Genomic DNA, 72,089 nt, shown 5'->3' with positions numbered 1-72,089 from the left:
GTTTTCTGATGTGTGTGTTGCATGGAACGTGGCCTGTTTGTCAGTATACTCTTTGCATTCTCACCTAAAAAGCATCCTGTCAGCACTGAGTCTGAAGGCCTCCATGAGGCTCTTGATCTTTCCTGCTCCTTTCCTATGGCACACTGCTGCTTTGAAGGTTTTTGCCTTTTGTCCTACAGTTCATCATTATGCTGGTGAATGCTTTGGAGCTGAGGTTGGTCACACATAAAATTTGTATCCTGCCTGTCCCTGAAGTCTTTTCTTCTTTATTTTAAACAAGACTAATCTCTTGGGTTTTTCCCCACAGGGCATGTTTTGTAGGCTAGTGGACATTCCCATTGCTTCCCTCTAGTCTGTGTCATCACACTCTGTGTTGGCCACATCTTTCTTCAAGAGTGATGGTTCCCAATGGCTGGGCAACATTAAAAATAATTTCGAATTCTAAGTCTGTCTACCAGCATACTTCCTCCAAGATACTCAACAATTTCTCCCAAATTTATGTTCTCTGCAAACTTAATATAACTTATATCCCAAGACCACTAGTGACAATACTGAATAGTACCAGACAATGGCAGCACCTCAGCACTTTCCATCTTCCAGGACCATTGACAGGCATGACCCTCCACCTACTTTATTCATCCCTTCTGTTTTATTGTCATTTACACTATTTCTCTGTAGGAGGGTCTGGTCTGGTCTATACCAGCCTGTAGGTCTGGTCTATACCTCTGTAGGAGGGTTGTCTATACCCGTCCTGTCGTATTGGCTTCATTATCTTGTAAGTTATTTTCTCAGTAACCCCTTTTGAAAATCCATTGTGGGCTTTTGGTGGTGGTGGTGTTGTCTTTGGGGGACAGTTGTTGGGTTTTAGTAAAATTCAAAGCAAAAAACTTCATTCCTTCCAGCCTTCCTTCATGACTCCTGCTCTCAGCAGGGGTTTGTTTCCTAGGCCCAGGCTCAGAGACTGCCAGTGTGAAGCACCTTAAATGACCCCTGTGCTCTTAACTCTTCACCATAGTACTCAGACTACTTTTGTATTCCTCAAAAATCTTGTGGCCTATCTCCTCCTCCCATTACTTGAAGACCCAACAGAAAGATAAGCCAATCATTGCTGAGGCTAAACTCAGGATCCTTAACAAGCCAGCTTGCCCTGTCACACAGGGTCATGACAGGGAGGTAAATAGATTTCCTTTGTTCATAATTTATAAAGAGTATTTACTGGCATGATTACTGGTACAATCCCTCTAGGAATACATTGCCGTAGTTCATCTGGGCAGTATAAGGAAATCAGGCAGGAAGTGAAAGGAACAAGAGAAGTAGCCGTGAGGTTGAGGTTAATGGCCACTGACTATTTGGCTAAAATAGTTGATGGCTATTAAAAGACAGTTGCTAGACAACTCACTTCGAAAATTCTGCTTCCTGGCGCCAGCCAGTTTCCAAGGTGTAGTGTGCTGAGGTTTTATGAGCAGAAGATTTAAAAGGCTCTGTCTGCCAGCTGAAAAAGGGACTAGAGAAGGGGTAGCTATTCATAATATTGTTCAGACACATCTGAGATAAATGAATGACACATGGGTGCGTGTTTGTCAAAAGCAGGTTTAAAGTCTTTAATTGCCTTCAGTAGACTTTTCATCTATAGTTTGTGCACTCAGTTTTTGAAGTTTATAAATTTTTAGAATTCACAACATTTTGTGACAAGGAGCTCCACGGATATCTGTGTGCTGTGCGAAGAAGTGGGATATCCCAGTGGGAGCAAGAAGCAAACTGAAAAGAGCAAGGTAAAAGTCAGGTTAAATGTCAGGTATATTTAGAGTCATAGGAGAATGGACCTGAGGAAAGGTATGTTGCCCTTACAAAAAAACAATTGCTACATGATACCAAAAGTCATTATGTTACTTTTCTGTTAATAAAGCTAGATAATGACAAGTTGTATGAATGATGCACTAGAGACCATTCTTGTAGTGTAGCTCATAACTGTATCAAAGCAACAGTATTGTGAGAAATGGACTTGGCTTTGCTGAAGACTGACAACAGTCTTTTAGCTGGACTAATGACAACGCTGCTTCCTTCAGGAAAATCTTATTGCTTAGTGAAAGAAGGGAATCCATCTCATTCAAAGGATTTAAGAAAGGAAGACAAAACAAAATGCAAGGGGTAACCAAGAAGCAGAGATGGTCTTTGCAGAAGTTTGGAGACAGGCATAACAAAATGCAAAGATGTAAAATATAATGTATTCACAGCTCTAATAATTTTATGTCCCCATTAACAGAGACTATAAAGACATGAAATATTAGAAGACAAACAACCCATGATATGAATGTGCTACTACAAATACAAAACATGCTAAGGATTTGCATAAATCTGTAACAACTAAATTGTTAGTCACTGTATGCTAATTTTACTTCATAGAGCAGGCAACATGGTTTTAGAATATCTTCTCTTTCAGGTGCCTTCCAGAGCTTTGACTCAATACAGAAATAAAATCTCTGAAAATTTAACCTGTCTTTGATAGATTAAAGTGACTTTGGGTAGTTGTAGGTCAACAACTGAGAGGTACAGAAATAACATACCCAACCTTTGTCAGGAAATTCCTCTTGATAGGAATATTCCAGTGTTACAGTGAAGACTGCACAACAGAAAGCCTTTTAATTGGAAAAAAGTTTCTGAAAACTAAAGTAAGAAAAGGTTTTCAGAGAAGTACCTGGTTTTGAAATATTCTTATATTGATAGAGCCTAAGTTTATGTAAGATGAATATGTACCTCTGCAAGATGATTAATAAACGTATGTTTGAAATGCACCAACAATAACACATCAGAAGTGTGACTGAACAATAAGAAACCTTAGTTTGTCTTGTGAACTTTTACACTAATCTGCACATAGGTAAAAATATGTATACAGAGGTATTTATACCAATCCAAACAGGAAAAGGTCATTGTTTTTTGGAATGCATGAGGAAACTCCTCTGGAAAATGCAGCTTAAATTTCAAAAATATGCCAGCAGCAAAAGAATAAATCAATCTGAAATACAGATGTGGTAACAATATTTTTATAATGGGCATAATTTCAGTTACATTTCTAAGTAGTAAAAATAAAGTTCAATTAATTATTTTGCCCATCTCAAGGTATCTTCAAAAATTCCTTTAATAGCACAGGGAATTATACTGGCCATTCAAATGATAAATATTTTTAAAGCCCAGAAGTAAGTGAGGCGTCCTGTACCTTTCCTCATATCAGCTGGTGTCTAATTTAGTCAGGTGCCCTTCATGTATGCTGTAGTAGACACTGTTAAAGTCAAGGACAATGTATAATACAGTCTCAGTGAGGGAGGAAAGCTCCTTGCACCTCTCTTCCCATGAAAGTTTGTTTTCTCAGTACATTCTGAACAGCTTTGCTCCGTTCAGTCTCAGTTCTCCTCCTTTCTCTTGACAGGCTGTTTTACAGTTTAATGGAAACTGAGGAGAGTCAAGAGCCCAGTTCCACACTGAGAACCCACTCAGGATTTGTAATCCACTGCAACATTTGTCGAACTGATCTAATTGTTTTACTGATGAACTCCTTAAACATAAATAACAACAGTACTCTTCAGAAACTTTGGATAATGAAATACAAAATTAGAGTAATATTCTGACATGCACTGCAGTTTTCACTGTATCAAAAACGTCTTGGTAAGGAGAACAGCAAAGTTTGGAGAATGATGTAGTGTGGCTCGACTGGGGAGAAGAGAGAAGAGGGAGAGGGTGAACAGAGATTAGCGGGCCAGCCTTTGAAGCTCCCTCTAGAAGGAAATGCACCAGCCGTGGAGAAGTATCCCAGCACGGCAGAGTGGGTCTCTTTTCCCTCTCAAAGGGGAGGTGTCTTGGGAACCACCCAGGTATTTGGAGGGGCATAAGATGGTGGGCTCTTACTGTAGTCCAGTGTCAGCACTTTTACAGTGCTCACATCCATTGAGAAGATCAAAACTGCGGGATTTATTTCACACAGGAGAGAAGCAGCTTGCCAGTTCTGAAAATCTTGTGTGTAGGATTTGGTAAAGACATGAAGGTGTAACAGAAAGAAGGCCATAAAACCTGACTTAGGGGCTGGGTCCTCCTGCAGGATGCTGTGTGACATTGGGAAGATGAGGATTCCTGGCTACTTGGCAGAATAAGGCAGTGAGCAGGGTGAATCACATTTATCTGGAGACAGTGCAGGATATGCAAACAGCAAGTGCTGTGTGTCGGAGTCGAGGTGGCTCTCCATCAGGCTCACTAGCTAGCACAGTGACTTACAGCAGCCACTGCTTTAGCTCAGCTGCGCCTTTCACAGCCCTGGAAAGGGGTCACCTTTACACCATCCCACTTGTGGCTGTACCCATGCTGGCTGGAAAACAGCTAAGGAACTTGGCCTTTAATTTTAAAAGGGAGGATGATGCTCCATTCCCCATTGATACCTCTGTGGGGAGGAAATTCTTCAATTAAAGGTTAAAATGTCAGAACTTTATCTTCCAAATTCCTAGCTTGGTTCATTATGGCAGCACAAAGGAGGGGCTAGAGCCTGGTTTATTTCTTCTGCTTGATTTGAAAGTACCGGAATTAATGGTGCATGTGGTGACATGGGCTGCTTGTAGAGATAAAGAGGAGATGTAGGGTTGAAATTAAAAAAGATGACAGGTTTTAAAATGCATTCTCTACCTTCAGGGCCAAGACACTTTCAGCAGCAGTTCAGTCTTCCGGGCACTTTGTTTGTAAAATACTAAATTGTCAATAAGGGAAAAAGAGTTAAAAGGAGCTGGTGGACCATGACTTGCTGCTAGGAAGGTTTAACAATCCAGGAGATGGACTATGGCTTGCTGCCATGGAGGTTTAAACATCCAAGTAGAGGACAAAAGACGCACAGCTACTGCAGCCCAAAGCATTTCACAAAGGAAAAAAATGCATAGAAGTAAACTGCATTTGGAGATTTTAAAAAGTGTTTTCCTTTTTCCCTCCTCTTTTTTTCAGCTTTGAGGCCCTCATATTCAGAGTGGTCAAGGGGAACACATTAGATATCTTCCTCTTTTTCCCTCCAATCTCATTGTCCAAACTAAGTGTTCGGTGAATTCATCATAACCTGATGCTAATGATAACAATAAACACAGTCTAGGAAGCACACATCACTTCGAGGCTTCTTCTGTCCCCAATTTTTGTTTCCTTCAGTTACCAGTCATAGACATTTCTCCCGACCTTGAAGCTGTCACTTACACAGCAGAGTCCCTGTGCTTTATGCAATTAGACCACAAGAACAATACATTCCACAGTGCAGGACAGCACCCACTAGAAGAACCTAAACCACAAGAGAAACCTCTCTACACTGAAAAGATTTAAGCCATGAATAAATGTTGAGCCAGAATTAAAACAGCCATAGCCAGACTGGTATTTGCAAGGCCTGCGACCCCAGTAATAAAGCTCTTCCTTTCCTGTCTGTGGATCACTGCAGATGGAGCCCTTAAGTTGCCAGATGCAAGGGGCTGCGCAGATGTGAAGAGGGTGCTCCTGAAGGAGTAGGACAGAATCAAAGCCCTTCTGTCTTCCTTGGTCTCCTTCATGCAGAACTGCCTGCTGCCCTGGAAGAAAGCCCTGCCAGCACTGGCAGTAATACAGGAGAGCTGAAGGGTGACAGCCCAGGGAGACGTTCAAAAGACGACAAAATGCAAGTGCTCAGGAGGAGTTTGAAGACAGCCACCTTTTAATTAGCTGCTGTATTGCTCCTCAGCAAACAAGCTACAGCATCAGATAACAAAACGAGACCTATTCTTTGTGTATGCACAGATGAAAGCAGATAGATAAGATAATTAGAATGAGAGCAGGAAACCAGTCTCCCTATCATGCACTTTTTCAGTGCCAGTAAAAAAATGGTCACTGAAATACGGGTGAGGAAAAAATAGAGTGAGAGGTGAAATCAATCAGCTTTTTGGGGCTGGATGCACTGAAACACCTGTGGAGGTAAATGTGTAAATGAAGCCCAGCATCATTCTTGATTTCATAGACTTTTAAAGGAAAGAATAGATTATATTTGGAGATGAGCTGACTGTTCATAGTAAAGAGATACCTTGATAAATGAGGCCATAATTTTACCTCACAGACTATGAATGATGGTTTACATCTGATAATACATTAACTTTCTGCTCATGTGACTGCTCATTTCAACAAATGTAAACTTAATTTGCTAAGTAGCCGTTAAGGGTTTTACTCCAAGGTCCCTTACAGTTCCTTCCCAGATTTTGATCAAGACATTTTTCAGGTTTTTCCCCTTAACCACAGCATCTGCTTCGTTCCAGCATAAACGCAACAGCAACAGATGATTCATGGATTTCTGGCCCTTTTTCCTGAGAATCTACAAGAGTGTGATCAGCTGTCTGCAAACTGAGCATTTGTTTATGTTGATAAGATAAATGAAGCTCTAATAAACCTATTTTTTTAATAAATCATCTCCAAGCTGTGGTATTTTTCAGTGAATCTGTTGTGCAAATAATGCAGAGAACTTTTAGAAAAAGATTGTGGCCACTTCCAACAAGAATACAATATTGAATATTTATTTATACTAATTTTCACGTCTCCCTTTCCAAGAACAACCTTGATATTTTCCAGTTATTATAAATAACTCTCAAATGACATTAAAGAGCATGTCAACAGCATGTATTTATTATTATGTTTTGCTGGATCTTCCCATCTTCTGTGAAACTTTGAGCTGACAAAACAGAGAATACCTCTTAGCACAGTTCTGTAACATCTTGATTGTTGTTACCAATACATAACATAAACGATTGTTGTTACCAATGAAGCCATTGAAATAGATGCTGAAAACCTTCATCCAGCAACCTAATAGGCATCTACTTAACATCCTGCCTTACGGTTCATCCCTTTGGCTTCCACGGGCACAACCCAGCCCCTCTACTGTGGTTCTACCCTGAAGACAGATCCTGCAAACCCACAGGCAAATTCTTCTAACTTCAGCCTGACCCATGGGCTTCAGAGGGTCTCTAAAACGTATAAATACCCTTTGCGTACACGTCAGTGCAGGACTGAGTTCTCTAAGCTTATATTTCCCCAATGTATAGAGAAAGAAGTGATAGAAATGCAGTAATAACGATTTATTAACATGACTGGGCAAATGCTTGAGCAACCTTAAAGGCCATCCAGAACACATACCACCTCCAAGCAGTGCCTAAAGGGGACAGTATATCTACCAGACAATGGTAGAAAAACTGCTGTAGGTACTTCTTTGCAAAGATACTTAAGAAACTACGCTGCTGACAGTTTTCATGTGACTCTGTAGTCATCTGCCTCACTACAGAGGTCCCAGACTCAAAAGAGAGTGAGAAGCTAACTGGTAAGTTTCTGAGTTCTTTGACAGTTACTTAAAACTGCTTTTCCATGTGCAATAATCCCTGAGTTTTAGGAGCTGGGCCATCTGTCATGAGACCAGCTATACAGGTGGGAATCTCCATTTCTATTTGCACAAAGCCTTCAGTCCTGGCTTTGTTGGATGTTGAGTTTTCAAGTCTTAAACCTGACTGTTTCAGGAAAGGATGCTACATTGCCTCTCTGCCTGAGAGGGATGGGGAAGGGCACAAAACCAGGCAGAAAAACACTGTGGAGATGGAGTTGGTGAAAGATCTGTCTTTGGAAAGGGAGCGTTTGCTGAGAGCTCATGTTAGTGGGAGGGTATCACTTGTTCATTCTCCATGGCAGCAGCAGTTTGAAAGTATCAGGGATTTATAGTGTGAAAACTGGGCCCCAAAGGATACAGATTAGTGGGACAGGGTTCAGGTGAGGCTTTAAAAAACGCCTGGTGAATGAAATGTAACTGTATGTAGCTAAAGCTGTCACACTGCCATAACTCCCTTATATAGGCGTATCTATTTCTATTTAAATATGTATACAGACATGCTCATGTGTCCTATTAAAACATGCTATTGGATTCATAAAAACATAAGCCAAACCATGTCAGTCCTTAGTGGGGCTCAGAGCCAGTAGGATTTATTTTTGCAGCTAATTCTAAATCTCTGAATTTACTTTGACTCATTCTTTGTGAATTGATTCAAAGTTCTACACATATATTTGTTACCATAATTAATCCTAAGGACACAATTTAATATAAGAAATAAGCCATTCACTTGATCTATTCATTGTTCCTCTCTTTTTGTTGTGTGTGATCAGTCATTTACCTCCAAGGATTTCCTATGGTCGCAGCATGGGATTGCCCCAGAAGGAAGGAATGAAGGATTTCCCCTCAGAACACTCCCTCGGTGTGGTTGTACACTCTCAGCCTTGTGTTACGCCTGCTGAGATGCAAGGAGACATGAGACTTCCTCGCCATGGTAGAGGGAGACCCGATGGCTCCCAAACCCAAGCTTTCAGCCCTCGTTGGACAAACATACCTACTCCTGTCCCAGTGCCTCTGCATCTTGCCTAGGAAAATAAACCTTTTATTAGATGAACTTGAGTCACAATTTGACATACCACATATACTATTGTTTGCTCATCAGTAGATGCATTTATACAGAGAATAGCCATTTCTTGAGCTTCTATGCAAACAAAAAATCTCACACAAAAGTTATGAACAACATGTAACCAAAGTTACACATTTAGCAGCTATAAAGAAGAAATGTTTGTGAATCTAGTTTAGTACTGGGCTCATTCTAGTAAAAACAAACCTACAGACCTTGAAACCTGGACTTTGCAGCAAACTTGAATTGCATCAACATCCACAAAAGAGAGCCCTGGCTTTGGGGAAGGGTGTAGTTTTGTGGTTCCCTGTATCTGTTGGGTGGCATGGAGATGAGGACCTAGTTAAAAATAGCTGCTTTCTGCATTTAAATAACCAACTCTCTACATGGTATGTATGTCTTTCATTTTAAATAATACTTGCTCCAAGGTCCAAATGAGTCAGTAGATGCGATCACAGCTACTAGACTATAGCAGCTTATTTCAAGTGCTACAGGTACTTATGGCTTTCTCCTTTAATAAAACTTTCAAAAGGGCCTTCATTTGGCTGTGAAATTTTCATGTAGATTTTTTCAAGTAAAGTCATTCATCTCTCAGCATAACTTCTTTAGTAATAAGTAAGTTTACTGATCCACTTGGCTATTGTCCCTGGAGAGCTTTCTCAGCAGAGATTAAAGATGCACATTTCCAGTGTCACTTTTTAGTCACTTGAGAGAATTTATGTTCTAAACCAAGTCTGCTTTTATGGATTTTGCATCTCCTTTGCATCCAAATTCCTGCTAAGCGTGATGCCAGCCTGGTGTGCATGAGGGAAGTGGCATCAGACCCAACGACTCTGCTCTGACAGTACACTAAGGATAATTTAAGATTTTGAGTCTGGCTCCTCCTACATCTGTACTGAAGCTTTTATACATGATGTCAGAATTTGGCACAGTTCAGGTTAGCAAAGTCAAATGAGCTAAGCCTGAAGTCACAATCTTTGGAAACCAGAACTTCACACAGTTCAGAAAAAAAACAAGGGAAGTATGGATGATATTCAGGGTTCAAACTGAACACAGGTTTCCTGAACACGCTTAGAGAGAACTAAACTGGAACACCAACAGAAGTCACTTGTAAACTGTGATATTAATGTGAGAGTTATTTAATATCAACCTATATGACAGAGTGTTTTTAAAGATCTGGTTTTGGAAAAACTCCTTTTGCCAGGCATCATTTCACACCTATACATTAACTCTCTCTGCACGTTGCTGGCATTATTCTCTCAAATCTTATCTTGTTAGCAGCAGATAGCTGAGTGTCACAGAGCTATGGTTTGTACAGTGGGCATACCATTAATCCAGGTCCTCAGTAGCCCTTGACTATGATGGGATACAGAAATACAAGACCTTCTGTCTCCTGGATGCATTTGGAACACGTTGCCAGCACAAACATTCCCAGACAGAATCAGCCCCATTTTGATTCATTTGTAGTATGAGAGAGAAGAAATACCAGTGGGGTTGTTGCATGTTACATCTGAGATGATGACTGAAAAAAAACAACCTACAAAGCCAAATTATTTCAGTTCCATTGTCCATTTTAGGTTGATCTCGAGTGTTTATACTCAGTATGAAATGCCATAGTCTTTTAGGGTGAAGAGAAACAGCTTAAGGGTTGGAACTGAAACTACCTTGAGGCTAGGTGATGGCCAAATCTGTGACCCAAAAGCCTCCAGGCAGCTGCCAGGTAATACTGGAGGCACCTCCCTGCTTGACCCCAGCAGCAGTGTTGCCACCTCTGCACACCTCTAGGGCCATTCCCAGCCTGAGCAGCTCAGCACCTCTCCTCAGCCCACATGCCTTTTAAAAACATGATGGTGACTACATTTTATTTAATAGTTTCATGGCAAGAGTGTTCATTTGGGGAGTGGGAAGCCTCTGTCTGAGGACAGCCTGCGTTCACTAGGCCAACAGTACTTTGGGAGGAGTACATTTGTTACTACTTACATTTGATAATGAAGGTGGACCAGCATTACTACCTCAACCAGCAAGGAGGAGTTGTGTCTGGGACTTCCATGTCAGCAAGGAGGCACTGATTTTGTTTCTTATCCTGCCAGTATTTAATGAAAAATGCACAAATAGTTCTTGGCATATGGGCCAGTGGCCCTATGCCAGGCAAGTATTCTAACAACTCAAATATAGTGCAATGTACTCCATCTCTTCCACAGTCTCCTTGTGTTCAGCCAAGCCTTTATAGAAAAGTGTTAGCTCCACTGATGCTTTGGAAGCAAAGGTGGGGAATTTTTGCCCTATAAAGGAGACTAAATGGACAGAGGCATCTGCCTGCAGCCTTTTGTGATGTATGTAAATCTTTGGTATTGGATTACTATAAACTGCTCTTCATGGTCCCTCCTCAGCGTGCTCAACATTTGGGATGCCATGTGAGAAGGCCCAACTCCATATAAGCAGCATAACCTGTTTCAGAGGTCTGAATTCAATTTGGGCAGGACTTGTAGGATCTTCATCTTATGAGCAAACATCCATTTTACTATGGTTTGAACTAGAGTTTCAATTTTATATGTATCAGATTCCTGCCTGGAGCATGCACATGTTTTTTATCCATGATAAACACAAGGCCACTTTCCCTTCACTGGAAAAAAATACATTGAATTTGAAAAATGAAAGCAGCATAAACAATAGGAATAAAACAAGCACTGAGACCAAGATTCCTGCTATAATGCAAGCAACTTTTGAGAGAAGGCAAATAAAGATACACATCATTCTAATTTCTGATGTATTTAGGTCATCCTTTCTGAACACAAATATTTAATAATTTTAATTACTATAGAAGCCTCATAAATCCAGAGAATTTACATACAGTTGAACAAAACAGTCTTCATAATTCTGGAAGATTATGGCCACCTGTTGACAAGGAAGCTTAATCTAACCCAGCCTTTAGAGACTTGTAATTCTCAGCAAACAATCCACGTGCATGCATGTGGATGTTCAGCTCTGCTTTGAACATAAATGCCTAGCATTTCTTTTGCCCTTTTAACTATAGTGCACCATAAATAAACATGAAGCATTTCCTTCCTAGAGCATTTTGTCCAATTTTTTACTTCTTACTTAGACTTTTGGTTTTAAACTAGAAGCTACTTGTTGATTTATAAGCTGCAATTTTCTTACTGTGTTAAAAATTTCCTGCTATATAGCATTCTGCATTTCCCCTACCAAGCAAGGATGACAGGTCTTTAATCTTAATATTATGTCCTCATCTATTTATGTATGACAGTTGTTTGTGGAAACTTCTGTCTTTTTCACTTTGATGGACACCTTTAGGAGAATGCATACAGTTGATCTGCTGTGTATGTGCTTTTCATGCAGGAACCAGTATGTCCTGGCTTCTCATAAGAGGATAAAGAAGGACTGATGTCTGCTTTAGAAAGCCTAAACCTAAGGAGAAGCACAAACGGAAAGAAAGGAAATGGGACATGAAAATCTTAACTGGGTTGGAGGTTGGCCATGTCTTGCTTACTCAAAAGGCTTTTGTTTTTATTTTCTCCTCTGGAAATGTGGCTGAAGCAGTCATGCTTCCTGCGAGGTTTTTGTGAGGGTATCTCACTAAAAACTTTTGAACCCTGGCCATAGGGACACCCCTGGACTTCATCTTAACATGTATAACACAAGAGGCCGGACACCTTCTGAGGTGTTTAGGGTGTATAAGCATGGGGACAGGCACAGAGGGATACATCATGTGAGACATAGGTTCATACAGGACCAAGAGGCCAGGGCAAGACCTCAGTAGAGGAGGAAGAATGCCAGAGGGAGGATTTGGGGAGGGCTGGGAGGGTAACAGGTAATAAAAACTGCAGAGTTTTAACCCTCGGATAGCAATTGTGCTTTCATCAAGACATAAATTGACCCCAACCTTATGGTGACTTTACAAATAAAAGATAACTTTTAAATTAGTTGCACAGTGAGCAGGAGAGAAATGAACACTTCTTTTCTATAATGATAATGTGCATTTGGTAGTGCTCTCTTGCTGCCTAAATAAATAGCAGGCAGAGTGTTGTGGTGCTCTGGCAGTGCTTCTGTAATTGGATTATCTCCTCTCCTCCACCTGACATGGCAGAACAGTCACTCTTAATTGTGCCTTCCATCTGATAATTAGCCACTGCTTCTGATCATGCTCCATCTCTTTCCTCATCTGCTTTTCATCTTTTGCATTGCTTCTCTATAATTGCAAAAGACCTGCCTCAAGGTGCCAAATTATTTCCTATTATCTTTGGGTGCAACAGATTATTTTGGAGATTTTGACAGCTCCACTTGTCTTAGTGCCATCTCTTGCCTGAAGCTCTGGCTTGTTGAGTTCTGACTTTGGCCAAGAACAGGGGCAGTTCCTACAGGCACTGGTGATCCGAACTCTACCTCAGGAGATGAAGACTCTGAACCAGCACTACCTGCATGTGGTGGCAGTCTTCAAATAGCTCAGCAGGTCCAACGGTGAAGGTCCTGTGAGCTACAAAATGGGAATCAGTTTTGGTACGACACTGTCCTGCCTGTCTTCAACAGGGCAAATATAAAATGTAGTGGTGGCTGCCAGCCCACAGGTGTTAGATGAAGCAGTGATTTTGCACTGTGGTCCAGAGGCACTGGCATAGTGTAAGCAGTGCATGGCACAGGTTGTAAAATGCGCTCATAAGAAATGTTTCATATATGCAGACCTTGCCTTCTAAAAATCCTCACGCCAACCCTCTACACAGCCAGACAGGAATTGCCTCAAAGTCACTGAAGTAAATACATTTATTTTTTAAATCCTAGGAGACAGCCAGCCCTCCTTGCCAGGAAGATGATTAGGCCATCACTTTGGAGGCTGGAGCAGAGGGAAGGAATAAATGAAAGAGATAATAAATTCATCTATTCATATTACAGATCGTGAAAGGGGAAAAACTGGCAAGCACCTGGCATGTAAGCTGGTCTGGAAGTTGGGAAACAAGCAAGAAAGAGCTTGACTGGAGCCAGACTTCTCTGGAGGAGCAAAAAGACCCAAAATCCCTACATACTGCAATTATACTACCCAGTTAGATAGAAAATACTGAATGAAAATTCAGCTCATATTGGCTGATTTATCAGTTTGATGAATACCCAGCCAGCTCTGAGCTGTGGTGCTGAGTACAGCGATGCCAGAAACTTCAGACAGGGAAACTGAATACCGAGTGTGTATTGCTGATATCAATTACTTTACTTTCATTTATAAATAATGCTGGGTTGCTTACTTTGCCCGTTAGGAGATCTGAGACTGTCCAGGGTAATATCCTATTCCTTTAGAAAGTCTTGGTTTAATACATTATATGCGCTAAAGTGCATCACTGCAGAAAGAGGCAATAAAAAAACCACAAAGCAAGAATCGGTTGCATGGAAAAATTGAGTTTTCATCCCGTATGAGGAGGAATCTGAGATCTTCTGTCCTTTTTCTGGGTGAAAACAGAGATATCTACGTCCCCGATAGTCAGTCACCAAGAAGTTCAGCTCAGCTACAGAAATGGTCTCATGTTTTGGACCCTGATTCCAAAGTCGTATTCAGTGAACTGAGAAAGCAAATCCACGCATTCTGATGAGGCCCATGATACAAGTGTTAGTACTTGGCAGAAGTACATCTCTGATGTAGGAATATATAATACTTGTACATCTACACATGCACACCCACGCATATGCACAGTGTTCAAGGACTGGTGAGCTTGGTTTAGACGAGGTGAATGAAGTAAAGGGGTTTTTATGTGCAGCTACAGATGAAAATCCTCCATGCAGCTGATTTGCCTGTTGAAACATGGGAGAGGTTTGGCCCCTTTGAAATTGAGGCTCATTTAAGAGAGATGTCTACCATTCTTTCGCTCTCCAAAATGGACAGCAAAGGCACCAAACTCATGTCTTTTTTACAGTCTCTGTGTTATGAATAACGGTAAGGCCCTTTTCTCTTGCAGGTTATTGTTAGCTGATATGCAGATAACATATCTGTCCATACAACATCTGTAGGTCCAGCCTTGTATGATAACTCTGTCTGCAATGCAGGGATGTTCTTCCACTTGTTTAAGAGGAAGAGTATTGCCTGGGAAAGTCCTGCTCAACCCACGTTTTAACCAAAGAATGATTGGAAGTTTCTGAAATCAGGTTTTCTCCCTTTTGTTCCCTCTGGGGAATTTTTATCCTTGTTTTGCCTGGAGCTGAGACTTGTGCAGTTGTGCTGTCCTGTAATAACATTGGATCCCACTGGCTAAACATAAACACACCTGGCAGAGGGCTGGACCTCTCAAGGATAACACAGCTGGGAAAAGAGGCAACCAGATAATGAAGGGAGAGGGAGTAAGTCAGTGCATTCACTGCATAAGGGTTTCAAGGAGAGCCCAACCACATCAGGAGGCACCAGAGAAGTAACACAGGGGAGAGAAACACAGGAAACAGCCTCTGCCGACTCTGCTCATCACAGAGCAGCTTGTCTGAGGACTGTTAGCTTCAAAAACCTAGATGGACCATTAACACTGACAACATCAAGTACACGTCTGCACATAGCTGAATTTCCTCTCTAGTTTTCAGCTTCCCAATAGATTTGTAAATAGATGAGGTATGGTGGACCAGTTCAGTCCAGTCCAGATTTGTAATCAGATTTTTCTTCTTTTACAAACAATTTTAACAGACAGTGTTCAGGAGGCATCCCTGGCACTGCTCCCTTCAAGAATCAATTGCTGAGTGCTTACAGTCAAGCACTTAGAGAAAAGGGATATCTAGTAAAAAGTAACTCTTACTTCCTTCCTCTCTTGTTATGGATTGCATTTCTCAAACAGTCTATGGCATTATACAGAAAAGGACAGCATTCATTCTCCGTATAGTCCATATGGCACAGTCATGTTGAGCACAAGTGGTGGTGTACTGGGTGGCTTCCTGAACAGAAAACAAATATGTTGAGTTGTGTCACAATATCTCATCAATATCCAGGAAAAAATGTGAAGTGCACTGAAAGAAATTATGACGGACTGCAGGATTAGGAAGGGAAAGGCAAAGTTTTCCATCAGAACACAGCAAAGTGACATGCAGCAGCTGGTAATACCTCCCCAGGCAGGTTAGTGCTGCTTGCAGGAGGACTGTCTTCCAGCAGAAAACAAGGCTTTACTTTCCCTTATTATGAAAGGACATCTGATAGCCCAGATTGCTCTACTAGGCAATCTATCATTTATTTATTGGGCTTTAATGGGATTGAATAGCTGTCTGCCCCTCCTGGATGCATCCTGCTTTCTTCTCCGTAAGTGACTGATAGGCACCATTAATGTTGCGGTGGACAGATACATTGATTTTAGGGAGAGGAGATGTTAAAGTTGAATACTGTGTGCTTCTCCCCACATCTAGAAAGCTACATCTGAACTGGAAAAGATGCAGAGATGCATTAGGGTACATCTGTGCATCAGCAGAGAGGATAATCAGAGGTATCAAGTGGCCTTTGCACCAGAAACCACTAAATCGAGGAGGGCTCTTCTGTTTGAAGAGATGAGCAGGGGTGGCATCAGGGAGATCAGTAAAACCACGAATGGCAAGAAGCAAGCCAGCAGGGGACAGTTGCCAGCTGTCTCTTTTAATCCAAGAAGCACAGGTCAGAGAGTGAACCTGTCAGGCAGCAGTTTTAAAGTACAGAAAAATACCTGTGTACATAATATGCAGCCTTTTGTTGGCTAAAAGGTCATTTTGGCTCTGAAGGCACCCATACCTGTTGAAAAGAGAGGCATTGTCACTGGTTCAGACTGTAGAAGTGTCCCTCTTGTCCCTTTATTCCTCAGGGGCATTTGGGTCTGCACCTTACACCAGACATGGTAGCCTGGATGAAGGCTGCCAGGAGCCCCACAGCTGCCTTCCACCACCAGTCCAGCCTGTAGTGGTCACCCGAGGATGCTCTGGGTCTTCCTGCCCCACAGCACATGGCGGGGCTGGATGAGGCCAGAGGGAGCCCCTCTTGTTTCTTACTGGGAGAGCGGTCTCAGGATGTGGAGCAGTTCCCTGTCTGGTGGGTGTTGGACCAAGGGTCCCCACAGTGTTAAGCCACTTGAGCTGGGGCAAAAACCACATCATAGCTGTTCTACAATGTCCTGCAAACCATTTGTACAAAAAAAACCCAAAAAGTAATTTGAATGCAAAGCATGTGTGGTGGGGAGACCATCCCCTCATCCCAGACTCCAAGCCTCCCTCCTGGGGCCTTGAGCACACACAATCATGTTCAGCTTGTTCAGCACTGCGTGCATGCACTGGTGACACTTTATATGCCCTCCTCAGGTTCCTCCTCAAATAGTCAGATTTACATTATTTAACGATTCCATCGGTTTGGTTTGGCAACCAAAAAGCCTATATGAGATCAACCATGAGAGACAAAATGGAGGGAGGCTGCAAAAGCAGAACTGAAAGACATCGTGATGGGTTCAACAGCATCCATGACCTGGAGTTTCTGGATGTCTGTTGTAAGAGCCAACAGATGTATTACTGCTACTGAAGGAAAATAAGAGTAATGTATTGTAGGAAAGAAAATCACAATTTCCTGAATATAATGTATTAGCTAAGGCCACTTTTCTTCCTCGTGTCAAACTCTTCTCAAAGTCAGCATAGGCGCTGCATGTAGGGAGGTCCCAATGGAGTTAATGAAACTGCATTGTCTTTAGCCATCTGAACTTAGAAAAAACATTAAACCAATGAGGGAAGACAACGACAAGGGAAATTTGTTAATTTCCAGTATGCAAAAATTCATTTAAAATAACTAAAATGTAAAAACATTTTACTTTTGCATATTCACTTCATGACTTGCATTTCTTAGAACCTAAGAAATATGAGAGGCCTAAGGTGTCCAGCCCATATCCTTGCTGGTGATAACACTTGGCAGAACTTGCCCTGTTTGCTGAGAGGCTGTGCTTTCAGTCCCGTCGCTAACAGACTCTTCCTTAGCCTCTCCATACTGCTTCATACTGCTGCTGGGGGCCAGAGAAAGCCCTCCTGGTTGCTCTCACTCCTCACTATATAACACATGCCACTCAGTCTTTGCAACAGTGTTCTCCTAGCTTTCAGTTTCAGAAGCTGTTTACAATTGATTTGAAAACCTGTGGATGATGTTCACAAGGAGGGCATAAGCACATAAAATGTTGATACTCAGTACTTCATATCTAGCTCCAGTAAAGTCCCCTAAGTAGCAGTAAAAGCAGCTGCAATAGAAAAATAACTTTACATTTGGAATATAATTTTTTTCTTCTATTAATCATACCCTTTCTGCAAGGTAACCAGTAATGAATGGTCCAACACAACAGTACCAGAAAGCTCTGCCTTTCTGCTTTCTGCTCTGTGCTGAGGACACCCGGCAGTTCCTCACCCTCAGAAGCAGGTCTGATTTTGCTGGAGGGCCCTCTCACAGCAGCTATCACTCCCATGTTCAAAAAAATGACCTGACAGGTTTCTCTGTCTGCTGCTCTTCACACTGAACCTTTGCACCTGTGATGCTGTTATGGAAATACAGTACCAGGTAACACGTGTGGTCAGTAGATTACAACCTGCCATCTCATCCGTTCTCACTGTCTAGGAGGAAGGTAAGTATTCACAAATTATCCCTCAGTCCTTCAGATCAGTACAACTGCACATGCACATCCTTCAAAGGTATAGCTTGAAAGGCAACTTCTGACAGCTACCACACACTCAGCTTTTACTCCATATTGTGCAGGTACGAGACAGGGATCAATGCTGTATAGTATACTGAGTGCTAGTGATTATTGATCCTCTTGACTGTCTGCCTGAAATGACATCGATTTATAAATAAATTTGCAGAAATGCTTAGGAAGGAACACACATATATGCATGCACTGCTCATGGACATGAGAGGACAAGAGAGGAGAAGCACTGTCAGTCTATATCCACATTTCCCCTCCCACACCCCCCAGCAACTAGGCTTTATGTGTTTCAGTGGAATGAGACCACATACAAGTCAGCAGTGGGGGTATATTTATACACAGAGCTACCCCTTTTCTGTCCAGTATGTCTGGGGGTGTAGGAGCTCTGGGTGAGTGTTGGTATCTGTTAGCTAGTCCTGCAATGAACTGGTGGAGATGTAAATGGGAATTCAACTAGGAATTCACTCTGGACATTTACAAAAATTATTTTCAATTACTTCCTAGATAAGACAGAGTTTTAGCAAGACTACACTTTTCAGGCACTTAGTAGACAGTAAATGCTTTTCAGCGTATGCATTGCCTGCCAGGGTGTGCACAGGTAATGCGCTTTGCCTTGTGGCCCGGGCCCTGACAGCCCCTCAAGCAGTTAATGTGACTGAAATTGAAACACCCAAACCCAGTAACTTTAGTACAACCTGTGATGCGAAGACAGATGCCATGTCCAGGAACAAGGTCAGGTGCCCACTCCAGAAGCTTCCCATAGGAAGCAGCACAAGACAGACAAAGGTGGAGGGAGGCAAACAGCAGTGGGGTATGTGGTGGGAGAGGAAACTGGGTGAGCCGTAGGATCTCAGAGAGGCTGGAAAAGCAGAGAAGAAAGGCAAGGAAGAAGAAGGTGAAACACAGGAGAGAAACAGAGCAGCAGGCAGAGAAGGAAGGAGAAAGAGTGAGCAACCTCAACAGGGAGAAAAACTGCATTCTTTTCTATCCTCAAGATACATCGGAAGTTTTCCGTTCTCTCTCAAGGTTCATCAGCTTCATCTAGGACTCAGGGGCAGAGCTCTGTGTCCCTGAGGATATGTGTTTTCTGCTGATGGGACCTGGTAGAACTGGAAATTACCCATATTTCCCCAATTTTTTGTCCATGCTGGCATAAGTGTTCATTGTAACCAGGGTGGGTCTTGCTGTGAGGAGCCCTGGGGAAGTGCCCCTGTGGCTCTGCAGCACCTGAAGGACAAGGTGGGAAAGATGAGGGGCTGTAAGGAGATGCGGGCAGAATCAAAGCATGGGGCCTCAGGGAAGCTGCAGGCCCCATGGCTGCCCCCAAAGCTGCAGCCAGGGCTGCAGGCCAGGTTGCTGCCCCAAAGATCAGGGGAGCACCGTCTCCAACAACTCAGCAATGGCCAGATACTGCCTCCCCGCCATTCGCCAGCAGAAACACATCTGTAGAAATGTCCAAGGTTAGAACAACCAGGTAATCAAGGGCAGTGAGGTAAACTGGGTCACTAGGACATCAGAGGGCTTGGAAACCGTCTCACATGCAGTTGTGCTGGCTGACTGGAGGAGGGCAGCAAAACATTGGGGAACTTTGGGCCCCAGCTCAGCACAGCCTGTGTCTGATCCAGCCATTCTTTTGAGGAGTAGCTGAAAGCCTTCGTACACACATAGCTGCACCCCACGTTCAGCTTAGGAGCCCAGCCGTCATCCACACGGGCCACAAAGTGTTAAATGTCCCCGAGGGCACCCTAACCTCAGCTCAAGTCCTGTGACCTCTCGTTAAAAGTCTCCATATCCTGTTACCCATGCTCAGAGTCACCCGCTAATAACTCATTTATGGATAATGGCATTTTGCTATATTGGCACTTAAACTGACTTTACTGAGTCAAGAAAAAGAAGCTGCTTACAGGGGCACAGTCACAAAGCAGGCAGAAAGCAAAGATCATTAGAGAACCCTTCTGCCCCATACATCCCACCTAAGAGGGTGCTGCTGTCCTGGGGCCACAGGAAAGAACACCTTGCTCACCTCTGTTGCCCTTGTGCACTGCATGATGCTATTGCTGTCACAGATGAAGAAGGAAAGCCAGGTTTGGATTTTAGGACATTCTGGTGCTCCACATACAACTGAGGTCATGACTGCCCATATGACCAACTGGAGCAGCCATTAGTGTGGGGGTTATTCGGGACGTCAGTTACTCCTCTGTCACTGATTACCTGTGTGACCTTGGGCTCATTGCTGAGCCTGTCTTTGCCTCCATTCCCAACCTGAAAATGGTGATGACAACCCTCCTCCCCCATTCTCACAGAAGGATTGTAAGGTAGTAAGATACCACATATGTAAGTGCAGTGCAGCATCCTGACAATGGGAAATGGGATTTCTTGTGGATCTACAAATTTGGGGAGTTCAGCAGTAGGTCAGCAGTTCAGACCAAAGTCATGATGGGGCTTCACTAAGAACAGGCATGAGCTTTAAGGGATTTTCACCTAAGTGTAAATTTAGCCTGAAGGGATATGTCAGCATCCCAGATCTGAATTTTGCAGATCACTTTTACTTACTTAAAAGCATGCACTGCTGTATGCTCAAGGAATTTTACCTCTCCAGGGTGCAGCTGCAACCTGCTGCTTCCCTCCTCTAGTCTCTGCAGGGCTAGTTTCATGCTCTGTCAAACATGGAGACAAAAGGAAGGCATACCTGGATCCCAACTTTGATTCAAGTTGGGTTGAGACTGAGCTTGCTTCCCAGTGTGGGAACTTGAAAATTTCCAAATATGACTAAGGAAACCTATGAATAAAACTACTGATCTCCCCTCACATGCCTGCCCAGGTGCCACAGTAACATTGGTACTAATTGCATGGACACTCTGTGTATACAGACAGCTTCCCTCCTGCCATGGCAAACCCTGCATGAGCAGAGCTTCATGGCCAGAATTCACCCAAGATGGCCTCCATCCAGTCTTGGGAATTCAGAAATGATCCCAAATAAGTAATTCACACTCAACTTTAGATAAGCTAAATTGGGTATTGTTTCTCCACTGACTCTGCAGGGATCCCTGACTGGTCACGTAGGTGCTCCATCCCTGTGACAGGCAGGCAGGCAGCATAAATGCATCCCCTGACTATCCACAGTTTATCCACTTCCAGCAAGGCATGGGCACCTACATGCCTACAGGCTGAATCCCCCAAGATATCTAAGCACTTAAGTTTTACCGAATCACTGTGGAGTGTATTCACAGCTGAGAGCAAGAGGAGGATACAAAAAAAAACATGACTGAATAAGAGCAGAGTCTGTGCTAGACCATTTGGAGGTCTGTTTATCCACTGCATGAGCAAAAATTGCCAAGAACATAACACAAGTAACTGAGAAGAAAAAAGACTACTAACTACTCACCAGCCTGACTTCCCCATGAGCCATCCCCTGGTCTTCTCCACCAGTCTGCAATGGATGACTTGAAGAATTTTTGTAATCCTCTCTGCTGTCCTACAGTAGGCTAGTAAAAAGCATCCCCCATGTCTTTGTTAAGATATTTCTGCACTTTACTGATTGAAATAAAGAGATTTTTTGAATTGGATTTCTGTGTATATATGGTTACCCTTAGGACAAACCTTAATGTCTTTCTAAACTGAAAGAAACTCTTCAGCTAAATTCCCGGCTGTCTAATGGGAAAGTATCTTGTTGCCTGTAGTACATATCAGTCATTATGTCCTCTCTTATTGCGCCTGTTTCCCCCTGGTTCTGCTGTGCGTCATTCCACTCCTGTTTTTAGCCGACTGCTATTACATGAGACACTTTCTAAAAGATCGATTATTACTGAGCTGCATTTCACGTGCGAAGTCAGACTTCTCTTGTAACAATTCCACAGTGGTGGATTGAAAACTGGAGTTTAAAGTCCAGGAGGAAAAACATGAATTGTTAAACACAAATGATAGAAAAAACAAAAAAAGGGTACCATCTGTAGATATGCCAGTGATATGGGGCAACCAGAACAAAGACCCTGTGCCATTACGCCTCTGGGTACCAATCTACAGCACTGCTGAAATCAGTTATTTAGAAAACATTTCCTACTCACTTTTCTTCATATGCAAATAGTATTCAGTAGAGATTGTGAGAGGTTATTTGTGGCATACTGAAAGGCACAGACTCTCACAGTTATCACCCCATCTTTAACATCTGATTCACTGCCACACTGCAGCCTGAGGTCTTCATCACAGTTTTGTATCTGCAAGATATTTTTGTCATCCTGGGTGTGTCCTGGAATATGAAGTACAAATATCTACGTAATCAGAACAACCTGAAAAAATGTTATGACTACCTGCTCAGACTCACTCACTGAGCAAATAAATAAGCTCTTACAATTTCATTGAAAGCTCTTAAATGATTGCTCTAAGCTTGAAAGATAAATTTATGATTCATTTTCATGCCCAGCTGAAAATCTGTCTAGGGAGGAAAATAAAAATACTAGATAAAATCTATTTCTGGACATGTGTGCTTCAGGGCTGGAAAAAGCCTGTCTAGAATTACCAAACATGGTCATGTCCAAAATATTTTTTTGGCAAGTGTCATGAATGCCCCCCCCCCCATCTCCGCGTGTACCCCTCTCTAAGCACTCTGTAGGGGTGCTGGCCCTCCTTTTGAGAATGCTTTGGGGTCCAGGGTAAGTGGATCTCTGCTGCCATGTATGAAGCAGTGCTGTTACTCATTAAGAGTATCAGACCCCCAGGGTGCCCTCCCCAGGCCACCAAAATGACCAATTTTCCGGGGACCCCAGTGCAGGTTCCTTGTTGTTGAGTGCTGCTGGTGCCTGCCAGGCACTGCCACAGGTGGGACTGCAGCTCAAGATGCGCAGTTGGAGAGAGCCCCATCAGGGGGAAGGGAACACTCAGCACAGAGCCCACCAGGCCTACAGAAAGGTTTCTGCAGAAAAGTGACCCTGGTATGGACTGTGTCATCGTGTGCCCCTTGTTGATATGCCATTTGTATAGACTACTAAAAAAGATAAATTTATCTCCTTTATTTAAAAGATGCCAATGAACAATTCTGTGATCTCTTTCTTTTGCTTTTGTATCTCTCCATTACATATTTCCCCCCGATAACAGTGGTTTTCTAAGGACTATAATTATTCAGGCATCTCTCAGTGATTAATGTAGAGGTGAGAATTTGAGATTCTCAAATACTGCCCCAACCACCTGGCAGTAGGTATACCCCTACATATTGAACTGCCCAGCACTGGTCTCTGAAGGGGCTTACTGAATCTATTGCATATTTCCTTATGAATAGCATTAAAAATGGCATCAAAAGCTCTTTACTTATTCAAACCATGTTTTAATTTGTTGTTCCTTCAGTAAAAGAAACTCACTAAAACGTGACTTAGCAGCTGAGAAGCTGGACTTGCCACAGGCTCGCTGTGGCTCACTTCACTGAAGACCCTCTGCAAGAAGATCCCTACCCAGCAGAGGGGGAAATTTTTACTGAAATCTGTATCACAAATCCCAAACAGGGTCTTTTGAGTCATTGGAGCAAACTGAAGGCTAAATCAGATCTGCTGTTTTCTCTCTCTTCATTTGATGTTCCAGGTTTACAAGTTTGGCTTTCCAGCGATGCTGTAGAAGTCAGATGAGAAACAGGCTCACTATCTTGTGGGATGGCCAGTGATCTTTGCATGGATCCTGCAAAGTCTGCCAATCTAAATATTTATTTCTAGAAATAAATCTAGCTACAGGTACAAGGCAACTGATAAAGGCAACAAATACAACTTTGTGACAGTCTTCTAGTTTAGGAACAGAACAAGTTCTTTATAGCAACTGGGATATATTTTGAGAGCCAAGCCTGATATTCACAAGTATCTCCTCTCCACAACCTCTGCTTATAGCAGTAGTTAATTCTAAATATTGGAACTTCATAACAGTGCCTTGGGATCACAAGCTTTATTATCCATTATGGATGCTGATCCCAGGCACTCAGCTCAATATAAAGATGCACTGATACTTAAATTCTGATGCATAGCCATATTTTGAAATGTTCCCATCTCAGCAGGATGACAACTAAACATAGAAGTGCCATAAATGCTCCTAACTGATTTTAGTGAAACACTCAGTTTCAGAATAATTTTTCTCACTCTGGCCTTCCCTTGAAATGTTGATTCACCTAGCGTTTGTATTAATGGTATCTCTATTAATACTATTCACCTTGTCTCTCTGAAAGCACAGTTTTCTAAGTCTTGTAGCCAAATACCCAGAAGTGGAACTGATTCATCCATAGCAATGTTCCTTTTCAATGCCAGGTCCCTCAATATAAGATTGTAGCAGAAGACAGTGTAGCTTAGACCAGTGGTTCAATAGCTCCACAAGTAGGCACACGGAAAACATTTGATACTAAAACCTGCTTATCGTCAGCCCTTGTCCTCAGATTTCTCTCACCTCCTCTTTCCTTGAGGATCTGTCCTTAGCACTTACAGTCACACTCTCAAGAAAAGTCTCATTGTCTTTTCCTAGTTACCAAAATTTACTGGAACAAGAAAAATATTTCTGCCTCTGGATAAACACTGAGTGCATTATTTTTTGCCATTTCCTCAATCATTTAGGTACCATTTTAAAATACATCTCAGCATGCACAATTCAGGAGATGTACAATGGGAGATTAGCAGTGGTTTCCAGAGCCATGCAATCATGAGCAGTTCACCATGGAGGACCCTGGGGACTGTTCCCCCAGCTCTGCATCCTCTGGGCAGCCCCGGAGGGATGCTGCAGTGGCTGCCCATGCCAACACCTGACTGCTGCTGCATGTATGGGTGCAGGACAGTAGCAACACAGCCCCGCCATAACACCTGCTGCCGAAAGGGGATGTGAGAGGTGACTTCGAGAAACAACCTGGCCTGACTTTGGGGTCCCTTACAGCATAGCACCGTTACATCATGCTTTTTGATAGCTCAGAATACTTTATTTGACACAAACAAGTATCTCTTTATGCAGCAACAGGAGCCACGTCAATTAAAAGAGCATCAGTCTGTTGTTCTAACAAGGCAAGGAGGACAGCTGAGCAGCTCCAGAGGGACACAGAGGGTAAAAGGATGTCTGCTTGTGAGCTCATTAACCACTGAACAACCACTGAAAGATAATTCCACACTTTCTAGCTGGCCTTATTTTCTCATATCAGCCTGGAAAAAAGTGCCTTTATAAATATATATATATATATATATAGACATGCATAGATATAAATATTTTCATATCTATATATATCACACACCTATATATCCATCATTGGCACCAGTAGGGGAAATAAGGTCTATGGGGATTTACCTCTTAACAAATATGATATTACTCAGACTGACAACAAGGAGGAATCAGCCATGCATACTTGAGGGAAATTGTCAATGAGTATAAGGGCCATCTGTAAAAGCAGATTTTCCCAATGGTGTTTTAATACCCACAGCCTGAGATGCCACTTTCCACTTGGCATTGAACCCAGTTGAAGCTGACCTTTTCCCACCCAGTCTGATGCAGGGTTAACTTCTGAAACAGCATACCTGAAAGCTGCATAAACTCACTGTGCACAGACAAACCCTAATACCTCCAGGCAATTGCAGCTGGCCCATTTAGCTGGGTTGGACGTCTGTGGTGTTGGGCAGGGTGGAAGCCTTCAGTGCCCGCTGAGGAGCCAGCCCTGAGGATGTGATACACTGTCATCTTGTCACCTGGGTCTGACACGGCCCTGCTATGGTCGGGGATGGGAGGTGTCTGCTTTGGCTAACAACAGGTTACATCCTTCCTCTGGGATGTAACGTCTGGGTCGTTTTGGCTGGGAGGGAAGGGAAAACTGTACCTTGATTCACCCATTACCTGGGGTAAGTTCACATAGCGATCAGTGGGCGGCAGCAGCCCAGTATCAGACAAAGCCAAGACTGGGTGCAGGCCAGAAAAAAGTGAGATCAGGTTAAAGAACGTGTAGATAAACAAGTGTTTTCCATCTGGCCAGGAGCAGAACAATTAAGCAATGTGCCAAAGCAATCTCTGAAAATCTTGCTGAGGACCAGCCTCCTTCCCAAGGGCCCAAAGACAGGTAAATATACCACCTCTGTTTAAAAACAGAGAGAACTGAAGGACCTGTGGAAATGAAATAGTCCCGCTTCAATGCAGATAAAGAGGCTAGAAAAAGGATTACACCATCTGTTTATAAATACATACAAGTTCATAGGGTGATTTAAGTCATGCTGAAAATGTCAGACTGGCCTCATTTCTTGCTTTGCCTAGGAGGGCAGGTGATAAACTTGGCATATATTGGTTTAGGTAAGGTTTTAAATTGTTTCACTTAGCAGTTCTCCAAGCAAACTTTCATAGTGGGATATAGGTGAAATAAGCATTAGGTGAGTTCCCAAGCATTTGAAAATCTGTTCCCAAAGAAGAGTTTCAAGCATCATGCATACTTATCCATGCTTTCCTGTAAACTGGGAGGGTATTCTTGAATTAATAAATCTTTCTCCCTAAAAATTAACTATAGATTTACAGAGGAACTGGTATTTCATTACCTCCTTACCTTTACATCACTGGTAGTGCACTACCTGAGTTACTGATGGTTTTATTGAACAGTGTCATTAATTATCAAGCAGAGGCTGGGTGAAGAGTGCAGTCATGAACTGGAAGGATATCACTTGTAATACAGACCTGCTGTGTCAGAACAAGAGAATGATGGATCAGTGTGATGGCAGGTGTTGCTTGAGTGCTGTTACATACAGTTTTCCCAGTCTCTTGTCCTTGGCATGTAAACAAATGTTGAAGCGGCTTGCCTTTGCTCTGCTGGGTGCACAGTTCATTTCTGAAAAACAGATGCAGGAGTTGAGCTGGGTGTCCTTTAAAAACAAGGCTCTTTGGACATGTTTGGACAAGGACTAAGCAAGGTACATTAAAATTAAGACCCAGACTGCACTGTTACTTTTTTATGTCAGTTAAAATCTGAGAATCAGTGTACATCTGCTACTGATGTGAAAGAGATGGTCGGCCTGTCTGCAGGGGGCTTTGGCAATTAAAATGGAGCAAGAACAAAGGGAGGTCTGGCAGGATTAGAAATCTGGGCAGAAAATAACATGATTTCATCATGGCAAAGTGCAAGAAACTTGAATGAATGGCTAAAATGCAATGGGAGGAAGAATTGTGAGGAGAAGCAGCACTCAGAGAAGTTTGGAGAATTTACTAAATAGTAAGTACATGCAAATTTGCAATTTGATAGGGCTGTGAAGGGAAAAAAAAAAAAAGCCCTAAAAAATTTTGAGTGGCTTATGCTGAGACATCATGTTACCAAGCTGAAAAGCAGTATTCTTCTCTTTGGGGCAGATCCCAAAGTAAATTTAAGTCAATGGGCACGTTGCCACTGATTTTAGTGGGTTTGTGGTTGGTGAGGCCACATCTTGAACACTATTCAATGTTGGTCACTTTACTACCCCCAAGACACTGACAAGGTGGGAGAAGTTCAAAGGAAAATGGCAGTAATGGAGTGTAGGAGAACTGGCTTAGGAAGTAAGATTAAAGAGCTATTAAAATATTAATAGCATGGGTAACCAATATCTCAACAGTCTTTGAAGCAGGGAGGCATAAAGGAAGGAGAGAAAGGTGAGGGGAAGCAATACCTAGCAAGGTGGTGGTGCCACTACAGCCATGGTAAGGGCAGAGCTGCGAAGAAGTCCAGCCCAGCACAGCTGGGCAGATCTGAAGGCTGAGCCCACTGTAATTTAAATATGATAGGATTTCCCTCCAGCTAAGTGGTCCTAACCACCCACAATGCCCCTGCAGCCATGTGCCGTGGTCCCCAAGGGGTGTCTGGCCTGTCCAGAAGTGATGGGGTGCCCCTGGTACAGGGCTGCCATCACCATGGGCTGGCCACAGGCTTGGCAGTGAGTCTCAGGAGCAAAATCCATTGGGTGTGCTGAGTCTGGGCTTCTCTCTAACTGCTGGCAGCTCTGGGTTACTTGGTTTAATTGTAGCAGCAGCTTTTCTAGTGGACCAGGTGGCCTTGGCACATTTGCTTTACTTACTATCTTCATATTATATAGCCATAGTTTCATACACAGAGACTCCCCTGGATGTCATCAGCTCATGGAGGGACAAGTGAGGATGTGCAGCCTGGAGCTGGGCAGAAGGGGCCTCAGGGCTCAGGATGAGAGTGGAGAAACCAGGCTTAACAGGTGTAATAACTGGTAACAGCATAGACGGTATACACCATGCATAGCAAATTCGGATGCAATGTGAAGCTGCAGACCAGTAGGGAAAGAACAAGGTGTAAAAGTGTGTTTGCAAATATAAAAATGACCCCATGTAGTTCCTTGAGTGCGGCCAAAGAAACCATCGACACAGACATCACTTTGCTCCCAGTGCAGGACTTCAGATGCTCATGACTCTCCATAGACCCCACCAGACCCACCAGCAAGACCCCACCAAACTCAGGATCCCAAGGGGTGTGGAAAGAGGGAACATAAGGTCAGCAAAAGGGGTAGAGGCCTTTTAACCACATCATTATTCTTTCCTGCAACAGCTAGATTTGGAGTCATAATAATTAGACTCTTACGATTTCGATTACCTAACAAATTCTTGGCTTTACTTGATGAGCAGACTTTTTGTCCATGAACAAGATCTGGAGTGTAACAAGAGCCAGGGTGCAGCTTTGCAGATGGGTGTTGGGCTGGGTGTGTGACTTAATTCCAACACTGCATGAAACTCTATGGCCTGTGACAGTCTGTGCAGATGGAGAAATCCCTTTGGTGAAAGTTGATGAAGCCAGAACTGCTGGAGGTGTTTCATGGGATGTTTACCATCCCCAAGGACCCTATTACTCACCATCATCTGAAAGAGACAGCAAGCAGTAGTATGCTGCCTCCACAACAGCAGGCTTTGGCACTCAACCGTGTCTGAAAGGAACATCACTAGGATTTGCTAGCTTTATTTTTGCATTTAATTTAGCAGATTTTTATACCAATAATTCCCTTTAGTTTCTTAGGAGGTGAAGGGGATGTAAAGGGAGCTGATTGGGCTGGTGGTGGGGTCAGCAGCCCTCAGACAAACAGGAGCAGGAGAGAAAAGCAGAGAGCAGCCAAGTTCCTTCTGGAGAACCAGGGTGAGTGGCAGGTCAGCCCTGAAGAGAGGCTGCTTTGCCTTTTCCACAACCCTGATCATTTTGTGCTATTATAAGTCCAGCATTGCATTTTTACCAAACCCCCTGCTTCGTCTTATCACTTGCCCTACGGCTGGAAACAGTCAGAACATCAGTTCAGTTCAATGTCAGGATGTTTTCACTGTTTTCTTCCCTTGAATTGCTCAGGCTGCAGATCTGATGTCTTTATTCTCAGATGCAGAATAACTGTGTTACCCAAGTCAGAAAAATGCCAACAGGTTTTCTTCTTGTCAACCTGCTGTCCTGGTTTTGGCTGGGATAGAGTTAATTTTTCTAGAATAGTGCTGGTGCTTTGGGATTTCATATGAGAAGAATGTTGATAATACACTGACATTTTCAGTTGTTGCTAAGAAATCAATGACTTTCCAACTTCCCATGTCCTGCCCATGTGCAGGTACTCAAGAATCTGGGAGGGAGCACAGCCAGAGCACCAGACCCAAATTGGCCAGTGGATATTTCCATATCATGTAGTGTCATGCTCAGTATATAGAGGAGGGTTGTCCAGGAAGGAAGGGGTTCTCTCTTGCTTCTGGGATTGTGATTTTGGGATCTTGACTTTTCCAGGATCGCTATCAAGGAACAGGCTGGGCATCAGTTGGTGGATGGTAAGCATCGCATTGTGCATTACCTATTTGTACTTTCTATTATTGTTTTTATTGTTTTATTTCATCTAAATTATCAAACTGTTTTTATCTTAATTTACAAGTTTCCCTACCTTTACCCTGCAATTCTTTCCCCTATCCCCTGGGTGGGGGAGGCTGAGCAAGTGGCTGCATGGTATTTGCCTGCCAGCCAGGTTTAAACCTTAACACCTATGAAATACAAGAGAAAAGCAAATGAGAGGAATTGCTAGCGAAACACACAATCCTGCTAAAACCAAAACAACCCAAAAAACCCCAAATCACATAAAACAAAATACAACACTGGACATGAAAAACATCCCTTCACCATGCTCCACCGTCTGAGGTGCTGGCAATGATTTCTGCTGCATTCTCTTACATTCTAAATTCTAGATTTCAGAAATTTTCAGATTTTTTTTTTACCATCCCCATGAGAAAGGCAGAGAAAGCCTGGTGTCTGATCACCTGCTGACAGAAGACAGCCACGGGCCAAAGAGGAAGACATAAACCTAATTTCTCACACAGGAGATTGTCTTCAAATGTCAGCCCTAACATATAACCCCCAGGCACAGTGGGGAGGGAGCCCATGGGAGCCTCCCTCCACATCCCACTACACGTGGGTTTTCCTCCTGGCCACTGCAGTCCATGTCACACACTGGTGAGGCACCAAGACGGCACATGATTCACACCTCTTTTGGGGAGCTTTGGAGAGGCAGCACCATAGAGCCACCCGAAACCTGCAGGCTGAGCCTCTGGCATGGCAGTGGTGGCTCTCCAGGAAGGCAGCAGGCAGTGATCTGTCCCTCCTGGTATTTTCCCCTCCACTCCCAACCCACAACTTCTGCACAGCCTCCACAGGAGGGAGGAATTAGTGCCATTATCACAAGCTAACGAAGTTAATGTTTTATTAACATTGACACCAAGCTCCCATTTGGTGCTGGTCAAACTTAAAGCAGCACAAGCAGGCATGGTGTGTGAGGAGCTCTGCGTAAAGCAGGCTCAGCCACCGCCGGCCGAGGCCTGCCAGCATCCAGTCCTGCTTAGGACAACATCTCAAACGGATAACTTCTCAGGCTGTATCTAACCTTTAAGGCGTAGAGCTCCAGAAGAAGCCTTCAAACTTATTACTCAAGCTTGCTAATTGTGCAAATCAGTGGGAGAGGAAGGGGCTTCACCTCCCTCTTTGTATGTACAAATTCAACTACCTCTGATCACAGTGATGCGGCTCTCCCAAACACGTTCTCCATAACTTTTCTGGAGAGTCTGGGCCCCTCTGAGGCTCAGTTTCATTTTGCTCATGCCTAGGTCAGCCACAGAAGAAAAATGCATGGAGCCTGCCTAGCTCTGCCCACCACCATGTTTGGGCTGGGCAGGAGAGCGTGCCCTGGGCTCCCCTCAAAACTGGTACCAGCACAGCTGCCCATCCCAGGAGGGGAAGCCAGGCCATGGTCTCCCCTCCAGACTTGTGCCACCCCCCACGCTCCTGCACGACTTTTGCCTTTGTCTGTCCTTCCCTTTAGTGGCCAGCCCAAGGTCAGCAAATGCAGGCATTAAATACCAGGCAGGGAAAGCAAACATCAGTCCACCTTTGAGCAGCTCTGGGTACATTAAGCACAACAAAAGGCTCTAAGCCGAGAGGTTGGTGCAGCAAAGGGACTAGGTCTGGCTGCAATAGCCTCAAGGCCAGAGCATCGTGTCAGTGCGCTGGATGCTGATGGGCTGCCCTGTACAGTTGGATGAGGAAAGCAGGCACTGGCTGAACTCTGATGGACTGTTCAAGCAAGAGGGTACTTAGACCAGCAACCTCCCTGTTGGGACATGAGATGTCCACTGGTCAGTAACAAGTGTCCTGACAAATTACTGCAGTGGCCATGAGCCCTTCAGCAGAGTCTATAGAGTAGCTATTGCTCCGTCCTACCTTGATGAACCTCTTCATACAGGCAATGCTTATTTTCACTCACACACACAAACTTTCCATGAGAATCCCATATTTGTCACAGCTGCACATGGATGAGAAGAGGGAGGTTCCCCTGACCTCCTATGCAATTCAGTGGGTAAATAAAGGTATCAAGGACTTTTGTCAGTTCTGTGCAACCAGATTTCACTCTTTGTTCAGACAAAAAAACAACAAACAAACCAGAGGAAAATCTGTCATTACAAATCTTTGCTCCTTTTATCCCAAACTTTTCCTCCAGCCTTTCAGGGAAACACCAAGTTCTGAGTCAGTTTGTTTTCAGGGTGGTGGAAAAACCCCGGGTTCCCAAAGGGAAATTTCTACACTCAGTGCTCACACATGTAAGAATGTGCAGCTCTTGATGGCCCTTCTCTTGTCATGGTTTGATGCTGTGAAGAAGAAGAGGGATAGGGGATGAGCCTGTGAAGTTGAAGTGGCTGTGCCTGACTTGGGAGCAGGCTGCCCACATCCATGGTGTGCAGCACACAGCCCTGGGTCCCCTCTGGGCCCGTCATGGTGACTCTTTGGTCACCAAAGACACAATATTTTTGCTTGCTTTTCCAGGTCTAGGGCTTGGAAGAGGGGAGGGCTGTGCAGCAGGTGGCCTATCAGGGGCTTTATATGACATGAAACAGAGGGGACCTGTCACGTGCTCAGGGATGAGGCTGAGCTGCGTGGGTGATCGGGCTTGTTGCTGCTTTTCTTTAGCAGTGGTTGCACTCCTGGAGTCCTGTTGTCCAATTCTTACACAGGGCTCCAGATGCATCCTGGTGACTCTGGATGAAGGCAAATAACCGCTTTGCTCAGCCTCCCAGATGCACTCTTCTCCATTCTGCCTGGTATGTGGTTTGCTCTCCTTGCTGCAAGGGCACACTACTGACATGTTCAACTTGTTCAGCAGGGTCCGCCTGTCCTGTGCCATAGGGCTGTCCTGTTCCAGGTGCAGACTCTGCCTTTGCCCTTGCTGAGCTCGGGAGAGTCTGGAGGGCCCCTCTGCAGCTGGCTGACATTTTTCTGAGTGGCAGCCCTGCCCTCCATGTGTCAGCCACCACTCCACAGTGTCTGTGGTTAATGAAGATGTTAAACAAATAGCCCTGGCACTAGTGCTGACCCCTGAGGGACCAGCGCCCCATACTGGTTGCAGCTGGTTGTCCACCCACTGAGCACTGCGCTGTGGTCCCAGCTGCTCAGGTGCCATCCATCACCCCAGTCCTCACTGAGCCAATGTGCAGCTCCCTGTCTGGCTACCATCACACAAGCTCTGTCAAATTGGGTGATGTCAAACTTGAAAATCTTTGCCCCCCAATGCACTCGTCTCACAAGAGAAAACAGCCTGGCTGGGGGACACAGTGCATCCTTAGTAAATCTCAACCACCTTCTTGTCTTTCATGTGCTTGCAAATAGCTTCCAAGAGGAGTTACATACTTAATAAGTAGTTACTTATCTTCTAACCAATCCCATATCTTTAATTATATTTAGAAATTATGCAAGTGAAATGAAGTTTTTAATTAAAATGGTTTCTGCAGTCATACATCTAGTGTTAAATAAGAAGCACCTGTTCACAACCACCAAGCGACTGCCACAAGCAGTTGGCTGCTGGCACAGATGGCACCACTACCAGAAGCAAGTCATGTCTAAGTTCAATGCTGGCTCAAAAGTCCTGGTGATTTCTTCAGTAAAATGCAAGTTTCTCAGCTCATATCTACTGATGTATCACTCTCCCTCTAAATATTGACATCTTTCAGTTTCACTGAGAAATATCTGACATTTTCATTAACAATTTCCAATACTGGAGGAGAAATCTTAAGGAATAGGAACCATCTTAATATAACCACCCACTGTTATATGACTTTGTTTTTCTTGCTTCTGTTTTTTTATGTAAATGCATTTTTGTAATTTACTGGGTTTAATCTATTTATATATTTAATTTGTGCATCAGTTGAAATTATGCACATAGCTTATTATACAATAAGGATGTAATAAAATTATACTAATCCTATATATGCTTTTATATTAATGTAGTTAATGCATTTTTCTAATTAACATTTTTTGAGTTTCAACTCAAAAATATTACAGATTTTCAGCTGTAATATTTTTCTGCTTTATTCTTACCTTTTATTGTAGATACTGATGTTAACTTGACACATTTTCTTTTTCAATTTTCACTGAACTTTGCTAACCCCAGTTTAGAAATAAGGAAATTTAATTTAAACCATCCACTTAAAACATTTAGCTTCCTTACTCTTGCCTAATATAGGTGGCACTGTTGAATCTAGGTTAGCAGATTATGTGCAGTTACAGGCAGAGTTAAAAGCAGCCAGGCCTTCCCCCTCCCCCTTTGAAATCTGGTTTACCTGTACTTCAACCATCATTTTCTTGCCTGTACTGTAATATGCAAATCCTGACAAATTTCTTTGGCCCCGTTGGGATAAAAGCAGCCGACAGTGATCCTCTCCCATTGCCCACACAGTCTGGTCAAGCTGCCCCATGCCTTTCTCACCCTCCCACACATGGCCCTGCCCTCCTGGTTTTACAGTCTCCTTCACCCTACACGGCCACACCTGGGCAAGTGCTGCTGAACTCAGCTGAGTTTTAGGTTCCCCAGCCAACAATAGATGGGAATAGATGGTATATATAATATAAGAGAGAAGAGCATATGAAATCCTTGGCCTCCGTTTCATTAGAGTACAAGCTCCTAAGTTTTAAGAGGCTCCATTTCACCTCCTGTGCAGACATTTGCACCTTGCTGATTTCTACATCATCTTCACCATGTGAAAACAGAATAACGTTTTCCTTTTGAACATAATTAGGGATTTAATTTCATTATTAATAATTTATTTGCTCTTTAGATTTAGTTGCCTAGTGAAGTCCATGCACTGTTAAATTACCACCTTTCTGCAAGCAGTTCTCTTTTTCCAGAAAGCTTCTAACTCTACATCTCACCGACTCCCGTTGCTCCCCTCTATCAGATTCGCCTTGAGGGCTCCTGCTCAATACAGATAAAGTTAAATCCTATTGAAGACCTGCTACTTCCCTCCCTGCTTTTGCCCCTAACCTCTTCACACCTCGGCTCTCATTTCTGAAAATGCTACATGGGAACCACTGCAAGCCTTTTAACCTCTGGGCAGCTGTTTAATTTTTATCATTTTTCAGGCCACTGCCCAATCTCCTTGTTTTATTTTAACTTTAAAAAAAGCCAAACACACTTGTCCGGAGTATCAGTCAGCTCAATGACTGAAAGTACCTTTTTGTTTACCCTTTTCTCCTTTCTATGGGGCATACAAATTTGGTCAAATGTCTGTAAATCTTATTCTTTTTTTTACTTGACCTGACTCCTATTTCATCATCTGAAAACAAGTTAAATCATCCCAAATAGGTGGCTATTACACCGAACTATCACACTGCCTGATCTGAGGCAGAAAAACACAATAAATCTCTCTGTGTGTTCACAAACGCAGCATTGTTTAGCTGACAGAATAGCCCTGCCATAGTACTCCAGCTGACAGCCTTGGTTACAGCTGTCTCAATGTCCAAATAATCCAAAATCACTCAGCTAACCTTATATATGTGCCCATTTTAAAGATTTTTGCACCCAAAACATGTCTTGTGAATTGAGTGAAAGGCAGGTCTCACCAATATGGCTAGTTAAATGGGATGAAACCCTGGCCCTGCTGAATTCATGGGGCAGTTTGGGGGTTTGACATTACTGGGGTTCAGTAAGAGAGTAAAAGCATTAGCGAACAACTTCAATGAGCAGCAAGGACACCAAGGAGTCTGGAAGGGCTTTCTAAAGCCCAAGCTCCCCTTGCAGAGGGGGCATTTAGAGAGACTGTCATCTCTGCCATTTGCTGTGCACCCTTTGCTTTTCCATCCATGGGGACACTTTTCAATCCTGCTTCTCTGTGTCCAGAGTGAGCTCAGGGTTGGGTGTCTGCCTCAATACAGCAGAGCATTTGGTTTAAAGCAGGTAGAAAAGGCAGTTAAATGACACCTGTATGTTCTCTGTTCTGCCTCGTCATATACCTGTATGGCAAAACTTTTATTATACACACTCCAAATATGAGTTAGCATCATCAGAGACCACCTAAAAACATTCCCTGCAGAAAATGGAAGAACATTGATCTTAATTTCCCCAACTGCCTTTCCCAGAGTGGCAAACACTCTGGGAAACAGTGCTTTTCCCCTACTCGCTCCCTCTGTGATCCCCTATATCCAAACAGATGGCTGCAGGTTGCAGTGGGAGAATTATATTCACTATGTGCAGGCTTACAGGAAAGAAAAAGAAAAGAAAACCCAGAGGGAAACAAGTTCTCCTTTGCTTTATCTGCTCTGATAACAGCTATCACGCCGAGTCTATCGTAAGCCCTATGGGCACTCAGCAAAATGCGTAACTCTGCCAATCTGCTAAGGCTGTCAAGAAAAAGGAGAAGGGCATTCGATAGGAACTAACTTTTCCTTGCCAGCCTCAACACCACCATTCATTATCAACACCCTTTATAAAGAATTGTATCTGCTGTGAGTTGATAATAGTGAGCAGGGGTTTTCATTGGTATAGGAAGTGACCTTCAGCAGAGAAGAAGGTATAAAAACCAAAGTGTTTTTCTCAGGTGACTGTTTGGGCACCGGTTGAATTTCTTTGCTCCCAAAAAGGACGCATTTTTGGGGAAATTTTGTAAGAAAATGGCAACTTTAAATGAAAAAAAGACCTGCAGTGAACGGATGGAAAATTTCCGTCGTTTTGTCTGGAATCCAGAAACAAGGCTCTTCATGGGAAGGACCTTAATTAACTGGGGTAGGTTTTCACATACAAGAGTCTTTTCTTCCTTCTGGTATGCTTAAAAACCCTGGGTGGGGGATGGTTGTAATTCATGGGACATAATAAGGTGGTGGATGTGTTGTAACCGTTGAAGATATCAGTTCTCATATATGCTTCTGAGCCACTTTAGGGTGGCCCTATAAACTGACTCAACTAGATCAAAACATTGATCCAAGTACTTCCTGCAAATGTAAGAAGACTTTAAACTGGTTTTGGACCATATACTTCAAAAGGACAAAACTTAACACATTAACATTAATCAGCTAAGGGTGGTGGTTACAATGTGGTTCTGACAGTGCCGACTGAAAGGGGTTTCTGGTATACAGAGAATTTTGCTTAATTGTTGGGTTTTGTCCAATTCTCTGGAAACACCTTTTGATTTTCCAAAATTCCTTTCTAAATTACTCTCTGCTTAGTAGATCTTCTCTTATCTCTGTGTGCTAGTTAATATTTCATCTGGGTCTCCCTGCCCATAGCCAAACGTGTCTGCAATGATGATGTGCTTTCTGATCTATATTCTCAGAAGGGCAGCCCTGACCAATGTAAGGAAGGTCCCTGCTCTTCCCACAGACTGTAACTGCAAGTTTTCAGGTGATTTTTTTTTTCTGCCATGAATCTCATGAGTGTAGCTTATTGGCCACTATTAAACCCACATTTTTACAGAAAATTAAAGCAAAATGTGAGCCTTTCCAGTTTGGAGAGAAAGGTGCTATGAGGTGCCAATGATTACAGGGAGTGGCTTCTGACAGTCTTCTGACAACTGTCCCCACCAAATAACCACTGGCTAGTTGTAGGACACCATCTGTGTGTAACACACATAATGCACATACAGACAGAAACATAATTTTTTGCATCTCACACCAGAATAAAATAGCAAGATGACACATTTTGCTGAAGGTGATTTCAGCTGTAAAAGGGAGTGAAGTGACACAAGTCTAGAATCAACATGCCTGAAATGAATCACAGAATGGTTTGGGTTGGAAAGGACCTTAAAGACCATCTAGTTCCACCCCCCCCTGCCATGGGCAGGGACACCTTCCACTAGCCCAGGTTGCTCCAAGCCCCGTCCAACCTGGCCTGGAACACTGCCAGGGAGGGGGCAGCCACAGCTGCTCTGGGCAACCTGTGCCAGTGTCTCACCACCCTCACGGTGAAGAAATTCTTTCTTACATCTAATCTAAACCTCCCCTCTTTTAGTTTAAAGTCATTAATCTTGTCCTATCACTAAATAAAATGTCCCTCCCACCTTTCCTGTAGCCCCCCTTTAAGTACTGGAAGGCTGCTATAAGGTGTCCCCAGCACCTCCTCTTCTCCAGGCTGAACAACCCCAACTCTCTCAGCCTGTCCTCATAAGGAAGGTGCTCCAGTCCCCTGATCATCTTCATGACCCTCCTCTGGACCCACTTGAGCAGGTCCATGTCTTTCTTATGTTGGAGGCCCCAGAGCTGGACACTGTACTCCAGGTGGGGTCTCACAAGACCAGAGCAGAGGAGAAGAATCACCTCCCTCAACCTGCTGGCCACACTTCTCTTGATGCAGCCCAGGATATGGTTGCCATCCGACATCTGTCATCCAAATAACACAAGGAGCAACTTGGTTTTGTTGAAGAAATACCTCGTCTGTGTTGCTTAGTCCATGTGCAATAAGTAGATAAATGGTCTTAATATGTGAAGTTACTTCAAGAAACCACACAATTTAAGCTTTAAATAATCTGAGCTAAGCATCAACGACTTCAAAAATCTTTGTAAAACTGAACAAATTTACAGCCAGATTTTTCTAGAATATTCTTTTGAGTGTAGAGAGTAAGATCCAAAATACCTGTCCCTTCATAGCAAAAACCTCTCGGTGGCCAAAGGTGGAAAGGTGATGGCCACTGCACTGTCTTGCTCAAAAAATGAGATTTTTGCCCTCATTTTTTTTCCACAGTCTGGATCAGCCTGTACTACCTGGCATTCTACGTGGTGATGTCTGGGCTCTTTGCACTCTCCATTTATTCTTTAATGAGAACCATGAATCCATATGAGCCAGATTACCAAGACCAGCTGAAATCACCAGGTACTGCTATGCTCTGGTCTGCTGCTGCCCAGGGGAGTGAAATCCCCCCTGGCTCCTGCAGCAGCTGTGTGGGGCTGTGCTGGGTGGTAACACCAGAGCCTGGGCATGAAGGGATTTAAACATGAAATCAGGTTGATTCTCCCCAGATGATCCCTGCAAAGTCTAACCTCCACCTGAAAACACTTTTAGGATTTTTTTTTAAAGGCATATTTATTTTATTGATTTTTATATCTTTATATATATTTTTGTATATAAATATATACATCCTCTTCCCATGGGCTGTGGTCAGCCCCTGGGTAAACTCTGGTTTCTGCTCCAGCCCTCCAAGCACCCCAGAGAGTTTTGGAGTGCCCAGCAAGACAGAAGGGCGCTGGGGCAAGAAGCCTAAGGTGGGTATTTCCACACTTGCGGCAGCATGGAAAATCCCTGGGAGAGCAGGAATTCTTTCTTGGTGGGATGTGCTCTGACAAAGGCCAAACAAGTAAAAATAAGACACGTGGGATTAGGAATAAAGATTTGTGGGACATGAAGTGACTGGGGAGATCGTCAGCAAAAGATTATCAGTGTGCACTGCTAAAACGTCACCCCCCTCACAGCTTGTTTTCACAATGGGAGGGAAAAAATGACCTTTTCAAAGCTATAGCCCTAAAAAATATTCTATCTGCTGTTGTATTTTGAGGTTTCCTCTCCCAATATTCAGTGAATTTGATGTTTGCTGGCAAAACAATTCCAGTAAAGTATTAAGTGTGGCTTTTTCAAAAGCTGTTTCTCATGCTGTAGTATGATGTTTCTTTAACCTGATGTGACCATTATAACTGTTATTGTTAACAAGTCTTGGGGAAATCCAGTGCAATTGGTGGAATGATTTCGCAAGCTGTTCTGATAACAGCACAGATATACATGAAAAGAAAAGAGTTTAGCAGTGGCAGAGGCTTTAAGGGTTTGGTTGAGTGATTCACAGCTGAGACGGTTCCATACGTGGTTAAATCCTCCCCATCAAAGCCTGGGGATCTCCAACACTTACTATAATGAGTCTTGATGCAGTGTAATTGCTGTTATCAATTTAAATAAACAAATCAGTGCCTGGCACCTCTCCTCTGCTTTGCCTTCCCTTTTCTTTTCCCATGAAGGTGTAACATTACGACCTGATGTTTACGGGGATAGAGGACTACAGATTTATTACAACGTATCTGACAACAAAACCTGGGAAGGTTTAGTGACAACTCTACGGACTTTTCTGGCAGGTAAAAATGAGGTTTCCTGCATAATATTGAAGAAATGTGTTGTCACATCTCCTGTGTTAGGTCTAAGGACCTTAAGTCAGTGTTTCCATTTTCTATTTGCTCTGTTGAAATCACAGATTTTGAGTGGGCAATGCATCTTCTCAAAAGGATGAGCAAATCTCATGGATCTATAAATCAAACTTATGTAAACATATCTATTCAAAGCAGAGCCCTGCTTCAGAGCTTTTACTTTGTTTAATCCTAAATAGCCTTAACAAAATAGGCCGATAGAAAGTTTGATGGAAGCGGAAGGAACAAGGTCTTCAAAACCAGTCTCATCTAAATTAATCTAATACTGTATGTGACCACAAATACCAAAGTATTATAAGTCTTGTGAAGCTGTTGCATAGTGTCACCAGAGAGTAAAGTCAAAGTAAGTTAGGTGCTCCATTTGCCTGTTCATATCTTGACACGTTCATATTCCTTTTGAGCCTCAATATCACATTTGTTTCTCATACATATATTGGTAAAAGTTATATTTGAAGTTGACTTTATGTGGAACTATCAACACAAGTTGCCAGTCTTAACTCAATTTGATCATTATTTTCGCTTTGCTTGGATATTCTGAAAAAACCCCAAACCCAAACGCCGAACAATTTAAACTTTCCTCATTCCATCTAATCCCAACTTCACCTGAAATACAGTCTCCCATGATATAACCTCTCAGCCTGGAATTAGGATGTATAATTTACATATGAAAAAGTTCACAGAGGAATTTTCTTTCTTCCCTCACACATCTAGCATATACACCAGCTGCTCAGCGTCTGAATATCAACTGCACCAGTGACACATACTTCATCCAGGATACCTTTGACGGCCCAAATAAAACAAAACTATCCTGCAAATTTACCTCAGATATGCTTCAAAACTGCTCTGGCATCACTGACCCAACTTTTGGATTTCCAGAAGGAAGCCCCTGTTTTATTATAAAAATGAACAGGGTAAGTACAAGCTCAAGGTGCTGAGCAGGAAAGAATTCACCAAGAAACCCCTGATAGCTCGACTCTCCACTGGGGGGCTGCTGCACTGTCTGCTGCTGCAGGCTCTAATCTCTGCTTTGTAGTGGGAAGAAAAAAATCACATGCTTTTCCTGAGAGAGTTACCTCCAGAGTTACCAGAGAAATAGCGAGACTGGTCACCACCTCTAGGGAATTAATGTAGAGCAAAGTGATCTCTGAACTGACTAAAACTTTAGCTTTTGTTTAGTTTTGTTAGCATGTCCATAGCACTCTCATCCAACTAACTAGTACATAAAAGTTTCATTCTGCAATACTGCAATCCTGTGCCTTCAGCTGAGGCATTAAAATGTCACAGTAACTGAAGTGATTTCAGAGGTGGTACTTGCTCACCTTGTTTCTCCAGGCTGCAAAGAAAATGTTCAGCAGAATGTATAAAAGCAAAATTCAAATCTGGTAGATGTATTTTTCTGTGAAAACCACCAACACATGTCTTCCCGAGAGAAAAAAAATGGAATCTTCTACGCTTCCTTTATTTTATTTCAGGACATAGACAAAGGCATAAGCATTTTGTTTGCAGGTAAAATTCTGAGTCTTCTAGTTCAATTTCAGTAGAAAGTGAAGAGCTCAAATTCTCCAGTTCCTGATGGAGACAAATCACTTGATTTTTGGTTTGGCTTGCACCATAGACATCTCAAGAGCTAGGTCCCTGATTTCGGCATGTGAAACACAGCCTGTTCCCCAAAATGCCTTTGCCTCCTTCAGCAAGGCTGCATGCCAGCCCTGGCAGGGGAAAGGCACATGGGTAGTGCCAGGGTGGAGGCAGGGGGGCCTCTACATCCTTTTGCCTTTGCTGCTACAGGATGTGACCCCACTATTTTTGTAGGACCAAATGGGCCCAAGGGTTTCTGCCGAAGCCAAGGTTTTCTAACCAGGCCTAAGATGAAAAGTACAGAGATTCAGCTTTTCCTTTATTCTTACACAACTAGCTGTTTTGAGACACCTGGCTGCCTGGGCATCAGAAAGAGCAAGTGGTACATGTGGGTAAATGAACTAGATGTGCCCAGAGGTGCAGCACTACCTGCTCTGGCTAGGCTAGAGCCCATCTGCAGGGTCTATCCCTGGCAGCACAGAGTCCAACTTCCTAAATATCCAGCTCTGGCATGGATTTTCACCCATATACGTAAGATGAGATGATCTGTTTGAAAGTGCCTTATGCAGAAACCCATTAAGCATCCTTTGAAGCTCAGTTAATCACTTGCTTATTTTTATCTCCAGTTTCCAAGATGACAAAATGTGTGTTTTCTATTTCAGATTATCAAGTTTTTCCCTGGCAATGGCACTGCACCGAGGGTGGACTGCACGTATGTGGTAAGTGTATAAGGTCCAAGTCTCAAAAATTTCAAGCACTGCAGCTTTGATAGCAAGTGAAATGCAGTTGCAACCAGCAAGATTATCCTGCAGCTCTGAAAACCAAGTAATTCTGGCCAAATACTGGGAATGTTCTCAGTTCTGTGCAATTTCTTGTACCAGACAAAAAAAAAAATGTTTGCTTTATTTTAAACACCTTAAAAGTTGTTTTTCTGTGCTGCAGAGAACATTTGCTGTTTGCTTTCAGCTCCCAGTAGTGAAGTTCATGCCTCAGAGCAGCTCCTTCAGGCGCTCTGCACATTTCAGCAGGTCCCCATTCACTGAATTCACAACTGCTATGCAAGAACACTTGCCTGTTTTTCTTGGCATGAGTAACAATGGGGGATTTCCACTTTTATTTGAAAAATAAGACCCATGCTAAACTGACTGCTGAATTTGAGTTTTAATACACACTACACAGCTTTTAGCAGCAGTAAAACACTTGTCCAGGGCTGGTTTATGATTGCCTAGCCAGCAAAGCTTCTCTCTCACTTTACAAACAGGGTGATGAGTCTCGCCCACTGGAGGTGGACTACTACCCCATGAATGGTACCTTCAACCTGCACTACTTCCCCTACTATGGAAAAAAGGCACAGGTGGGTGCTCAGGAATTCCAGTATCACTTTTCTTCTTTATCTCTGTATAAGATTAAACATATGGAACATCTCTGCAATCTTATGAGAATTGGAGAGAAGGCTAATTTTAAGACTTCATTTTTAAATTGGTAGTGTAAAATTACTTTTTTTTTCCCCTCCTAGCCCAGCTACAGCAATCCTTTGGTAGCTGTGAAATTTCTCAACATTACGAGGAATGTAGAAGTTAAAATAGTGTGCAAAGTCATTGGAGCTGGAATTACTTTTGATAATGTTCATGACCCATATGAAGGAAAAGTGGAATTTAAATTGAAAATAGAAGACTGAGCAGCAACAGAGACACTTCTGAAAAACACGTGCAAAGAGTAAACTTGCCTATTAACACATACATCCATATTTATTTTCTATGATTTCCACATAAATTTATGCCAATGACAGTGCAAAGAGACGTTTTCGACCAATATAGCTAAAAATCAAGATACCACTCTCAGTGTGTGAAGGAGATGAGGATTATCTCAATGTACATAGCTTAATATTCCGTGGCTACCGTATGTTGCTGACTTCATGCAAGTATTTGTACAAAACATTTCCTCTAAACTGAGCAGCTGTGACTTCAAAGAAAATATGTATAGGATCAAAACATCATTTTCTGTCCCTCTTCAAACTATAGTAACTAACTGATGTATGATGCTTAATATTGGATATTGAAAAATAATAAGCTAGCAAGAAAATCAATACTTTGAAATACTAGCAAGTAATATAATCTCTCTTGTATAGGATGTATAAATTATGAAAGTATATTAAAATTATCTGTATCCCAATGCGCTGTTTTTTGTACTAGTCAGCCAAGTCAGATTTTTTTAGTTGACAAAAAGGAGTGAATTTGAAATCTGTCCTCTACCTTACAGATTTTATTGTACCACTTACAACTTCTGTATGTATGTAACTTAATAAAAATGACCAGTAAGACTGTAACATCTAGTTGAATTTAGTTGAACTGTGTTCATTTAACTATTAGAGGTTGTCCTTTGGGGTTTTTCTCCCAAGTAGATCAGTCCTTTATCGCAATGAGTTTTGGGCTACTTGGAGTAATCTGGAAGATGCTGAAGTAACACTAAATCTTTAAAGAGAATCTAAAATTTGAGAAGTCTAACTCTACCACATATGATACAAAGACACAAGATTGCTGTGTCTGTATAGTATGTTTATGTTAAATGAAGTCCAGGATGCTTCAGCCAGAGAATAAACACTATAAAGAAAAAAGATATTCAAGAGAAGAAATCATTTCATACCCTCACTGCCTGGGCGTTTTAGGAAGTGGGAAGATGTAACAGGTCAATCTCCTTTACTACACTGACATTTAGAGAGGCAGCTTGCAGAAAGAATTCAGTTGGAGGGGAGTATTTCCCTTCAAAACCAGAAATAGTATTTGAGCCTTTCTTAGAAAAAATGGGAATTCTGCATTTCAGAAACAATAAGAAAATGCATCCTCATGTTATCTCTCTCCACACCCCCCCCCCCCCCCGGGCTTTTCATGTTTCAATTTTTACAGTGGGATTTTGCCTTTCTTCTAAGAGACTAAATAAAAATCAATTTTTTATCTTTTTTGGAACACAGGTCTCTCCCTGTGCATCTTTCCAAAATATTATGGAAAACAATAAAATCGTAAAATACTTTTGATAACAAAATAGTAATTCATGCTCAAAGGTATTCAAGGTTGCCTATAAACAGAACATCTAAACATTACTGAGAAAACCGAGAACTCTTCCTTTGGTGTTTCTAACATAGGCAGATTTCTCTGCTTGACTGTATTAGATTTGGTGTCTTCAATTTGCACATTTAAATCAAGCAATGCAGTATTATGAGCTCACACTTTTGTTAGCACTACAGCACAACACAGGAAGATGCTGAACAAATTTTCCAGACTGGGTATCTGCACAGCCACAGCTTCAGAATGACAGCGTAGGCTGACTTTACAAAAAGACCTTTGATGAAAAGAAATGAAAGATGGAAGCGCCCCTGTGTTGATCAAAGGATGATCCATTCTGAGGTCAAAAAAAGGGTATGCAGGTCCACTGGATCTGGTTCTTTAGTATAAAGATTGTCATGCTGAATTTACATTCTCTTGAACTTTTACCCATCTGAGGTGATGATCTTCGCTGGAATTACAAATAATAATACAGAGCAAGGTTTGTGGATAGTGTAGGTGAAGTAGAAAAGCTCTGTGAAAGTTCAATGTGTATTAATTTGGCTATGGTTAACATTAGCTTGCCTGGAACCCAAATATAAGCACTCTTAAATAGCAGAATGACCAGCACGTAAGTATTTTGTAATACTGTGAAGGCACAGCCCAAACCCACATACAAGCATTTAATGTACCGAGCAACATAACCATCAAAGCAGCGAAGACATGCTTGCTCAGCTGCGCTTTGGGGACATTCAAGTGACAGACATTACAAGATAAAGACCAAAATAAGCACAGGGGAAGGAAAACAGGCAGGGTTATCCTGCCCAAAGCACAAGAGGAATGGAAAATCAAAACCAAGTTAAGGATTAGCTGAATTCCCCTTGGGGGTTGGGGGAGGGGGCAAGAAGCATAAAACACCACCAATGACAGGGGATAAACGAAGACAGCTCTTTCTCTGGTGGAAGAGCTCTCCAGCCTTATTGCCTTTACCTTGGAAACTGAGGAGGACCTTGGCCACCAGTGCCAGCTGTACAGCGGCAGCTCAGTGCTAGGGTACAGCCACGGTTAATTTAGCATACAAGTCTTACAGACTAACAATTTTATATACATAGCACTAATGATTAAAAATATGCAAGAACTAACCATTAGCACAAAGTGTGTTGTTAAATGTATGCAGTAGGTTTTGTTTTCAAGTTTAAAATGGGTCTAATTTATCAGTCTTTTAAGCACTCCCGTTGCAAGTCTTCAATTCCTTGAGAGACAGACACGCTCACATGCAAGAACATATACAGATGTATACATATGTAGATATATAGAGAGGTATACATATACATAGATGTACATGAATTCAGGTGCAACATTAGTGATATTTGATTAGACCAAACAATCTAAATGGGGAAAAACTGAAGCAGCATTTAAGAATGAAATACAAGTAAAAACAAACTCCCGAGTTCAGTTAGATGTTGACTAACTCAGCCACCTGACAGTACAGGCAGTGAGCCCGTGTCTCTGGAGCAGCAGAGGGGGCGGGCAGGTGTTACCACAGGAGATGCCTGAGTGGTTGCCAGTGCTGGACTGTCTGCCCTTTTTCCTATCAGCTGTGCAACTGAGGTTAGCTGGGAGAAGAGGAATAGGGAAGATGCCATGAAACTAGTATTATTGATGCCATGATTTTTTAATATCCAATACATTTTAGTTTCCAGACTTATCCCTTAAAGGGATCAAACTCTTAAAGATCAGTGCAGAGAACAGAAACATGGCAGTTGCTTTGGGATGTATCTTCCTCTCAACACCTCCATCTATTCTTATGAACACTCATATGACTGGCAAACCCAAAAACTGAAGTGTGAAGTTCTATTGTCTATTATTAAAAATGAAGAAAAATTAACAGAGTGCAGAAAAAACACTGAATACAAGCTCCTTGATGCAGAAAGGATTTTTTGTGCTATGAGACTACAGCAAGTTCAAAACGTTTGCCCTCTAGCTTTCAGAATTGCTAAGGACTATATATTAATAATTAAGTCTTTGCTTAATGGTCTCACATGATGTCATTGTTATTGCACTTGGGAATTCCTCTCATCATTTCATATAACTGGTTTTAATCTCATACCTGTAATAAAAGTCAGACAGAGATTGATTCTGCAGCAAATAAAGCTGTCCACCCATGTCCTACTTTCAGTAATTGGATGTAGAATAACAGCTGCATCAATAATGCTTGCAGAAAATATTTTATGCTTTGCACATATACTGCTTTCCCAAGCTTAATTTCTTTCAGATACAAAAGTTCAAGCTCAAACACAATAATCTTGTTTAACATAAAATAAAAATACGCATTAAAGAACAGGTGTCTTTTTCCTCAATTTAATTTGAAAAACTCTCTCTCACTGGGGTCAAAGACTGTTCACTTTTCTTCTCTTTCAATTTCTTTTTCTTGGTATCAGAGTGGCAACAATGGATGTATGACACTTCTCATTATGCTAAGAACAGAAATTGGGCTGAAAATTCCCTTTTTGGGATCCCAGTACATCTCTCTCACTGTCTAAAATGAGAAAGAACTGAATTCTGGAGCGGCACTTGGGATAACATCCTTCATCATTAATGCATGTATTTACGTGCAGTCCTACTGCTACCAATGTGGGAATTTTATCATTCCAATCAAAATATTTTCTGGTGTTTATTACCATCTTTATCAACTAGATAATTAATTTTGTTCTGATTTCAAGTCCCAGTCCTTAAATTTTGTGTCACTTTTCTCTCTGATACCAATAAGTAATTTTAAAATTAAAAAATAGTATTTAATAACCTGACATAAATCCAGGTTTTTGTTGGTTTTTTTTTTTTAATAAATCAAAACAGAGTTCCTTAAATCTCTTACTAAAAGATGTTGACCGTTTATAGCATGTGTCAGGGGAAAGGACTTTTTTCTGAGTCCTTCCCAATACCCTTTTTAAATTATGATGTTAACAAGTATGTAGCTGCTCGCTACTGGTCTCCCTGTATGTATGTGTATGTAACATCACTTCCCAATCTATTATTAGTTTTAGCTATACAGCAAAAATCAGATTAGCTAGTTCCTTAAAACACCATGAAGGAGACATATGCAGTTCTTGTCCACCTCAGCACCCAGATAATTTTTAGGATCCTACATTTTCAGCATATAGTCTTACCTCCTAGAAGCGTAGTTTCAACTCTTTGTTCAATATTTTGTTCAATAATAAATATTCAAAAATATTTAATATTTTTTTGGACATGCCTTGCTTGCGAAGCAATCCATTCATCTATCCTTTTCATTGTTTACTTCTTTTCTAACCAGTGTCTCTTAAAAATATTTTGTAAATATTATTCTAGGTTAATTGAAGAAAATGTTAAACCTAAGTACAATCCTACCTGATGCAGCTATTCAGTCACACTGCCACAAAAACTATGTTTGATTCAGGAGTAAACAGTTCATGACCCTTTAACATACAATCTGTTGATGCTGTAAAACATGTATTTAAAATCAGTATGCAATGAAACGGAAAAGGCTTAAAGATGCTGAAACATATCCAGTTTCCTTAATCAGCTAAAAAGCTTCAATCTCTTCCCATATTAATCTGGTAAGACCTATTCTGTACTTTGTCATTAATAATTAACCTTTCAGGCTTTCAATTTTCTTTTAGCTGTTTTCTTCAACAGTTTTTCTAATATGAGGTTCAGGGCTGACCTTAGGCTGTCTAGGCCACATTTGGACAGGACTTCCTCACATCACTTTGAAAACTGGCACTCTAGCATTATTTTAGTCTGTATGAACTTACTGTTTCAAGGTTCATTAAAAATCAGCATCAGAAATGTAGAGATTCACACTCCCTAGCAGAAATTATCTAGGTTGCCTGTTTAAGAGAGTTAAGTTTCAAGTATGTGCTTAATGTTCTGCTTCATTTTTAATGAATTCTCTCAAGTTTACATGATGAAAGACATGAACCTTGCCCAAAGTCTGCAATTTTGCTGTCTTTTAATGTGTTGCAATGCAGAAATTTTCGATTCTGCTCTGACCAGCTCTCCTGAAGGCTAGGGCTGGTATTGCTGCACTATTTACTGCAATGTTGTACAGTTACATGTTAAAAGATCATCAAATCTTTGAGCCTAAGTCTGGATTTCAATCTGTTCAAAACACCCAAAAATGTAACAAACAAAAGAGGTCATAGCAGAACAAAGGAAAGCACATGTAAAGATATTACATGGGTGATTTTCAGTTAACAACAGTCTCTCTTATTCTATGCCACATCAGGGCATTCTGCCTTTATCATAGCAAAGCTGTGAATCTGATTAACGTTTCACTTGTTAGCGCTGACCTACTTTGTCTCTCTGGGGACAGCAGCCCTCTGAGTGAGTGAGAGGCAGACGCACACAGGTGGCAACTGTCATGATGCCAGATGAGAATTACCAGTGTAACCAAATGCCTGTGCTATGTCAGTTGCTGCCCTTCATTCTGCTCTCAGGATCAGCTGTATTTCTGCTTCTCAGAAACCTCTTCCTAAAGGGAGACAGTCTTCACTTCTACCCACTCATCTAACTACCTTTTCCATCATAGGAGCTTGGTACCTTTTGATGGCTTCTTAAGACGAATGGAGCTTCCATGCTTTTTCTGCCGAGTCTTTGGTACACAGGCGAGCCAGATGACCCACTTGTTCGTCTGTTCATGATACTGATATATTTCTAACGTGCTTTTTGTTTTCTTTTCCCCTCTCTTATGGGATCCGTATGGTAATTCAGGCTAGAAGGCACCTCAAATAGCACCTCTTTGCAATCCCTGTGCAAAGCATAGTCAGCTGTGACGACAGACTCTACACTGCTCAGGGCTTTTATCCTGTCTGATCTGGAAAACCTTAAGGATGGAGCCAGCACAACCTCTCTGGGTAACCTGTTCCACAGCTTAACTATCCTAAGTTATCCCTTAAACCCAGTTGGAAACACTCTCATTTCAGCTTGTGCATGTTGTCTCCCATCTCTGACCATTCACCACTGTGGACTGATTCCATCTTTGCAATATCGTTCTCACAGTACTGGAAGGCTGCCATTAGGTCTCTTCAGGCCACCTCTTCTTCAGGCTGAACAAGCCCCTCTCCCTCAGCCTCTCCTTATACAGTCCTCTGAGCATCTTGGTAACCCTCCAGAATCCATGAACACTCAAGAAGGAATCAGAGACCGAGAGAAAACTTGGAAAAAACTTAAATACCAAATTTTGAAAAAAGTGACATTAAAAGTTGCTGTTTTCATTGTGCTGGCTTGTCTTTGCCTTTCCAGATAAATGAATGATTATCAAGGTAAAGCAAGGCTTTTAACAATAAAGCGTGTGATATTATTTGCATATTTCTGGAAGCAGACAGATCTGAGAAGGGCTTTAAGTTGTTAACTCAATGTAGTAGTCAAGATAAATAGCCCACTACTTCTCATCAGTAGACAATAAAAAGCAAATCCCTACAGGAAACAAGGAACTATCTGGGAAGAAGTGTTTATAGTCTCCTTTCTACTGATGATCACGCCAGTAGAACATCAACACTTCTTTTTTCCCCCGTTTACATTTTTTATATTAAAGCAGCATCCAATTTTCAGATTTCCCATTAATGTGAACATTTCACAACCCATGTATCCCCTTATAAAGAAGTGATTTATCTTGTGACAGTTAACGTCCTTAAAAAAAGTTGGTTTCCAAAGCCATAACTACTTTAGTTAAGACAAGCAAATTCCTACAGGAAAAGCAAAACAGTCCAATTTTGAAACAAACAATACAAGAAATCCTTCTTATCATACATGCCAAAATAGAGACAGTCTTTCAAAGCTCAGTATCACTTTAGAAAAACAGTAAAAGATGCACACTGTTCCCACAATTTATCTGCAGGACATTTCAGAGATATTAATACACACTTAGCAACTTTTCCTCTTCTTCAGATCACAAAGTGTTGACAAATTTAAGTCCCCTCCCTGTCATGTTTTTCCCCAAACTGAGCCCTTATTACCATTCTCATTACCTTTACCATCATTTATCTTTCTTAAACAGAATTTGAGTTTCTATCTCCTTACAGTATTTTCTACTTCCATAGATTGCCTCAACAATTTCCTGTCCATTATTTCCTCTTACATTCTGTTCCCGCTTCTGATCTTCCTTTTCCAGCTGTATGTGTGGTACCACACTTTTCAGAGATCAGAACCATAGAGTTTAAAGTTATCTCCCACTTTTCAGCTCCTTTCATGCCAGGCCTGATATTACTACATCTGTTCTATGCATTTTTCTGCCTTTTGTTTTAAATAAACTTTCTACTAGTAGTCTTTTTTGTAGTCTTTGGCTAGTCTTCTCTTGTTTTCTGATTATTTCTTGCCTACTTATACATTCTTCTGTTTTTATGCCCTCTGTAAAGTCTCAATCAGTTCTTTCTTTTCTGGCTCCCTCCTCCTACACTTCTTCAACTCTCCTTTCCTCATTTCCACCTCCTCCATTACCACTGGTCTCTTTTCTCTTTTTTTTCCCCTCCTCCTTCACCTAAACATTATGACCAGGTACCTGATCAAAATCTAGCAATTACCGATTGTTGCCTTTACTAGAAAGCTCTCCTGAAACAAAGGTAATATAGAATCATGGAATCATTTAGGTTGGAAAAGGCCTTTAAGTTAATCGAGTCCAACCGTAAATATATCATAGATTCATTCCCCTAAACCACTCAATGCTGTTTGATTAAACTCTCAAATTACATTTCAGAGATTCATCAGCAAACAAAAGCAAACAAAGTAACATCTTTTGAAATGTAGGATTTGCCACACTTTCATGCTCACCTTGACCCTGCCTCATCTGAGGTCTGTTTCACTGGTAAGAACCAAAAGACAGCCTTCCTTACCTAACATCCCTGTATTCACTCTTTGCAGGTAAATCTTGGATCATACACTGGAGATTTAGAATGTAAGAGAAAACTGGAGTAACACCTTGGACTGTTTAAAGTTCCTTGATAACTGCTTTTGGACTGTGCAGATACAACTGCTGTTCAGCAGCAAAGATAAGTTGAATCAGCTGACTCATACACAAGAACCTTGCTTCTAGCATTAGCACTGCAAAGAATGACATTTTCAGTGAGAAAGAAAGCACTCAACTAGACATCCCCCAAATGGGTTTCCCAGGCCCATAAAATTAATTAATTTGCTTGGTTCACAAAGTGTGATACAATTAGAAAATATTCACTGTGTTATCAACTGCTCTGTAGTAAGCACCCACATCCCCTTACCACACAAGATTTGTCAAGGCATAATCCCTCAGAGAAGGAGAAAAACCAAACACACACACTTAATATTTACCATACGGTTTAAGTGTATCCAGGAGCCATTACCACAGACAGAGCAGTTATTAGACTGTAAATTGTCTTTGCAGTGACTCCCTAGAGTTTGTGGAAGCAACAAATCCAGACTCTGACAGCAGCCTGAAGAGTGACTGAGCCAGTTCAGTAACCTGCACTTTCAGGTGAGAGCAGAGGATGTGATCTAACAAAAAGTTTTAAGGTAGAAGTATATGGAAAGTAGATGGAAGACCTGTTCTGAAGGCATGAGTAATACATGATGGAAAGCCAGGATTGAGGAATATGGGATGAAAAGATAGGACATTAAGTGTGAGATTTTAAACAGAGAAGCTGGATTGGAGCACTAAGATTGCCCTGACACGCTGAGGAGTAACATGATTGAAATAAGGAGATGTATACAGATGTAAAAAGAGAGTATACAGGTTAAGATACTGGTTTTTGACTCTCAAATTACCAAGAGCTATGGCAAATTATTAAATCAAAGCAAAAAATCTAGGTCCTTTGTAGTGTAGATGCAGTATCCTGAGACAGTTAATTCTAGGTCTTGTGATGAGAGGAAGTTAAATGTTCTAAAATAACCCTAAAATTAGAAAAACCACAGAGCTTGTTAAAAATGCCCATGCGCGTTTTATTAATAAAAACTAACAGTGCCAAGGTTAAACAAGTCAAACAATTATAGTCTCTTTATATTCCATAAAATATTACAGAAAAGTTTATTTGTGTTTCAATAAAAAGACTACTGTCTTAGAATAGGCAGCTGACAGTATTTGTGCAGTTAATTGTTTGTGAATAAATTTAAAAAGACTACCACCTGCCCTGAAATTCCTTTTATAAAAATGAACTATTAAAAATGATTGACAAATTTTGAGTTAAAAAACTTAAAACATTCTCTATATTTAATTTCAACTTTATAATAGATTACAGGAAGATGCTTATGAAACAAATACAAACATTTGTTTCAGTACATGTCTTTATATGATAGACTTATAAGTATGTAAACAACTATATAATAAAAAGTTTCCAAAGTCTGCCTGTAAGAAATCAGGCAAATTTTACCATAAGCAATAAATCATTCCAAACCTTCAAGACATTTTATATAGCTGCACCAACTGGCAGTAAACATTTGCCAAAAACTTTGTAATTCATATGTCCCAACATACAGTGAAAAGTATATAAACTTGATGGAATCATAATGTTAGATATAATTTAAGGGAAAATAAGTTCATAACAACATTTCTGGAATTTAACATGTAAAAAAGTAGGACGTATCTTTCTTGTTTGGTTCTTTGGACACTGCGTGATTAACAAAAAACACTACTACATTAGCACACTATCCCTCAAACAGTGGCATAATCAAAATACACTCCAAATAAATGGCCATTCAGTGTATTCATTTTCCACAGAAGGATAGCATTTTATTTCTCAATCATGTGTCTACATTTTTTTTTTTTTTTTTTTTTTTTTTTTAGCAAACTTCGCAAGAACATTTGGGGCAAAATCCATTTTCCTTCAAGTAAAAAAAAACCCAAACAAAAAACAACCAACAAACCAAAAACCCCTAAAACGAGAGTAAATAAAGGCTCTGCATTAACACACTGGTATCAAAAACACACATCCACACCACATTTAAAAATATCCTACATAAAACAATCCTTGTTTGCTTATCAGAGGTGCAATTTCTAAACTCAGAACTGCTTACCAATATTCTCCTTGAGGGATGGGGCAAAGTAATTTGAGACACTTCTCCCTAGAACAATTTATTCCTGAAGCTTGCTGAATTTTAACAAAAAAAAAGTCTACAAGAAAAGGGCATCAGTCGTCATCATCATTTTCATTAAAATCGTCATCGTCGTCATCGTCATCCCCGACATAAGAAACTGGTGTTTCAACTCTGGAGCCACTGTACTGAGATCCATTGGAACTGGTAGCCAACATCCCATCTCCACCATTAGAAAAATCACTAAGAAAAGGAAAGAGGACAGTTGCCATTGTTTAATTATTTTTCCCAGTTTACTGTGCTCTTAAATAGTCATACATCCATTCCTTTAATGAATCTGCCACTGCTACTTTATAAGCTGTCTTTAATATATGTCTAAGTTGTTTCTCAAAAGCAGAAACAGATAATTTTGAAATGGTTATTAGTATGTTTTTTCCTTGAGGTTTAATATTAAGATTAAATTCTTTCACAGGCATGTTAGAAGTATTCTTTCCAGGTTCCTTCTAAAGCACATTCAGTGTTAAGGCTACACAGCTATCTAAATCCTTTAATATTTTTACATAGCACTGGACACTTCCATCACGAGAGAATCATGTCTTGCAGAAGCACTAATCTTGATTCAAAGACTTGGAAAACATGAGGAATTAATAGCTTCTCCTCAATTCCTTGTTGTAGCAATGGTAGTTTGCCATGTAATATCTGCTGTATTTTTAACTTGAAATGGTTTTCTTCTCATTATGCTTTTCTTTTTTAGCTAAAAAACCACAAACAAACAAACACACACCACATCCTCTTCAGCATCTCATATTTCTCCCTGTGTGAGAGTATCCCTACACTGAAAATCTGCCTCCTGGATCAGCAAGTAGATTGAGTATCCACTTTCTTCCAAAATACACACACACACATTGTAGATATGGTCTGAAATGTCCTGTTCCTAGATGAATTAACTGTATCCAGAAGTATTTTATTTTAATAGAGCCAAAACATTTCTGCCTCCATTACTACTTGTCATTTTGCCAATCTTTTTTACTGTTTACTTTCTCAATAGTTTGATAATTAAACTTGGTCACAAATTCTTGACAAAATGTTTTTCTAAAAATCACAGAAATAGCATCTCCAGCTTGAAAGACATTCATAATTAAAAACCAGCTTTAAAATATGTTAGTAATTTTTAAATTCTGCTAATGCTCATAATCAGTCATGCATGCTGTTGTTCTATAGAGCTAATTCAATGGTCTATCATCACACAGAATGAGTTTCTGCCCTCCTGTACACTTCTTCAAAAGGAAGATACTAAGGTATAGCAAGACATAGCTGTAGTCAGGTGGCTTATAACAGGTTCTCCATAATTATCTGCAGAAGCAGTTTCAAAAACAAAGAAAAAAAGAATGGGGATTATTCTTGTGTTCCTGTGAACTTTGAAAATACAAACCCAAAAACCTGTCTCCCCTTTTTTTGATAAAAATGGAACTGGATTTTATAACCTGAGTATCCTAGGACAAAGAAACTGGGATGAAGGCATTGGTAACAGCATCTTCAGTCTTCTGCAGACTTTCTTTAGAGAGCTTGCTAAATAAATTTACAGCCTATATTTACCTTGGCAGAAATTTTTGGTACTAGAAAAACTACACATCTTGTAGTTTCCTATTTCCATGAATATTTATATATATATACTATAATTAAATATAATTTGCCACTCCCTTTTTCCAACCTCCTAAGAAACCGAAGTGGTAGTTCTTGTACTTCTCAGCAAGATAATGAACCACAGTCAGCCTCTGATTTTCTATTGGCCTCTGGCTAGTACTGGTCTATTCAAATTTAAAAGTCTTAAAAAATACATGGGCTCTTTAACACCATGTTCATGATCACAGAAGGAACCTTCGTAAAAACAGTAGATTTTATGTACCATGTAAGTTCTGCTTCTCTACAAATATTTTGGCAGTATTCACTCAAGTTTCAATTCCCTAGCACAAAACAGGCAGAATTTCCCACAATTTTTTGGGAAGCAGGAATGGACTGAAGCATAAACCATGCTCCTCACCACTGCTATTCCCATACATCCCTGAGCTTAGCTAGCTCCCTTGCACTTTTTTTTTTGGTCTGGGTTTGTTGTTGTTGTTGTGTTTGGCTTTGATTTTTTTTTTTTTTTGCTTTGCATTCAACCCTATCATCTACAAGAAGTTGAGGGGTTTTTTTAAAAAACTAAATGCTTTAAAAATGTAATGGCACAAGCCCTTTAAAGAAAGCTAGATACTGTATCTTTAGAAGAACCTCTTCCAACTCTGAGAAAGGCAGATGGATGAGAAAAAGCTGCCAGAAGACCGCCTTCAGAGAACAAGAACAAAGTAGTATTTACTTGTCTACAGAAATCCTATCAATACAGGATTTTTGCCTTTAAACACAAATGGCTTAAATGTACTAAAAATTAGGACTTCTGTAAGAATTTCAATGGTATAGCAATTTCCCAGATAATTTACACGGCAGAGCATGACAGACCAGTCATTGCTGCGGACAGAGCTGAAGATCTAGAACTCTTCCCCTCCTCTCCAGCCTCACCTCATTGCTCACTAAAATCATGGAACAGATGCTCCTGAAAGTTAATCTAAAGCATATGTAAAAACAGGGATGTGATCAGGGACAGGCAGCATGGCTTCACCAACGGCAAATCTAGACTAATCTAGTGTCCTTCTACAATGGAGTAAATGCATCAATGAACAAGGGAAGAGCTACAGAAGTAATCTACCTGGGCTTCTGGAAGGCCTTCGATGCAGTCCCCCACAACCTTCTTATCTCTAAATTGGAGAGAGATGAGTTTGATGGATGGACTTTGATGGATAAGAAATTGGCTGGATGGCCAGGACGAAAGAGTTACAGTCAACAGCTCAATGTCCAAACAGAAACCAGTAACAAACGATGTCCCTCAAGAGTCCATACCAGGACAAATACAATTTAGTATCTTCCTAAATGGCAAACAGTGAGATTGAGTGCACCCTCTGTAAATTTGTGGATGACACCAATCCAAGAGGTGTAGCTGATATGGTTGAGGGAAGGGATGCCATCCAGAGGGACTCCTGAAGTTCAACAAATCCAAGGGCAAGGTTCTGCATATGGGTCAGAGCAGTGCCCAGTATCAGTACTGACAGGGGATGAATGGATTAAGAGGAGCCCTGTGGAGAAGGACTTGGGAATACCGGTGGATGAAAAATTGGACACAAGCTGGAAATGTATGCTTGCAGCCCAGAAAGCCAACTATATCCTGGGTTGCATCAAAAGAAGCATGGCCACCAGGTCAAGTGAGGTGATTCTCCTCCTCTATTCTGCTCTTGTGAGACCCCAGCTGGAGTACTGCATCCAGCTCTGGAGTCCCCAGTACAAGACAGACACTGACTTGGTAGAGCAGGTCCAAAGGAGGACCATAAAAATGGTCAGAGAGCTGGAACACCTCTCCTATGAAGACAGGCTGAGAAGAGTTGGGGTTGTTCAGTCTGGAGAAGAGAAGGCTCTTGGGAAACCTTATTGCAGCCTTTCACTAATTAAAGGAAGCTTATAGAAAATAAAAAGAAGTTTTACCAGGGCCTACAGTGACAGACAAAGGGCAGTGGTTTTAAACAGAAAGAGGGTAGGTTTAGATTGGATATATGGAAGAAATTATTTACGATGAGGGTGGTGAGACACTGGAACAGGATGCCCAGAGCAGCAGTCGATGCCCCATCACCAGAAGTGTTCAAGGTCAGTTTGGACGGAGCTTTGAGCAACCTGATCTAGTGAAAGATATCTTAACCCATGGTAGTGGGGGTAGACTAGATGATCTTTGAAGATCCCTTCCAACTGAAACCGTTCTGCAATTCTAGAATTGCCCAGATTGGATTAGTTGTGTTACATACGTAACAGAAATTTAACTAACTTTTCATATAAGGCTGTTTCTGGACACAACAGAAACAAACGGTAGAAAACAAACACTTTTGCAGACAATTTGTTCAGCTAATCAGATTGCACAATTTGAATATTTTTTTTAACAATGTTAAACATTTCAATGATATTAGACTAATTTTACAACTTACAGACCTCACAGAATGACATATTTTTGATTAATGCAACAGCAAGAAACTAACAAGTAAGGGAAAGTGTCTTATAGAGCAAGAGAAAAATAAATTCAGAAATTATCTATGTCCACACAAAGTTAAACACAAGTTATGGTTTATCAATCTACCAGCTTCTGATGCTGTTTAAAACCCAAAGACCAAACCCTTTTTTTTTTTTAAGTTAGACACTAATGACCAAGGGAGAATCTTGTCCATATTGTATCTTTAGGGAAGCATCTGTTTTCTTGTCACAAACTCAAAACTAAACAAAAACAATATATCCAAGATTAATACTACTCAAATCAATTTCTTTTCCACTATCGAGGAAAAGATTTCTTTAATGACACTGTTAAGAACCACCACTACTCAAAGTAATGTCTGAGAATAAACTTAAACACATATCCACACCATATTTAATCAAAACAGAACTTGTCTCTTGAAGTATCTGATCTCCAATTAAGTTTCTTTGATCACAGATTTTGAAAACGTATTGATAATTTAATCTCACCTGGCTGAAAATCTTGTGCCATTTGATGCAGAACCTGATGAAGATGTGACATATACACTGCTGATTGATCCCTGAGCCATTTCTGTAAAATGAACAATACATATTTCAAGAATCCTTCAAAACACACTCATCTGATTCAGTGGAAATCCTTAATCCTTTTGAAGTCCAGAAAAGGAGTCTTGCAACCAAAACAACAAAACATATTGATGGATTATATCCAAATCAGCATAATTTAAAACCCAAGAAGATAGTGCAACAGCAAAATTTCAAAATATATTAAAGAAACATTTTGAAGTGAGCAAGTCAGATGCATTCAGTATTCTTATATAATAAAAATGATAAAACAATAAAATGAAGCCATGACCATGTTTGCACTTACTATCTTTTGCCTATGCAGGTCGATCAACTTATAAATACTGTCCTCTTAAGACTTACACACGGCAAAGATCTACTTGTGTGGTATAACGCAAAACATGCTTCTGCAAACAGCAACAGCCTGTTCTCTATGAATCTCTGCTATTTGTTCCTTAAGTTACACTAAAAAGCATATATATCTGATAAATTCTTAGAAATCTTCACCACAGACCAGTGGAAATCAACGGACCTTAGATGTTTTAATGTTTTTATCTTGAGTCTCATATTAAGGCGAAAAACAAAACAACTCTTCTTGGAGTAACTAACCTGTCACATATGGTTCCAGAGCTTTAGGAACCAAACTCCTTGCAATTTTTAGGTCCTCTGCTGAACAGCTTCCAGATTCTAGCCCACAAGCCATTCCCATTCGTTTTAGTACTTCTATATCATCATGAATTTCAAAAGTATTGTCAAAATTAAATAGATATTCAAACCTGGAGAGGAAAAAGTCTCAGTTAGCTTCAATTACTTTAACTACCTTTCCTGTTTTGGGACTTGCAACATTTCAAAAGCTTAACACACATTAAGCAATCATCTTTACAAGATTTATGTATTTATGTATTTAATAGCAAGTGACTAAACCTGTAATTATACACAGTATATAAATCATTAACATTTAAAAGATACAGTTTTAATCAAACATTGCATGCTTGATAGTTTTTTCTTTACTCCCATTCCTCTGCCTACTGTGCAATTTTTTTTCCATGTTTTTAAGCTTCTCTAGTGCAAGGACAAACCACTGCTACCTTCAGCTTCTATTTAGCAGATGAAAAAACTAGCTTTTTGAACCAAAAGTAGATAGAGAACAGCAGTTCTGAATGTAAAATACGTTTTAAATTCAGCTGGCTGCATTTTATCAAGTTGAAGCCAAAGGAAAACATTATCTGATAAAGTATTATGTAAAACTTCAGCACAGTTGCCTTACTTTGCTTCTAACATCTCTAGACAATGTCTTAAATACATTGTTAAATGTGAACGCAATTATACTGTTTATTAAAAAGCTCTATCAGATTGTTTCTATTCAACATGACTAAATTTAATCTATCTGAAATGCATATTCTCAATCTACAAAAGGCACAAATAAATCTATTTGGATTTAATTTTTAACAAATCCAGGTGAACACTTTGGCATGGAAATACAACTCATAGCTGTACCAAAAGCCAGACAAAAAACTTTAACTCACTTGTCATTTGAAATACTGCAGTCAATCACTGTCTTCTTGCTGGTGTTCACAATAATAAATGGCAAATGGATGACAGAATTGGAAGGTGGCGGTCGATTTGCCTGTTGTTCTGCTTGACGGTTTCGCTGAACAAGGTTCTTGAAGGCAATTTGCTAGAGAAAGCAATAGCGATATGAAAGTATGAATTAAACCTTGAAGATCCTATTAACAAAATGATCCCTCAGATAAAGAATACCAGCAATGGTTGCAGCAAGTAAATGCAGAAAAGGACAGAGAGTGCTCACCATATTCCTGCATGTTAAGATGCAAGAGGAAACACAAATGATAGCCTTGAAAAATACTCCACATAAAAATTTAACTAAGAAAAAAAAAAAACGCACGTTTTAAGAACTACACCAGGACAGTTCGTTGGACAGAGTGAAGAGATAACAATGATCGGAAAAGATATTTTCATATAGCATCCTACTTCCGCTGTGTTTACTATTCCCTGCTAGCTACTGCACTCCACAACAGTTGAATGATTAACACTGTATTTTCTCTGAAACGTTATGCTAAAAACCAGTAAATATTTGGGATTTGAATGCCTGACATTAGGTTTCTGAATTACTGAGCTAACATTAGTGGCTTTACCCTCATATCTTATCAAAACTGCTTTTCAGAACGGAATGTTGATATTTTAAAGATTATCAATTGTAAGAACTAAAAACTTAAGTTAACTATTGATACTCAAGTTACAAATCTTACAGTAGGCCATCAAACTAAGAAAAAAGTATTTTTCTGGTCATGGAGTCAAAGGAAATAAACAGAATCCAAAGCCAACACGGACATTTGATAAAAACCAGACAGCTGTTGACATTGCTGTCCCACAGCTGTCTATATTTTCTTTTTGCACATGCTCCCTGAGATTCTCATTCCTGCTGCATAGATAATGCAACTACTACAGGATACATTCCTGTGAACCAGCAGCACAGTGATTTAGGGAACAGACTACTGCTTCCTGAAGTATACTAGGGGAAATCTGGGAAGGAGTTCAGCAACTGTTTCACAGCGGTTAAGCCACTTACACAGCAGGGGCAGCAACATTCCAGAAAGACAAGACACAGAGCATTATGAGAGATGACCTCTACAGTCACATAATTTTATCTATAGACTCTAACCCAGAAAAACATTATGGATATAAGAACTGAACAGGAAAATTCAGAGGGTACAGTAAGAATTACAGTTCCTGTCAGCATAAATCCCATTTTAAACATACCTGAAACTGCAAAAGAATTAATCATAACTCATGGAAGGTTGCTGGCTTCCCCAACAGCAATAGCCAACAGCATGGTCTGAGCTAAACTACAGTGCAAATTAAAACTGCATATTCTTTATCCTGAAATTCACCTGATCTTCTTAGAAGATTCCCATCCCCAACGGGGATAAAATAACAGGAATACAAATATAAGTTACCTTGCCCTATAGACAAGAGTACCTTGACTGTACCTGTAGAATGAGTTCTTGTAGTTGAGACTGTTTTTGCTTTATTCTTTCAAGTCTTCTCTGTTTCTCCACCTTAAGACAGAAAAAGGATTGGTTAGTTTGTTGGTTTTAAGTAGTGTTTTATATCAACATTTTCTCCCCTTAAAATAATTTCAACACCAGAGAACTGGAGATAGGACATATGATGTCAATCATTAAGTTTCTGCAGATAATTTAAAGATCTAACTATCGAGACTCACATCAGTACTACTGATGGAAACTGTAACAAAGAGCAGAATGAAAATACTGGGGAATAAAGTACAATATATCAGGGAGAGGGTAAAAATGTAGTTGTAAGCAGAAGTTATGCCTCAAAGAATTATCCAGATTCTCTCAAGGAGGCTAAGAGCATGTAGATCAGAACAATAAACCTGATGTAGTCTACTGATATTGGAGGTATTGGAGAAGATACATTCAAGATGCTTAAAGAAATGAAGCTGCTATGGAGCCCAGGTTAAGTCCTCACGGTATTAAATACATACTAAATAATAACATAAAAGATAGGAGACAAAATGGTAGGAAATAAACAGCTTACTCAGTGGAGGAAGCTCACCAGCAGATTCCCACAAGGACTTAATTTACAGACTGTTATTCAAATTATAGAGGATCAGAATAAAGGGATAAACAGCAAGGTGACAGAATGTGCTGACAATGCTGGGTTACCTGGCATAGTAAAAAGAGAGCTTGTCATAAAGCACACCTGAAGTGTCTTGTAGCATTGAGTGATGACATCATCAAAATTATTTTTGGTAAATAGAATGTGGTATGTGAGAAAACAATCCCAGTCATGCAGGTATTAGAAAAAATGACATTCAGTAAAAAAATTAAATTACAGTATCTACAAAAGCCATCAGCTCAGCATACCACAGCAGCCAGAAATTTGAATTATTAGGCAAAGAACAGAGAACAAAACAGAGATTATCACTCCATCAGTATATGAACCTGCACATTTACATCTTGAATTCTGTAGGTCTGGTGTTCCTATTTCAATAAGACTAGCAATCAGGATAATCGATGTTACAGAACAGATTCCATACAAGGGGAATGATGAATAAACTAGGACTCCACAGAAAGTAGAATGAAATAACGGGAGAGAATATGGGAGATATCTATAAACCATGAATAGGATGGAGAAAGTGAATATGGAATGACCAAGTCATCATCACTTCCAACAACAACACCAACACCAAAAAAAACCCAACCAAACCCAAACACATCAGAGGCTATCAACTAAATATAGTATGTTCAAAACCAAACAAAAAGTACTTCATAAGAGACTTATAATGCACCTGAAATGCACTGCCACAAATGACTCAGTATTAAAAGCAAACTTTGTACAAAGCAAAAATCTGTGGAATTAATTGAGGGCTGTTAAATAGAAGGATACTCTATCTGCCTCAGGTTATGCCTGAATCACAACTTATGTGAAAAGATATCATTAGATACTTTCTCCGATCTTATACTCCTTCCTAGGTAACTGCTACTGTCAGGCAAAATACTGGATAGACAAGACCACTGGCCTGAACATCAACTTTTGTTTAGACCTTTAAAATATGCAACAAAATTATTGGAGTTAAAAATTCACATGAATGCAGTTATCTGTTTGTTTTCAATGAACAAAACCCAGAAGTGTACAGAGTTGAAAAAAATGCAAAAGGTATGATAAAAAAAAAAAAAGTAGGACCAAGTCTTATAATTTAGCATTAGAAAATAAGTCAAGTAACTGCCTCCCCACCAAAAAATTACCACAACTCACCTGAGATAATTTTCCTATCACCTACATGTAAACTGCATTGCTTTCCATATTATTTCCAGATACAGACCCACACCCTCTCTTTTTGCATTATTGGGACATATTTTATCAAATCTAATATTCTAATTTACATACAAAGTATAAGTTTAAAAAGACTTAAAATACTAAATACTTGATGGGGAACTCCTCAAACTCCTACATTACCTTATAAACTATTTGGCTTGATTTTTCAGCAGTTTAAGGGTGAAGCTAGGCAGTATCAGATTGAATAGTACTATTACACTTGTGCTCTATTATTCAATGGTTAACAGAACTCTTTCCTCTTCTGACATCCAATTAGTAAGTTCTCATTTTGGTATCAGAAGTTATCACTGTTCCCATTATAAGCACACAAACCTTCACTGTGCATTATTACCTTCCAAGTTGCTATTTTACTTCAGTACTAATATTATCCTACTCTTCTTTGGGACATTATCAATCATGACATCAAAACGAGCTGTATGAGCCACGTTTTCTTTTGTTCCAACATTACTGGCAATGCCATGCTTTGTGAGACAGATCCAAAGAGGTCTACTTGTAAAATCCCTCCAACTAGATGGTTCTCTACTCAACACACAGCACTGTCCAAACTATATCACCTTCCATACTCACAGTACTGTTTATGCCCCAACAATCACTCTCTTACCTTAACTAATAATTTTCACTTGGGATGATAAATATTTAAATAACACTCAGACTGATTAGATACTGACTGGAAAACCAATTCTCAGTATCAAACAAAAATCTCCATAGAATTAGCCCTTTGTACACAGATTTCAAAATGATTTCTCCAGTTTGTCAGCTTCTACACTGATTTTTCAGTCGTGCTGAAGGGAATTTAGACTTATTAAAAAATAAATACAAAGTCTCATTCTATTCTGATAAAGTGAATTGAATTCAGTAGGCCTCAGTAACTTTTTTATCCTGCAAATCTCAGGATACTAAAAAAACCCCTCCTGTCAGAACATGAGTGTCTTTCAGTATAAAACTGAATATTCAGTATATTTTACTTCTTACCCAAGACATGTAGTAAAAACGTCTGACATGTTCTGTAAGATAAATGCCACAAAATACATAAGACCTGCAGCAACAAAGAAGCAGCAACGCATATATATATATATATATATATATTGATCTACATGCAACATCTGTCATCACAGATCTATTATTTGTCTGGCATCTGGAGAAGACAATCTTCCTGACTCTTGAGCACCACTATTGCAATGTTGAAAATACACATTAATCTTTCAGCTTTATTAACTTCCACTCAGAGCCATTTAACATATACTGCAAAAGCTGTGACAGCTGTATTTCTGACACAGAAGAATTAAAAAAAATATATTTAAGCAATCTGGAAGTTTAAATGTGTGTTATGTAAATACAAATAAAAGAGTCAAAGGAACCACACTACTCTACCCTGCTATCTGAGAAGATAAAATGCACACGTTGTATCAGAACATATTAAAGCTGTAAACATTTACTCAAAACACAAAGCCAGTGTGAACTTCCTAATACATGTACCTCTAAATTCTGACATTCCTGAGCCGAGTTAGTAGGTAGACCAATCCATCTGATTTCCTTCTTCTCCTTAGAGATAATGTTCATGGCCATAAGGACATTTAAGGCATCATAGACACGTCGTCTAATATTCTTCTGGTCATAAGCCTGCTGTAGACATAGTGCATTAATCAAAAACATACCTGTGACAAACATATTTGAAAATATATTACAGTAAATGGGTAAACTCAGGTAATGTCTGAACTGTTTCATTTAGCAGTAGGAAAATACAAAAATCTCAAAAGAAATTTCTTTTCCCCCATTCAGTTCACATGTAATTGACCTCCCATATACTTACTGATTCATTTGGTGAAATGTGATTATCAGTGGTACTGAATTCTGCAACCAACTCGTCTGCCACCTCATTGTATGAGGTGGTTCCTTTTCTTTGTACCTTCTCACAAACCTTCATAGAGAAATGACGTAAACCCTTGCCATTCTTCTCTCCTTTTTTGTTCCGCTTCCTAAATATACGTATAATATATATTTTAAGAAGATTTGAACTTTGGAATATTTAATGTCTCTTTTTCAAATACAGGCACACTGCTGTAAAAAAAACAAGCCTTCCCTTTTGCTCTGCTTCTTACCCCTTCCCAACACTTTTTCCTAGAATTTTTTTCCCCTGCAATTTACAATAATTAACAATTCTAGTATCTTGATGCTGAAACACAGTACAAATTCAATTCATTCTTGTGGCAACTCTGCTAGCTCCAGTAGCAGACAATAAGTTAACAATAGGATATTTCTTGAAGGAGTCAATAAAGAAAATCTTCCAGTCTTCAAGTCAAGAGGGGATAGGGGGATAAATGCTAAGTATGAAAAGTGAATTACAGGAAGTAACCTCTTTTTTTGGGTGGGGTTTTTTTTGTTGTTCTTTGCTTTTTGGTTGTTGGGGAGGGTGGGTGTGTGTGTGTGTGTGTGTGTGTGTGTGTTTAAAATTTAAATAGTCCATTTAGTTGACTCCAAAAATTACATTAGATTGACTGAGCATTTTCTGTGTAAGTGCAAAACTGCAAACCAGACAAAGTCTGATACCAGTTGGACTCACTAAACATTACACTATTACTAAAACACAGATTTGAAGTTATGCAGTATATGAAGTTGCTCGAAAACTACAAAGTTACAAGAAGTTTAACAAAGTTTTCTCCACATCTTTTTATTTCAAAGTTCCTTGTAACTTGAAGGAAAATATAAGTATTAACAAAATCAGTAGCAGCAATGGAACCTCCCAATTCTGTACATCTCATTTTACTGTGTAATTCTGAAGTCGAAACCTATTTATGTGTCACAAGACACTGATGATAAATTTAGTCTTAAAGCAACTACATTTAACAAGAGACCCTTGAAAAAAAGCTTGCATGAGAAAAGACACCAAAAGAATGCATTCATTGTATCCAATACTTTTTCCCAATAAGGTCTACATTCTTATTCAAGTGATACTTCAGGATACTCTTGTTGAATCTGAAAATACTCTATTTTTTTTTTTTTGAAAAACACCAGCAAAACAGAAATATCAAATTAAAAACTGAATCAAATCCGATGAATTCCTGTATCCTTCTAGGAGCTAAATTCTCGAAATGTTAAGTAATGCAAGAATATCTATCAGAGTTTACAGAAAATATTGTAGTTCCTTTTATGACAAACGAGGGGGTATTTATTCTTGTGTGACTATTCCTGATTTTAATACAATATACTTGAATGTTGAAGTGCACTTGATGGAAAAGTGAACAGACTGTCTCTCTCACACTGCTAGCCTGAAGAGTACATACACTATCACAGTGAACATTTAAGAACAAAAGTTTCAAACAATTTATTAATCCTTTGTAACTTCTATTTTGCTCACCCAGCAGACCACGGCGAAGAATCCGCAGTCTGATTCTGTGATACAAAGTGTGTGTTAGGTGTATGTGGACTTCCTACCAGGATAGTATTTGGCGCTGAAGGTCTCTGAGGTGTTCCAATAACCTACAGTAAAGATAAAATAATTTGGAAAGTGATCATAAGTATTTCAAGATATTCATATGCTGTATTATTCAAATGATACATTATACAAACAGCACTAATACTTTTTTTCTACCTACTTCTATTACAGCACTGAATTCATACACACTGACACAAAAAACTTCAGACTACAGATTATATAGTTAGAGCACTCCCAAAACAACAAGCATTTATGTTTTATTCTTCTTAAACAAGCTTTTTATGCTTGCAAGATTTCTTAACACTGTTCGACACTAAATTATACAAGAGCAAAACACAGAAAGAAAAAGGGAAAAAAGCCCCAAACCCTACCAGACTATGTATAAAGTTGCAGTAAATTACAGTTAAAATATAAACATATGAAGCAAGATGATCTGAAAATCAGTAAAAGCAGAGAGAAAATGCAAAGCTGTTGCAAGAAAGGCCAAATTTTCTCCTGCAGTCAGTCTCTATCACTACAGCATCAAAACCAAAATACAATGTTATAGGTGAGAAAGAATAAAGGCCAACTTTTTCACTGCAGTGAGTGAGACCAATTTAGGCAAAACCATTCCTCCTGAACATATTACAAGTATATGCTCAGCTGATCACAGTCTTCCAGCTTACCTGCAAGTAGTCCTAAAGATGTGTTAATTTGATCATGAGTAATATCTACATTTGCACACAGAGCCGTGCTCTCCTTATCTGTGAAACTAGCTGAAGCAGATTTCTCTGTAGAAAGAAATGCCTACTTTCGGGGGGAACATTTACCTCCCAGTGGAAACAGTAGGTTGCATCCCTGGCATCAAGTAAGTGAAACAAATATCAAATGAACTTAAACTCATAACCACTCACAAACTTGCTCTATTTTCCTGCAGCCACGTTCTGTCAATTTTAAATTTCTTCCTCAGGTTAGCTTCAATAATTCAGCCTCAACAACAGTAAAAACAGAAGAACTGAAAACCCAGAATAAAACGTTTTATGCATGAAAGTTACAACGAACCAAAATTTGAACAACCTTTAAATGCAGAATGCAAAAGGCAGTCTAGTGACTATTAGACGTTTGTAATTTCAACTGCCTGGAAGGAAAACGGTTGCACTTTTTCTCAAAAACTTTCTCTTTATATTATGCCACCTCTCTTGAGTAATTAGCATACAAGTTAGTTACATCCAATTCTGACAGCTGGAAAATCTTAGATCCTCCTCCCTTTCCAGTAGCTTTGTTTCGTACTTAAAATGATTTTTAATTCTTACAGAAAGACAACTGATCTCCTCTCCTACTTTTCATAACCTAAACTCCTCTGACTGTGGGAAACATAGTGAGTGTGAGGGATGCCAAACAGGCACAGGACACATGTGAACCAGCACGCTTTCTCCCATGAAAAAAGTACTATCAGTTCTGCCACTGACTGGTCTGGTTCACCAAATGTCTCAGACTGTGAAAACCACCCATGTGCTATTCAAGTAACACAGACAATAGAGAAAAGAGAGGAAAGCAGTTAACCATTTTTTATCCCCTAGGATGCAGTTACAGAGGACTGGAAGAGATGATTCAATATCCTGCTCAGAGGCTAAAATTAGAGAGTCCCACTCTATTCCCTAGCTTCCTAATTCCACAAGCAGCCCCACCATCACTGTGATGCCACATCTAGAATTTGTTTGACTACACTGTAAGATGAGAGCCAAGCCAGGACAGGGGAGGGGGTGGAATTACAGCTGGGAGAAAAACAAACCATTTGGCAGCAGCAAACCCTGGACATCTAGTGTGCTCAGTAGTGTCCTGAAATACTCAACAGTATAAAGGAATAAAGGGAAGCACAGAGAAATTCACAGGCTCATTTCTAGAGTGGAAAAGTCTGTTTAATACATTCAAAACCCGTTCTGCAGTCTCATTCTAACTCACAAAAGTCTGAAAATTAGCTAGAATTACAGGCTTTAATGTATCACTATTAAGGAAGACTACAAGTCCAGAGTTTCAGAATCTTCTAAGGATTAGTATTATTGGCTCCTTATTAGAAATGCCCCTAACTTTTACTCACAAGTTCATAAACAACCATGAATTTGAATGAAAATAGTTAAGCAGTATCAAGTCATTGGGAACATCCTAAAATGAAAGCTTATAGATAGAATTAGGGAAGATGGTTTTAAGAGAAAACAGAGGGATTGGGGTGGAAGCAAAAGCAGAAGTGCCTGCTGTTTCTCTCAAGTTTCCTGACTTCAGAAGAGAACACGATTACAGTTTAGCTCCTTGATAATGAAGTATGTAAGTATTAAAAGACTCTTTTTACCACTCAAAGATTAGAAAGTTGAGCAGTGTCACAAGCCAACTCCTCAACTCTGCTTCCCAATTTTGCAGATTGAAAGAAAATTTATTTTCTCTTGATTTTCAATGTTCTAGGGGCATTTTTTTAATAGCTCTTACTATCCCCTTTGGAACTGTAAAGTCAACAGAAATTTATCCAAAATTTCTCTCTCTATATATACACACACAAAAATCCCTCCCATCTCTTCTTTACTGACATACAGCTAAGTATCTAATTTTGTACTGGTACCAGTCAATACAAATATGGTGATATGGACCTCTTCTCTCACAAAAAATTTAATGCTAATATGTTCAGAGTAAGACTTAAAGTGCTGAAGAAAAATTATTATTGCAAATGTAAATTTCTCACAGTAATCATACTAAGAAAACCACCATTAAGAGTACTTATTATTTCAGAATCACAAATTTTTAATTATGTTACCATGTAAAATTAATCATAGATAATATAGATGAGGATCTGTCAATTTAAAATTGTGATGTAAAACACAAGAATTTATTTTATATATATAGAAACATGGTAGTCAACATTAATTTATTGATTGTTGAAAGTTTAAAAAAAGCATCAGATGTTTTTTAATTTCATTATTTTCTGCGGATTTGGTGCTTTAAGAAAATTTTGTAAGTTACCTGAAAGAACATTTAATTTTCAATATTAAACTCAAGTATGTACGCAGTCTCACAATAATGCCCTGAAGGGTCTCCCTTTGTGCCATTATGACCTATGATCTATAGTTAAAATGTTCTCCTACTGCTGATTACTGATTTTAAATTAAAAGAATGCCTACCTACTTTGAATTTCCTCTTTGAAAATTTATTGATAGAATACCTCCTACTGATGGAGCAATTTCATTCAATTAAATTCATTTCGCTACATTCAACTTTCAAGTGGCTGATGCAAGTAGTTAGTTCAACACTGCTGCCGGAAACAGAGCATGGTGAATGATCTCTACATCTGTACAGTTGAAGCGATACAGTTTATAGATTCAAGCAGCCTCAATTAGAGAACACCACTTAGAGCTTACAGTTGGGAAAGGCAGATGGGAAACTGCCTTCTTATCAAGAAGAAACCCAAATATAAGATATTCCTTTTCAGTTGGTTACATGTTATAGTTGCTTTCCAGAAGATTAACTGAGACCAACTCTTTTCAGATCACCAGATTTTAATTTGATCACTACAAAAGTGACTTTTCATAATCTATGTATTATCTGTTGCATTATTAGATTCTTTGAAACCTCTAATTTCACAATATGTATTTAAGCAAAAGTATATCTAAATTAAGCACTAAGAAAGGTAGCTCTATTTTCAATTTTCTTCCACCTAACTTCAATTTCAATAAAACTGTGCTGATGGACTTCATTTACGTCTCCCTATGCCAGATTTCAAAGCAGAATCTGAAAGAGCCACTGATTTTAAGTGGCAGCTCTAGCAAAAGATGAAGCCACCTGAATATTCAGGTATCTGCATGTTGATTTGAGAGCCATCTTTGCATTTCTTTGTGCAGAAGAACATTTGTTTTAACACAAGTCTGTGAAAATTAGAAACAAGCTTGGACTATCTGCCCATAACAATACCGACTCTCAAGCTACAAGTCAGACTTACAGTATGTGTAAGCAACAGTACACACAATAAAAAAACCCAGGGTCTCCTTACCACTTGTTGTGCAATGTTGACATTAGACTGTCCGAATGTTTTTGGCAGGAGCTGTTTTCCGAGCGTATTTACTGTAGAAGGATGAACAGCCAATAGAGAAACAACCCCTAAAACAAATAGAAGTAGATAGCTTCAGGTCAGCCACATGCTCTGAACTGCACAGGGAGTCGAGATAAACACAGCATTTACACATTTGAAGCAAAAACAGAAATTAAGATTCATGACATGTTGTCTCAAACTTTCTTGTATGTAACCTTACAGGTGAGTGACCTAGTATGAACATGGTTTTACTCCTTGTATTCCAATTTTTCTCTCAAAGCAGAGTAATAGAGGCAATGAACACCTAACAGAAAGCATAATCCCTTCCTCTTCTACCCCTATCCTTTGTGGCTACTGAAATTTTTTTCCTCACCACCTGAAAAACATGCCTGATGCCCCAGCATACGACATACACTTCTGAGGCATGCTGGTGGTCTGAGATAAAATTTGGCTATCAGGGGCCTTTCCAAGAGAATACTCCCAATTTTTCATAAGTGTCCCCTCCCAGCTGAAGGCAGGGAATTAAAGAACAAAAATCTTCATGAATCCAAGATGAGCAAAATACATGCAACACCACAGACCAACCCTGTAGAAAAAGCTGCTTTTTTTTTCTGTTCATAAGCCATCCATAATCAGCATTGATAGGTAAGCAAGTTTTAAGCCATGTAAAACAAAAATTCAACTATAAAAATACCAAGCCAGATATCTTCTAGCAATTTGATGCTCCATGCCATAGTTTAAAAAAAACCCCAACCAACCAACAACAAAAAAAAAGCAGCAACGAAGACTGACTACAGAAAAAGAATACTGGGACAAACAAGTCTTAAAATACCAGAGACATTTATTTTCCCGAAACATCTGTCATTTGGTTGTCAGGCAAGAAGTTTAACAGCTCTTTCCCTGAGATCACTTTTAAAGGGGCCAATGGGGCCAGAAGGACTTGGCACAACTCCCATTCCTCTTCCTTCTTCCCATTATCCAATATAAAAGCAATTAAGTAAGCATTTTTACAACAGTTGCATCAGGAAGGGCCCTAACGAGTCACGCCTACCACCCCTCTTACAAATTCAGGTATTTTGCAGAAAGTTGAGGACAACTCAAATCTTAAGTCCTTCTTTTCAAAAGGCTTGTATTTTCTAGCTGCTATTACTACACCATGTCAAATTGATGCCTTTATGCAAGAACCTATTCTCAGTCCCCCAAATCTGAATAGAATGCAGCATCCCATCATTCTTTCACCATTAACCAACTTTCCAATGCTCTTTCAGAAAGTCAGTAGCTATCTAGTTTGTAACATAAGTCTGTTATGCTGTCCTGTCCCTTCAACCATACTTATCACTATCACACCCCGTTTTCTGTTGTTTTTCCTCTCTGCAGAATGC

The 72,089-nt window shown here is 40.4% G+C and overlaps 2 protein-coding genes across 3 annotated transcripts in view; one reads left to right on the top strand and one right to left on the bottom strand.

The window, feature by feature from the left end:
- Positions 1 to 36,521: 36,521 nt before the first annotated feature.
- Positions 36,522 to 43,281, top strand: ATP4B (ATPase H+/K+ transporting subunit beta). The gene is made up of 7 exons (XM_026855591.1): positions 36,522 to 36,633; positions 38,584 to 38,712; positions 39,843 to 39,956; positions 40,737 to 40,936; positions 42,266 to 42,319; positions 42,865 to 42,957; positions 43,120 to 43,281. The coding sequence occupies exons 1-7, from the start codon at positions 36,522 to 36,524 to the stop codon at positions 43,279 to 43,281; spliced, it is 864 nt and encodes a 287-aa protein (XP_026711392.1).
- Positions 43,282 to 52,567: 9,286 nt separating this feature from the next.
- Positions 52,568 to 72,089, bottom strand: part of TFDP1 (transcription factor Dp-1) — a 47,508-nt gene continuing 27,986 nt past the window's right edge. The window contains exons 4-12 of one of the 2 annotated variants that reach the window (XM_026851251.1): positions 70,669 to 70,775; positions 66,579 to 66,700; positions 65,034 to 65,199; positions 64,700 to 64,846; positions 61,351 to 61,419; positions 59,866 to 60,017; positions 58,949 to 59,115; positions 58,268 to 58,349; positions 52,568 to 53,920 (exon numbers count right to left, since the gene is read on the bottom strand). In XM_026851251.1, the coding sequence (XP_026707052.1) occupies positions 53,773 to 53,920; positions 58,268 to 58,349; positions 58,949 to 59,115; positions 59,866 to 60,017; positions 61,351 to 61,419; positions 64,700 to 64,846; positions 65,034 to 65,199; positions 66,579 to 66,700; positions 70,669 to 70,775 (1,160 nt within the window). In that variant the 3' untranslated portion in view covers positions 52,568 to 53,772. The remainder of the gene's footprint in view (positions 53,921 to 58,267; positions 58,350 to 58,948; positions 59,116 to 59,865; positions 60,018 to 61,350; positions 61,420 to 64,699; positions 64,847 to 65,033; positions 65,200 to 66,578; positions 66,701 to 70,668; positions 70,776 to 72,089) is intronic. The other variant, XM_026851260.1, reaches the window with a different exon arrangement.

Source organism: Athene cunicularia, assembly GCF_003259725.1.
Source record: "Athene cunicularia isolate RWA chromosome 1 unlocalized genomic scaffold, athCun1 chr1_part1, whole genome shotgun sequence".
Taxonomy (NCBI): Eukaryota; Metazoa; Chordata; class Aves; order Strigiformes; family Strigidae; genus Athene; species Athene cunicularia.
Note: the sequence above shows the minus strand (reverse complement) of the source record. Positions and strands in the feature narration are given on the sequence as shown.

Bases quoted from the DNA above. Each gene is read 5' to 3' on its own strand.
- ATP4B (XM_026855591.1), top strand. From the start codon at position 36,522: ATGGCAACTTTAAATGAAAAAAAGACCTGCAGTGAACGGATGGAAAAT. The intron at 38,713-39,842 runs GTACTGCTATGC...TTTCCCATGAAG, and splicing joins AGACCAGCTGAAATCACCAG to GTGTAACATTACGACCTGAT. The intron at 42,320-42,864 runs GTGGTAAGTGTA...CTTTACAAACAG, and splicing joins CGAGGGTGGACTGCACGTAT to GGTGATGAGTCTCGCCCACT.